This window comes from Quercus lobata, chromosome 6, assembly GCF_001633185.2.
Source record: "Quercus lobata isolate SW786 chromosome 6, ValleyOak3.0 Primary Assembly, whole genome shotgun sequence".
In the NCBI taxonomy this organism is placed as follows: Eukaryota; Viridiplantae; Streptophyta; class Magnoliopsida; order Fagales; family Fagaceae; genus Quercus; species Quercus lobata.
The window spans coordinates 37,941,470-38,013,558 of record NC_044909.1 but is presented as its reverse complement, the minus strand read 5'-3'; the positions used below and the strand labels follow the sequence as shown (position 1 = coordinate 38,013,558).

General features: G+C 34.1%; 3 protein-coding genes and 1 pseudogene across 4 annotated transcripts in view; 2 read left to right on the top strand and 2 right to left on the bottom strand.

Annotated features, from left to right (window-relative positions):
• The first annotated feature begins 12,666 nt into the window (after positions 1-12,666).
• LOC115995496 (malate dehydrogenase, glyoxysomal-like) lies at positions 12,667-18,753 on the top strand. Its single transcript, XM_031120083.1, has 9 exons — positions 12,667-13,024; positions 13,132-13,347; positions 13,938-14,252; positions 14,867-14,956; positions 15,064-15,147; positions 17,851-17,886; positions 18,014-18,103; positions 18,215-18,309; positions 18,388-18,753. The coding sequence occupies exons 1-9, from the start codon at positions 12,947-12,949 to the stop codon at positions 18,458-18,460; spliced, it is 1,077 nt and encodes a 358-aa protein (XP_030975943.1). The 5' UTR covers positions 12,667-12,946; the 3' UTR covers positions 18,461-18,753.
• Positions 18,754-32,448: 13,695 nt separating this feature from the next.
• LOC115994178 (leucine-rich repeat receptor-like serine/threonine-protein kinase BAM1) lies at positions 32,449-36,748 on the bottom strand. Its single transcript, XM_031118236.1, has 2 exons — positions 34,020-36,748; positions 32,449-33,617 (listed from the first exon to the last, which is right to left on the bottom strand). Exons 1-2 carry the CDS (start codon positions 36,610-36,612, stop codon positions 33,157-33,159), a joined length of 3,054 nt encoding a protein of 1,017 aa, XP_030974096.1. The 5' UTR covers positions 36,613-36,748; the 3' UTR covers positions 32,449-33,156.
• A 29,308-nt stretch (positions 36,749-66,056) lies between these two features.
• On the top strand, positions 66,057-66,826 carry LOC115950235 (annotated as a pseudogene). Its single transcript, XR_004083048.1, has one exon. The product of XR_004083048.1 is annotated as a UDP-glucuronate 4-epimerase 2-like (transcript).
• Positions 66,827-67,545: 719 nt separating this feature from the next.
• The window catches only part of LOC115950234 (probable hexokinase-like 2 protein), a 21,735-nt gene continuing 17,191 nt past the window's right edge, over positions 67,546-72,089 (bottom strand). The window contains 5 exon segments of the mRNA XM_031067466.1: positions 67,546-67,649; positions 67,652-67,680; positions 67,682-67,724; positions 69,848-70,534; positions 70,857-71,152. Coding sequence (XP_030923326.1) covers positions 67,546-67,649; positions 67,652-67,680; positions 67,682-67,724; positions 69,848-70,534; positions 70,857-71,152 — 1,159 coding nt within the window.

Sequence of the window (72,089 nt, the reverse complement as noted above, 5' to 3'; positions counted from 1 at the left end):
ACACAACCCAGCAATTCCAGTGTTCTCAATATATAGGAGTATCATGGTTGGTTTAAATATCGAACTTGTGAGAGGTAGGCTGAACTGATCTCAAAGGCTTTTGAAGCCATAGCTGGTGTAGAGAGTAGCACGCTGAACAAGCAGTCTACAATTACATATTCTCTCCCTAAAACTAATATTATTCTTCCTAATTGCAATAACATATTTTTCTCTATCATAAAACTAGAGTATGCTTTGCTGGGACCAAAATGTATATACTGTGTTATAAAGATTAAAGAATATGCTTCGCTGGGACCAAAACGTATATACAGTTTTATAGATCGGGATGAGAGTTTTCATGGAAAAACTGGAGGACGAGGGGTGTGGAATTTATGATTGCACTCAACATAACTTGTTTGAAAGAGTCTGTCCTCTAATTTATAGTTGAGAGGGATAACCAAACATGCAAAATCATACGGATAAACCAAATTATCAAACTCAATATGCATCAGAAACATGAAAAGAATTTAAGATACAATCCAATCTCATGAATGCAACGCACCGACAAAATAACTGTAATTAGATAATATACTTTGTCAGAAAGCCATAGCATCTATAGTTTGACAATTGACAACCCATATATAAAACATAAACCAAACTGTTCTGCCTTTTCTAGATTATTGAACTACCAAGGTAAAAAAGAAAACTCATTTCCAGTTGTTATAAATTATAATCAACAAGAAACACAGCAAAAAGAAATAAAATAAATATTCAGATTCTTCATGTCTACAAATACACACTCTTCAAGTAACATTTCAGCCATGAAGACGATAACCCAATTCAAATTTTCATCATGGTAGGTGATGATGCTTATTATTGCTCTTCCTTTTCCAGAATCTCAACAAAAAACAAGAAAAGGAAGAGTAGAGTACTAGTAGTATATGAAAAATCTAAGTACAGAAGTCTGTAACATTTACCAAATAGAAGAAATAGAACTACAAGTAGTCTAAAGCTAAAATTGCCTGGCTCCATCCTGTCTGCCTCTCACTATTTAGGAATGGTGTGTGTTCTACACAGAGAGTCACATTGAACTCCTTCACCTCGGAAATTGCACGACAATGACCTTTGATTTACAAAGGAATGTCGAAAAAGTACCTAATTCTTAGCAGGGGCAATTTGGTTATTGCATGTAAGTAGGAAACAAGTGGTTGGGAAAGATGAGAAGTGCTTGTCTACCTAGAGCCATTTGTGACTTTGTGTTAACCACAGTACCCCACTAGAAAATTCCCTTCTCTCTCTCTCTCTTTCTCTCTCTCTCTCTCCCTGACGGTAGGAGAGAGAGAGAGAAAGAAAGAAAAAGAGGACAGAAAGAAAGGTGAGAGAATGATGGGTTTATAAAGAGCGGGCCCAGGTGGGACTTGGGAAACGAAGAGGCATTGTTTTTTGCCCATGCGGCTTGATTTGGCAAAGCATTGTGTTTTCGGCATTTGAGTGGCCGGTGAAAATTTGCCCTTTTTTCAACTTATTCATTGGCCTGTTTTTCTGGTAAGACATAAACCTCTCTCTTTCTTTCCTGGTCCGGGTCCCATTTAAACCTAATTATTATTCGAGGGTTCGCACTATATTAACCCAACATTTCATGGAGTTCCCATGCAGCAGTTTCACGACAAGTTAATGAGTGGATGAATTGGTGTTAAACCTATCACTCTCTCCTTTCTTGTGTTCATTCCTGTTGGGTAATTTAGATCCTGATTGTGATTGTGTATTATATATGAAGCAGATTTCAGAGATTAAGTCCAATTTTGTCAATCTAACCAATCAAGTTATAATTAATTTAATACAACGTAAGCATATGGAGTCACCAATTGCAATTCAATCAAACATGATAAATATGAGACAATGATATAGTGATAAAGTAGAAAACTCGAGGAAAACTACTTAAGAAAAAATCCACTACAAAGGAAACTTTATCCAAAAATCAATCCACTATAATCAACATACTAAACTCCAATGTCGTTTATGATATCTCTCAATCTGAACTCATATAGTTTGTAAAATTTGGCTTGGATGATTTTTCTCTCTAGGGTTCAACAAGAACCCTTTCCAGTCTCTTGCAAGTTGCAAGTCTTGCATAATAATATCTTTTATACTTGATGTAAAAGTAAGGTACAAAATTTTGAGCACAATATACTATCTGAAATTAAAACACCTTAGCCACAATTTTTAGTCGATCAAGCCTCAATCGAGTGGCAGTTGAACTTTGATCAATCGAGCCTCCATCAAAGGGTAGATGAACATTGTCTTTTTGTTTTTCTTGAGATGTATAATGTACAAACTATCTTGAACTTGAATGACCTCTAATGAGTTGATTACTACCTTTCACAGTTAACATTGGAATTTGCTCACACTAAACCTAACAATTTTCATCTCTAATGAATTGATTACTACCTTTGATAGTCTACATTGTAATTTGCGGACACTAAATCTAACAATTTCCATCATATTACTTTTTGTTTTTATTTTATTTTATTTTATTTTATAAAATTGTTCCTTCTCTTTTGATGGATCAATTCCCACGGATGGCTTATTGACCTCATAGGTCTTATAACGCTCTGTTTGTTTCAGCAATGATGTTTTTCTAAAAAATGAGTCATTTTTCAAAAATTATGTTCTATAAAACTATCTCATTTTCCAATGTTTGATATCAATTTTAAATGAGTTGAAAAACAATTTCCTAACTTCCCTTATTTAGCTTGCAGTGAGATAAAGTTGTTTTTCCAAAAAAATTTAATGGAAAACAATGTCTAAAAATAAGTCATACTTTTTATGTTTACTAAATATAGTTTTCCTTTAACTCATTTTTTTTTATGCTACCAAACACTGTAAAACATGGAAAACTATCTTTACACAAGGTTTTCCATCAAAACAAATGAAGCTACTTATTGTGTTGTGCAGCTTGTTCCTTTGGTGATGGCAAAATTACGTGAAAGGTATTTTGAAAATTCTTATAGAAAGTAAAACTTAGGGATACTTCTTTAAATATGTTATACTTTATGTTTTCCAATTGAATTCAACCATGTTATTGCATTGATCAATAACACATAAGATTGAATTTAGTAGTCATTAGAAAAGAAAATATTATTTTTGTTGAATTGATCAATACAAATACTTGAATAATTTTATTTGCAAAATGTGAGACACAACATCGAAATAATTGTAACTAAATTTTGTTCCCTTTTTTATATGATCTCAAAAATTGTAAACTCCCCCTCGTCCACCACCCTCCCCAAAAAAAGGAAGGGGTGGGGGGAGATCTCAAAATTTAATTTTAAGAAAGTGGAAGCCATAAGAAAGTAAAGACTATCTAGGATTTTTTTTTAATAAATTATTACTATTTTTTTTTTTGAATAATGCAAGAGATACAAACTATTTTACAAAAAAATTTATAAACTGCTAATGTGGTGAGTGTTATTAGTAAATGAAAAAGTGATATTAATGGTGGGCCTAAATGAAAACTAATAAGAAGTTGGTCACGTCAACAATTTGTAAAAATATTATAAAATAGTTTGTGTAGGGACATGATTCTTTTGGGGCCCAATAATGATGTTGGGCTCGTACGTGAAAGATCCCTCACAATATGATTTGTAGAGAGTGGGCTTGAAAAGCTTGCCGTTGGTCACGGGGCGATATTCCGGTCTTGATTTTAGAGGAATTCCTGTAGAAAAAGGAGTCGGGTTTGAATATTTAAGCCATATAGCATCGCATCTTATGGGGTTAGGCTCCTCAGACTTAATCCGAGGACCATTAGGGTCTTACCCCGGTTACCCAACGGTGGTTTTTTTTATGATAGCGCATGTGTTGTTAAGGTGTTTTCACCCATGGAGTTTCTTTTTGGAGATCGGATAAGAGCCCTTTTCTAGGTTCACTTACTTTTCCTTTTATACTAGCTTACGTCCGCTGTCCTTCGTCCACGTGTAGGGTCAACCTTTACAAGACTGATATTTGTCCCATCAGTCTAATCCCGGAATTGTTGGGGATGGTTGATAAAGCTGGAGAATACGGCTCTATTAGGTGCAGAGTCTTATCTGGGAAGGGTAGTAAGGATAACTCTCCCAAGATATTTTAGATCTCCTTCCACATTTATTCCTTTATCTCTTTTTTACCCCTACCCTCAATGGAGCTTTGGGTCTGCCGAGGACGAAGCCGTCCTCGGCTGCATCTCCGGGCCATTATCTTTTTCGGCTTGGGCCTTTGGACTCCCCACGAGCAAGTGGGCCTGGCCCATAAATTATTGGACCCCACAGTTTGTATCTTTAATATTACTCTCTCTTTTTTCTTTTTTTCTTTTTTTTTTAAGTTAAACTATCTCATGAACAAAGTTACAATATGTTACGTCAAAGATAATATAAATGTTCAATTCATATTAATTGATTTGTTAATTAGTATACATCATATGACAAGTTTTCATTAACCTATTTACAACAAATAGATATGAACTAATTAAAACTTAATAATGTAGAAAGGTCTTAAAAATTAGAGAAATGATATGTCCATAATATTTTTACAACAAATTCTAAGTGGCAGGTTATTACTGATTGTTATTGTTGAGGCAAAAAAGTAATTTTAGTGTTAGATTCAAATTTAAACTAATAACAACTAACCACCTATGATTTTTTAATAAATTATTACTAATTTTTTTTTTTTAAGTTAAACTATCTCGTGAACAAAGTTGCAATATGTTACATCAAAGACAATATAAATGTTCAATTCATATTAATTGATTTGTAAATTAGTCTACATCATATGACAAGTTTTCATTAACCTATTTACAACAAATGGATATGAACTAATTAAAACTTAATAATGTAGAAAGGTCTTAAAAATTGGAGAAATGATATGTCCACAATATTTTCACAACATTTTTACAACAAATTCTAAGTAGCAGGTTATTACTGATTGTTATTATTGGGGCAAAAAAGTAATTTTAGTGTTAGGTTCAAATTTAAACTAATAACAACTAACCACCTATAATTTGTTGTGAAAATATTGTGAAAATGTTATGAATGTAGCATTTCTCTAAAAATTAAACTGAATCAAAAGCCTTTTCCATGGTTTGAGTTAATCATTTCTCACAAAATATATATGAAAATTTTAAACACTCTAAGAGTAAACACACGCACACATAACATATAGTTTCTTTTAATTGTGTTTTGGTTTTATAATTTGGCTCTTCCAAGGAAATTTTTAATTATATGCCCCTGATTATTGACTTGATTTTAGAGTGGTTTAGGAATTAGGATGAATTGAGGCAATAATCTTGTCAAGTAAAAAAGGAAATAATAATTTGGTGTTACATTAATCAACCTTTAGATTAAAAGAGGAAATAATTTAATTTAATTATAAATCACAAAACACATCTGGGCCTCAAGAAAAATGAGACAGCCACGGAGCCACCCATATTCATCCTAGGTTGTGTCAATCATGTCAAATAAAAAAGGAAATAATAATTTTGTATATCATTAATCAACCTCTAGACTAAAAGAGAAAATGAAATAATTTAATTATCCTTCTCAAAAAAAAAAAAAAAAATATATATATATATATAAATCATTAAAATCTGGGCCGCCTTAAAAAAAATAAAAATAAAAATAAAAAATAAAAATAAAAAGAAAGAAAGAGACAGCCACCAATAATTTTCATAGGTTATGTCATCATCCTGTCCAAAATGATTTTAAATCATGCATGGAGAAGCATTACTTAATTGGGCAAATACCCAAATGTACTTAACTATTAATAATTTAATAACACATGTAGATAATTTGTTGTTTGGCGGCCGGAGGGAATCCCAGGTACACTTAATTTCTCATGTTTTGTTGGAAACGACTATAAAATATTAACTATGAGTTGTGTGGGGCACAAGAATTTAAATAAGGTACCTGTGTCACTTGTCGTATCCATGGCCGAGGAGTCCATTCTCGTGCTGAAGATGCCACACGCTCGGACAGTAAGGCCACATCAGTGGCAGATTGCCAGAGGAGGTCCTACTGTTAAGAAAAAGCTTCGGAAAGGGAGTTAGCCCTAACATAATTGAAGGGATAGTGGCTGCCCCCACATTTAATACATCATACCAAACTTCCTAACTACATTTATATACAGAAGACCCCTGAACAGTGCTGCATTGGTCGCTGTATCTCACAAGGGGTTTATGAAGGTGTCTAATGGGACAAGCACTCAAGTGGTGGACTAGACAATTAACAAATGGAGAGTTAAGATCGCCTGAAGGGAGTTATATAATGTGAGAGACCCTCCAAGAAAGGAGGGCAGAAAATTTGTAGAGAACATTGTAGCATTAAGAACCACAACTGTAATTAAATTTAAGAGAAATATATTCAATAATTACTCTCCCTAGACATTGCCGAGGAAGAATTTTTGTGCACCACATTTGTCTATTCATTGTTTTTCCTTACTCTCTTACCATTTTTAGCCTATTGGGGGCGTTGTCCACTTCATTGAAACTTAACTTTTTAGTCCATTTTTTACAAATTTATTGTATTGGGTTTTTGAGTCTTAGTCCATTCATCTTTTGGACCTAACAACCAAAACCCACTCCTACAAGTTGCTAATATAATAATTAATTAATTAAAGTTTTAAACTAAGATGCTAGCTCCTCGTTAGTCATTAGCACGTGTGAACTGTAGAGGCATATAATATGGATAAAGAAATCCAAAATAATACGAGAAATGTTGTATCCACAACATTTTCACAATAAATCCTAAATGGTAGGTTATTATTGAACGTCATTGATGGGTAAAAAAGTAATTTCAACAATGAGTTTAAATTATAACTAGTAATAATTTACCACATAAGATTTATTATGAAAGTGTTGTGAAAAAGTTGTGAGCGTAGAGTTTCAAATATTATGGGTCTTGTTAACAGTGGCCTTAGAGCATTTGTTAATGAGTCCTAGGAAAGTTTTAATACCACTTTCTTTGGAGAGTTAAGCTAGCGTCCAATGCATTTAAGTGGAATGGACATGAATCTAATTTTGAACACGTGTCCAAATTCCAATGTATCCCGTGCATCACTACATAGTTTGCACTGAACACAAATCGTGTCCATTTATAATATATATATATATATATATCTCAATGAAATTGTGGTCTGGTATAGGGGGTATGTGTAAATACAGCCTCAAAATGAGACAGCCCCCCTATTTTGACAACGAAGGAAGGGTGTTGTGCCTTTCACGTCAATGATTCTCTACTACATTCAAAAAAACCCATCAAAGCCTCTGCATATTTCTTTTTTATCCCAATAGCGACTTCTCCTCTTCTAGAATCCAAAATACTCGATTGCTCATATAAGTGTAGAATGAGAGGGCCGACAAAATAATATACATGCTATACATCCGCTTCTTGTTACCCACCCAGCAACTTTAAGATTTCCATGAATTGAAATGACATAAAGAAACTTTGTTATTTTTTATATACATATTATTCTAACGTGTGTAAGTTAAATTACTTTATTTGGATATTTTTTTAAGAGAGGAGTGGGAGGAATTTAGAGGGGTTTTAACTACTTCTAACCCCTCATTTTTAATTCTTCCAAATTGAAAAGATTTGGAAAGAGAGTAGATTATAAAAATACTTGACCAAATGAATTACCAAATTTATCCTTATCTTATTAACAAAATTACAAACTATAAATAAGTTAATTATTCACCTCTTACTTAATTTTAAAAATATTCAAACAAGGTGGAGGATAACCATTTCCCTCTACTCTCATCTCCCTCTAAACTTCCAAATATAGCATAAAGTATATATATAAAGAACAAAATTTAGCTACAAAATTGGTTGTAGTGTCAAGCTACAACTTTACTTAATATCTTTTTATTGGAAATGAATTTTTACAAATCCACCATTGGATTACATCTTCTTTTTATATCCCTTATGCTTGTAAAATTTCAAGAAAATTAAAAATCAATAGCTATGTCATCAATAAATTTTTTAAATTGCAAGTTTTTGTAATTTAAAATTATGCATAAAATATAAGCTTATAAATTATATAGTAAATAATATTCAATTGACACAAAATTTGACATGTGTATTAAGAGTATAAAGAACATACAATTCAACGGTTAGATTTTCAAAATATGTAGTAATATTTATTTATTGAGTGAGTTTGTAGTAAGGCTACAACCAATTTTGTAGCTAAACTTTGTCTATATATAAATTAGAAATTCTCTATCTTGTCATTGATTGCATCCAAAAACTAACATGTACATTCCCTCCACAACAAGGTGAACCACACAGGGATGGAACCACATAGAAGCTTAGGGCTTGTTTGATAGCAACATATATATATATAAATATATATATATATATATATATATATATATATTATACAATAAAGAAATTCTACTCTAGCTTAACTAATCTAAGTGTATATATGTGTAAATCTTCCTCTTGTAAACTTGAATCGCATCCCTTGCCCCCTATACCCCACAAGAACTTGTGGAGTGACCATCGCACCTAGGGTGCATGATGGTTGATAGCAACATTTAAATCATAGCTTTCATTGTTAAATTGCTGAAAATGGTGGAGGAAAAAAACCATGTTTGGTATCAGCATGGTTTCCAAAGTTACTTGAAATTTTCAAAAGATATATGGTTGCCCACTTGCTCCCTTCAAACTTCTCAAGTATTAAAACTTAATTTATAAATTTACTCCTAAATTTACTTAAAATTTTTAAAAGATGTAAGGTTGGCTCTCCAAACTCTTCTCATTTCTTGCATGTCTAAATTGGTTCAATTTTTATATTTATTATTATTTTGGCCCCCATTCTCAAAAGAATCCCCCCCCCCCACCCCAGAACAGTAGTACCCCCACTAACACGATGAGGCCAAGCTCTTGTTCAATCTAATCGAATTTGTGTGTGAAGACATAGTTGATTCAAATAATGATGATTATGGTGGCCGCTTTAATGGAATTGATGGAGAAATCCGATACAGACGATGTTGATGATCATGTTCAAGCAATGGTTTATATTTGGCTGAAGTATTTTTTTCATCCCTAAACTTAGCATAAAGTTTGGTTTTTTTCCTAAAACATAAAAAATAAAAAATAAAAATTGTTTTTATGTCTAAAATTTTCCCACAAAATCAATATTATGAATGCCAAAATACAGCCCAATTCCTGCCTGAATTTGCTGCCCTGCTGCTGGGACACTCACTTTTCCTGCCCCATTTTCTTATCAAACTGCAAACAAATAAGTTCAAGAATATTTTTTTTCCATATTCATCAAACTTGGACATGAGTTTTCATGTATTGCCAATTTACCAAAGTGGAGATCTTTTTAGAGAAAGGGAATTGATAGTAGATTTGTAAGCTAGCTTCACTTTAGTCTTTGGCATGTTCTCTAAGATGCTAGACCCAAAAAAATAAAAACTGACAACCAGTCCCTTAAAAACTCGCACCTGTTGTACCAAAAATTGACTAAATTCCGGTTCTCTTTTACCGAAATGGTTCTACATCCTCATTCCTCATTCCCTTAAGGTTTAAATAACATCACACATGTCATATAATGATAACAAACTCTTGACCAGTTGGATTGAACGGTGAAAATGAGAGTCTTTTGGCAAAGTGAAGAGTGAAGACCTGTTGAGTGCATGTATAACTCACCAACAAATCAAAAACACTTTAAAAAAAAAAAAACACTTAATTGTTCACTCATATTTCTTTTTAAATTTATTTTGGATAAGGGATTCGTTGTTAGAGCATCCAGAGCAGTGATGCTATTTTTTTAGCTATTTGGTACAACATAAATCCACTTTATTTATTTTATCTACTCACTTTACAAAACATCTAGCATCAATGGATTTATTTTAGCTTTTAATACAATAAAATAATATAAATATCACAATAAAATAATATATCTACTATATTATTTTATTAATTTCTTTCTTTCTCTTTGTCTCTGTGCCATGTCGCTCTCCACTCTCCACTCTCACTTCTCTCCCTTCTTTTCATAGCAAGTCTCATCACCACTTTCTCCTTCCCACCCATCACCATCTCAAAACCTCCCTCACTAGCGTCGAAGACGAACTCATCGAAGCTCTTGAGGATCCTGTCGTGGCTAAGGGCCTCTTGGGCCACTGAGAACACCGACATTCTCCGATCGAGGTTGCGGGTTTGTGGGTTGTGTTGTGGGATTGTGATCTTTCTCTCTACTCTAACCGATTTGTCATGGGTTTGTGATTTGTGATGTGGGTTTGTGTTTTGTGGTGGTTGCGGATTGTTGTTGCTTATAGCGGAGGTGATGTGGTGTGGATTACTCACCAGATCATTGGGTTAATTCGTTGGTGTGGGGTAGGGGAGCTGGGTTGGTGAGGAGTGGAGGAGTGGAGTGGGTTAATGCGATGAGCGTGGTTAACGATGGAGCGTGGGTCAGTGGCGTGCAGATCAGCGTGGAGGAAGAGAGAAGCAGATGGAGAGAGAGTGTGAGGAGAGAGACACGGAGAAAAAATAGTAAAATAATCAAAAGTAATGTGAACGCACTAATAAATTTTTTTTTTAAACCTTTCAGCTACCGTGCACAGCCAAAAATAGCTGTGGAGCCAAAAAATATAGATTTGGCTCCACTATTGTAGGGCATATTTTGGTGTTTGGTGGTGCTAAAAATAGCAAATATAACTATTTAGCACCACTGTGGATGCTCTTAGGCTAGTTTTTTAATCTAGTATCTTAAAATAACTTGCCAATATGAAGCTAGCTTATAATATTTCCTCTTTTATTTTATTTTTTTGAGGAAGTAATATTATTTCCTCTTAAAATATAATTTTGAAATCAATTCAGATGTCCACTTTGGTAAGTTAGGAATATGTGAGAATCTTGTCCAGAGGGTTTGATCAATATGTAAAAAAAATTTCTTGGAACTTATGTGTCTGCAGCTTGATAAGACAACTAGCTAGCAAAAGTGAATCTCCGGGCAGCAAAGAAACCAACCAGTAGGGCAACAAATTTGATCACGTATTAGGCATTATTTTTGCATATATAGGGGTGCTACTGCACAAAAGAAAATTCATAACATCTTTCACAGTTAAAATTGGTAAATTTTTACAGATTCTTATATGGATTCACTATTAACATTATTTTTTAACCCATTGTTAACAATTTACCACATTAATATGTGTGAATTTTGTTATATCCATAGACTCTCATTTTCGCATTCATAATACCGAAATTTGTGGGCCTATTTTGGCATTCCTAATGTGTACTAAATTTGTGGGGCTTGGTATTTAGAGTGCCAAAATTTGTAGGGCCCATTCTGTCGCAAAAGTCCCCAATTTCAACTAAACAAATGCCAAAAAGTCCAACTATGAACTATGGCAACTTGTGGTTACCGACATTATTCATTCTCCTCAAATACCTAAATAACTTGGAGCCATAAAAAGAAAAAGAAAAAGAAAAAAAAGAGATAGATCCCATCAATGAAATCCTCTAATTCCCTTTAATTTTTATTTAAACAGAAGATATGTGTTATTTAAATTCAAATAAATGTCATGTGTTGCACCTTCTGAAAAAATTAGAGGTGCCTCTCCTTAAAAAATTTATAGAAAAATTTTGACTCCAAATATATTTGCTTTTGTTTTTCTTGAATCCACTATATGGCAATTTTTTTTTTTTTTTTGTTTAGAAGAGAATATGACAATTTAAGAGACCATTTGTTTAAATAAACAAGTGAATATTCTTACAAATCATTATGTAATGAATAAAAAAATATAGCTCAAAACCGATTTGGAGCTAAACTTTGTCCAAAATTTATATTTAAACAATATTTAGTCAAGGACCAAATCTATCGTTTGGGCCAAACTTTCTTAAAGTCCTGCACAGGCGCTCAATGGTATTCGGTTTGAAAAGTAGTATGGAACATTTGCACAAATTTGTTAAAAGGTGAGAGACTCTTTCCCCTTGCATTGGGCTTCTTATTCATGAATCTCCTCCTTGTATTCTCCCCGGTTGGGCCCATTTCATTCAAATTTACAAAAATGGGCCCTTACATCCCCAATCAGGATACCAAGAAGCCCATTAAAATGACCAATGGGCTTATTAAGACTCCATCGGGCTTTTCCACTTGGATCACTTCCTCTAACTTACCATCTCATCCAGGTGCAATTATCTTTTCTTTTTCTTTTTTTTCTTTTCTTTTATATATATATATATATATATATATATATATTGTTTTTTTGTTTTTGTTTTTTAGATAGAATTATTATCTTTATCTTTAAGACACACCCAAAATAAATAAAAAATAAAAAAACCTTCTAACATTGAGTGAACAGTCTTTTTTACCATATGAAATGTCAGTTACATAGTACGAGTTCTGTCAAGTTAATTATTTAATGCTCGTAATTAAGGTAATAAGCTTGCTCGTTTGTTAATAAAATTTGCTTTAAGCAATTATCACCTTTCTACTTAGATTAAAGAGAGCCATTATTTTTTTAGAACAAGCGTAGATTTTATTTCTAAATAAAGTTCTTGGTCTTTCTAAAAAAGAAACTTCTAGCCCGGACTGGACAGACCAAAAATAGAATTGTCTCCTTTTTTTAGTATATATAATTTAATATTTTTTTTTCATGGGAATTTAATTTTTTTTAAAAGAGTAAAAATTTGATAATCGACCCTTCTAGCACGCCGCTTTTATTTATTTTTTGGTTTACAAATATTTGGATCTCCCGACGAGGGCATGATCACAGGAGGAAATTGGAGTTGTTACAAGATAAGATTAGATTCCACACTTCCCAATTTCTCAGCAAAATCTTTACGTCATCTCCATTATTATTATTATTTTAAAAAATATTTATTTCAATAGTAAATTTATACATTAAAGGTCTCCGACACTCATTGACACCTTATTTCATTAGAAAAACAAGTTTGTTCGTCTATTTTGCTTCAATTAACTCAGAAAGATGGAGTCCAGTTCTTCAGATGTGAAACAACGCCTTGCAAGAATCTCAGCTCATCTCAACCCTTCTCCTAATCTCCAGGTTTCCCTTTGAATCTCTTCCCAACTAACTATTGTTCAACTTTGCAAATTCTCTATGCTCTATATATATGTTAATATAATTGATTGAATATATTATCATAATATTAGGTGGAGGAGAATTGGGTTTTGAGCGGCGAGAATTGCCGGGCGAAAGGCGGGTCACCCGGATTCAAAGTGGCAATTCTGGGTGCTTCAGGTGGCATTGGGCAACCACTAGCCATGTTGATGAAGATGAATCCACTGGTTTCAGTTCTTCATCTCTATGATGTTGCCAATACTCCTGGTGTTACTGCTGATATCAGTCACATGGACACCTCTGCCGTTGTAAGTAGTTACTTCTTCCTTCTTCTTTTCTCTCTTTTATTTATTTATTGTATTTTAACTTATGGGTGAATTTGAATTTGGACCACCTTCAACTGTTTTGTCCTATATTTTGGTACCCATTTGGTTTGTCATGTAATTGTTGTCGGGGTTACATCAAACTTTTTATTTGATAATTTGATAGTTGGGGAGGGAGATTTGAATCTGAACATCTTTGTTGAAAACAACAAGATGCGCTAGTTGAGTTATAAGGCTTTTGACAGAAGAAAATACCAAAGGGGGAAATAATTTACAATGCACAAAAGGTTTTTAGGTGATTATACAAAAAGAAAGGTCTTACCAATGCACAAAACACCCACTTTTGTGGAGTTTTGGAGAGGTGATTGGTAAGCAGCCTTACCCCCAATTATTTTTTGGAGAGGTTGATTCCCGGACACGAATTCATGACCTTTTGTGTTTAGGTGATTATCCAAATAGAGGCCGGCAATTTTGATCGGGATAGTCATTTTGCTTTTTATTTGAATCTTTGAACTTTGTTGGGTAATATTTTCAATGTGGTGAGGCGGGATTGACAAGTATCTTTAAATGTATAGGTGCGTGGGTTTTTGGGGCCGCAGCAGCTGGAGTATGCCCTTGTGGGGATGGACCTTGTAATCATTCCTGCTGGTGTTCCCCGTAAACCGGGAATGACAAGGGATGATCTGTTCAACATCAATGCCGGAATTGTTAAGACACTTTGTGAAGGAATTACCAAGTTCTGTCCAAATGCTATTGTCAACTTGATCAGTAATCCTGTTAACTCCACAGTTCCAATTGCAGCAGAAGTTTTCAAGAGAGCAGGCACCTTTGATCCAAAGCGACTTTTGGGTGTAACAATGCTTGATGTTGTTAGAGCTAATACTTTTGTGGTATGCACAGTCAATTTCAGTTTTTTTCTTGTGTTTCTTTATTTTTGGAAACTTGGAGTGTTATTGGTTATAATCCAATTTGACATTAGCAAGCATAAATATACTAGTTTATGGCTGATCACTCTGATTGTTATCCCAACTGTCCTTTTATTTTTCATTTTCATTGACCATTCATATATTATTTCTAAAGCACCTGTTAGTATAGGATTTAAGGCTTTTGTGAGTACCCCAAGGGGTGGAAGTCACTTCCTTTATTTTTGACCAGTGCTAAGAGAAAAAAGTGTGTGTGTGTGTGTGAGAGAGAGATGGTATTATGCCATTACATGGAAATGTTTTCCATGATAACTAATGTAATCTGATGGGATTATAACTGAAAAGAAGACTTCCAGTGATATTTGTGACTTGGAGGCAGGGCTTTTTTGGTCAGTTGTCTTTCATATTGTAATTTTTTTTTGTCCGTTTTCTTTTCTTCTTCTTTTTTTGTGGTTTGGGGGGGGGGGGGGGGTTGTGGGGCAAAGGTGAGGGCTGTTGCAGGGGAGGTTAATGCAATAATCTACTTTTGTTTCTGAACCTAACTTAAAATTTTCCTTTATTTTCTTTTGGGTCTGCTGCAGGCAGAAGTTTTAGGTCATGATCCCAGAGAAGTTGACGTTCCAGTGGTTGGCGGTCACGCAGGGGTTACAATTTTACCTCTTCTATCCCAGGTTGAAAAAAAGTTGTAGTCAAATGCTTGTGTTTAGATACCTGAAATAGTATGCTCTAGCGCAGCATGCAGATATTTCTTTCTTTCTTGACAATTGATTGTATACAGGTTAAACCTCCCTGCTCTTTCACTCCAAAAGAAATTGATCAACTGACAGATCGCATTCAAAATGGTGGAACAGAAGTTGTTGAGGTACAGAAATACATGTTTGGTTTGCTCTTAGGAATATATATTTTGTGCTGTATTTTTCTTTATTATGTGTACAATGGACTTCCATTAAAACATTTCACTTTTGTGAAATGGTACTACGGCATGCCTTAGGGATGATTTTTTCTTATTGGTAAGTTATACATGCACATCGTGGGTCTTTAACCCATGAGCTTACTCTTCATCAAATTATTGTAGGATTGCCATTGGAGCCAGAGTTCATTGGCATAAATTTTTTAGTCTTTAGGAGATTAAATGACAAGGACCATATGATTCTCAGAACTGACATAGACCAACTTGTGTGCTTGTTTTGCCAATTACATGGTTGGCTATTACATGTAAGCCTTCTTGGTCTTATGAACATCAATTGAATTGGATCTCAGTCTCACAGACCTAGTTTTTTACTTGGATCAATTGATTTACACAGACCTTATAGGTGTTCTACAACACATCATAAGTTTGGAGAGTGGTAGACTGTTTTACATTCATGTGTAAATAACTACCTAAATAGGAAGTAGAGGGAAAAGAAAAGGCTTAACAATTATAAGATTAGGGGAAGAAGAAATAAATGAAGAAAAACTTACCTGCAACTACAACAGATACTTTCCTGAACCAGAAAGGCTTCCTGAATTTCTTGAGGCACACTAGCTTACTTCTACTTAAATTATGAGCGAAATGGGCTGACAAAGAAATCTTTGCTCTAGAATGTTTATGAAGCAATTGACTAGAATGCAAATTACACCCTCAAAGTTTCGATTCATTTTTTTTAGCTCTTTATATTTAAATTTTTATAATTTTAGTCCCTAATGTTTGGGATCATTTATTAATGTCGTTCTTTTTTTTTTTTTTTTTCTCCTTCCTATTAATGGCATGGCACTTAAATGCCAAAATAATGTAGTTTTAGCTTATTAAAACTATGCCATTGGCCGTAGGCAATCCACTTATGGGCGAAAAGTTTAGTGTTTTGACTTTTCCCCCCATTTTTACAGTTTCCTATACACACCACCATGGCTAGTTGCCTCTTGACCTATCACCCACCCAAAAACCTCCTCCATTGAGCTCTGCCCCTACCATACTCACCCACCATAAATACCGCAATTGTTCATACCGCTCAACCAAATTAAAACGGTGACCTAGACCCACAAAATGCTTCCTTCCATTCCCTCAACCTGAAATCCAAAATGTCAAGCCGCTTCCATTCACAGCCATGGCCAAAACCCAACATCCTAAGTCACTTACAGATTCACAGTCCAAAAACCAATTGGATTGCCTCCTGCAATCAGTGGCCTAAACCACACCTAGATAAATCCTCAATCAAAGACCAATTACAACATATTATTTCACCTATGTCCTCAAAAAAGCATTATGCAGATTATCTGTCATTAAAAGAAAACCTTAACCCTAATTAAATCTTTCTAATTTCAATTTTTACACCCACTGCAGCTATAAGAAAACCAACCCTAACTCCCTCAGTCCCAACCCAAACTCATCTTTTCCCCAACACCTAAAAAAAACAAAAATGAAAGAGAGCCCAAATAGAGCCGAAGTTGAGTGAAAAAGTGGAGGGTGTCTTCTCTTGCTTCTGATAGCCGTGAATAATCGCAGGACAAGTAGCAAATTGGGTTCTAGAAGAGCCCTTTACTAGTTAAAAAGTGGGACTTATATACGGAGACATTATGGACTAGCTCTTGTTTGGCGTATTGTATCACCGTCACAGCTAGCTCTTGTTTGGAGTGTATATAGAATTTTAAATTTAGCTGATTATGAAGCCTGCAGAACTCACCTGCACAAGACTGCAAAACCTTAGACAACATGCTTGAAGAACCATACAATCATACATAAAGCCTGGAGCCATTATAATTTTCAATATTGGAAAACTGGTTTAAGCCAAGGAGAAAGTTCTGTGTGGATATATGGCTTGATGAAGGTAGATTCAGTGATCTATTATTGAGAATAAAGTTAGCAGCACTATCTAATCCAGAAGGGTATTATATTAGAGTCATATAGAATCATAGATAGAAGAATATGGCCTCATAGTATGTTTCTGTTGGCACAGCTTTCTACGAGTGCATCATCTGATCCAGTGCACTAGGGTTTTTTTTTTGGTAGGCATGGCTTTTTTAATTAGCGCATCACCTGATTCAGTGCGAGGATAAAGTAGCTTTAGGAGTCTATATTGCTAGATATGTAGCAAACTAATTTCCTGAAAATAGAGACAGTAGTTGGGACATGTCTATATATTTCTTAGCTGCTACCTTGAAATTCACTGACCAGTTAGCAGATTTTTTTTTTTATTATTCTTTTATTTATTTATTGAATGGGTGGGCGGATTTGAATCTTGAACGTTTCTATTGGAAATATCAGGAGGCACCGGTTGAGCTACAAGACTCTTGACAACTAGCTAGCTAATTCAATAGAGTGTCATCTAATAGATGAGGCTGGTATTCACTGTATTATGACCCAAATGCTATGTTCTGGTTTAAAAATACTTGGGAATAATGGAGACAGTTTTGTTTCCTATTATAAAGTATTTTTGCATTTAGAACTTACTAAAGTAGTTTGATTGCTCTTCTTGCTCGAGTTTTGATTGATTATCTTTCCAGGACTCTTATCTAGTTTTGTTCTGTTGTCATTATGTTTTTCACAGTGAATTCTTATTTGACTCAGCACTGCTGACATTATTTGCAGGCAAAAGCTGGAGCTGGTTCTGCAACACTATCAATGGTTTAGTTGTTTTCTACCTTTTCTTAATAGTTACTTTATCTATATCTATCATTTCCACATAATTTCCATGCCTTTAACGGTTGTACTCACTTTGAATATAACAAAATGTAATTAAAAAAAAATGCAGGCATATGCTGCTGTTAAATTTGCAGACGCATGTCTAAGGGGCTTGAGAGGAGATTCCGGCATTGTTGAATGTGCATTTGTTGCTTCTCAGGTATATTCTGAGTCCCTTTTACTTTAGCATCTTTGAGTATCTTCTTCTTACTTTTAATTTTTACAGTTTCAAATTGTGTTTGTTTAAGAAATAATGCATTTCCTGTTCTAGGTGACCGAACTTCCTTTCTTTGCATCCAAGGTACGGCTTGGCCGTACAGGAGCCGAGGAAATATTTTCTCTGGGCCCTCTGAATGAGTATGAGAGGTCTGTACAGACAGAGCATAATTTAATTCCCTGTTCTATTTATATGATGAGTTCTAAACTAGGCAATATTATAAACAGGGCTGGCTTGGAGAAGGCAAAGAAAGAATTGGCGGCAAGCATTGAGAAGGGAGTCTCATTTGTCAGAAAATGAGAACAGCTGCAAATAACCTGGTTGTCCTGGATAATATTCCAATCCTTGTGGATCATCATCTGTTTATTCAAGAACACAGTTCCTGAAAATAAGTGGTTGGATTTTTCTTATAAGTTATAGTTGTGCTAGATATAAGTGCCTTGGAGCTGCCACAAAGAGGTTTCAATCACGAGGGTTGCTTGTTTGGGCTTAATTGAAATTCATGTAATAAATTAATAAATGGTTATGTTTTTTGAAAGAGTCCGGTTAATATGTGTTCTTAGGGCACATATTAAACTTTTTATTTTTGAAAACATTTTCTCGAAAATTAAAAAAACTGTCATTATTTTTTCAATTCTCAAAAAAAGTTTTTCTAAAAATGAAAATTAATGTGTATCTTAAAAGCACACATTAGTAAAATTCTTTTTAAAATGTGAACTAATTTTTATTTTCAATTTAATTATACAGTAATTTATCTCTATCCAAGGTGGAGTACAACCTGCTTTTTACTTGGCAGGATGTTTATTTTCTGGACATAAGAACATTGGAATTTGGAATCTACCAAGAGGAGAAACGAATATCGGAGCCTATTCCAAGATGAGTATTTTCTTATCTTGGGAATTGGATTTTCATCAGTTCTTTCAGTATACTACTATTTCCTTAAGAAACCGCCAATGCCTAGTTTTCAGCAGTTCTTATTACTGTTAATGTGTCTATTTTAAATTTTTAATAGGGAAAAGGTAACTGATGCATCAGAGCGGGTACTCCCCATTATAATTTGATATATTTATATTTTTGAGATTTAATAAATGGTTGTTAATATGATTTATTTAAGTATTTTGAGAGTTAGTTTTGGTACAATTTGAATATTAGGCTTAATTATGTCTAATCATTTTATTGAATATTGAGTTTAAATAATATAACTTTTTTACTTATCAATAAACACCTAACACATCAGTAATTTGTAAAACATTCTATAACTTTAGCATTTTCCTCATTTTGAAGGCCATAAAAAAATTTAAAAAATCTAAAACAAAATACACAAGTTCAAAAAAATTAGCCCTACAACATAAATTACCAATAACAAAGTTAAAAAATTTAAGCTCAATTAATCAATTTTACCTAAAATAAACAATTTGGCCCTTTAAAAATTTTTAAACAAAATAATTTTGTTCTTACTAGCAATAGATGCATGCTACCCAAAAAACAAACTCATCGGCTAAACAACAACAAAGCTGGAAGTTGAAGGCACCACATGCAGCCAACAGCAGAGCTATTCCTCTAACTCCAAATCCTGGCTCACTCACTTAGGTTGAGTTGAAAAATTCATCAATTCAAACCCATGCACCCTCTGATTACTTCTTTTTATCAATTGACATTCTAAGTACTAGCTCCGTCACATAGGTTTGGGTTCAAAAATTTATCAATTCCAATCCACTTCTTTTTATCAGTTCACATCCCAATATTTATTTTTGACATTGGGGGGAATTAAGAACTTGAGTTTATTAATAAATGGATTAAATACACTTACAGTTAAGCTTATGTCTTGACTACTTTCACTCTGATGAGGCTGGGTTTGGTGATCCATAATCCTTTGATGTGGAAAAGCATGTGAGCACTACGGACCATTGCTAGATTGACTTTGGGCCTAACAGATCAAAAGTGTGGATTTCTACATTAAGGCCAATAACCTTTTCAAAGTCCTCAAAAGGCAAAGCTATTTGTTATTATTATTATTTTTTGAAAAGAGTATTTGCTATTTCTAGTCATCTTTCAATTTTAATATGTTTTCACCCACTGAATAATATGCCTACATTGCTTTCATATATATATATATATATATATATATATATACGGATTGAGTTCAAGTTATACCTAGTGTAACTTTATGTGCTTTTATATATGTATATGTGTGTGTATATATATATATATATATTAAGTTTAAGTTACACCTGGTGTAATTCTAAATAATGTTATAACACTCAATAACTTATTATAGAATTCATATTTTGAAATCTCACCATTGAAATACATGTTCTATATGTTCTTAACATTCATGCCAATTTTCATGTCAATTGGATGTTATTTACCATTTGATCCATAAACTCATCTTTTATGCATTATTTTAAATTACAAAAACTTGAATTTAAACAATTGATTGATGACATGACTATTAATTTTTTATCACTTTGAAATTTTATAGGCATAAAAAATATATGAAGATAATGTAATCTAATAGTAGATTTATTAAAATTTGCATTCAATTAAAAAATATTGAGTGATATAACATTATTTAAAATTATACAAAATATAATTTAAACCTAATTCTTTATATATATATATATATATATATATTTATATATATATATATATATATATGAGTTGTAGGGCGTAAATGATTTATGGGCCAAGCCGAGGAGGATTATGGCCCAAGTTCAACAAAATAGACTTTGGGTACCGCTGAGGGTAGTTCAGTCCTCGGCAGACCCAAAGTTCCCCCTCGTAAAGAAGGATAAAAATGGTATAAAACTGAAACTCGGAAAAAAGATCTAAAATATCCAGGGAAAGCTGCGGTTATTATCATTTAATGTTCTGAACCCGACAGGGCCGCATTCTTTCGCTTTTACAACCACCCCCAATGACTTTGGGGGATAGACTGATGGGACAAGTATCAGCCTTGGAAAGATTGACCCTATACGTGGATGAAGGATAAATGGATACAGGCGAGTATAAAAGGAAAACTAAGGAATCTTGGGAAAGGGCTGGGAAAAAGTGGCCAAGAAATGAGAGCCTCCCAGCCCACCTCCATGAGAAGTACTCTAGGGGTGACGATCATTTAACCTTGTATGAACCCCCTGAACAACCCACCACCTATCGATTAAGGCCTAGCCTTTCAAACCCACGCTCTACAAATTATATTGTTAGGGCCGTTTTACGTGCGAACCCGACACTGTTACGGTCCGCCACGAATCGTGACCCTACATGAGTACATGCACTTTAAGAATCTTATAACTTAATTGATACTTCTCGGTAATTTCAACTAACACAGCGATTTAAATTTCTCTTTCTTTTATTGTGATTGAATTTAAATCACTTTCTTTGATTGTGATTGAATGATATACACATACACGTGCTTATGCACCATACAAGAAGTGTGAGTGGAAGAAGGTGCGGTAGTATCGTTAGTGTTGGTTGGTGAATAAATAAAGAAGAAATGATGGATAAAAATGTACTTGAATTATAAACTTTATTGACTCGTTATGGATACGGCAACTCATATCGGCATGAAATGAATACGTGCAGAAGCTGAACAATGATTATGAAGAATTGGCCGTGAAACATTACATAATTAAAGCAAGAGTTCCCCTTCTCATTTCCTGCCTTCTTGGCCCCCACCCTTTCTGCTCATCAATCGATACACCCCACAAACTTCTTTATATGTCTGCATTTATAACAAAAACCATTCATCCTTTACTGTTCATCAAGCTGTCATCTCGCTCTCTCACTCTCAATTGACGTGTTTCACTTGAATGGTGAACAGTGTAAGATGTTTACTTTCCATTTTTATAATCAAGATATTAAGATGTGGTAACTCAAGGGTAATGTAGTTGTTCTGAGGTTTCATAGGATCTATAAAGTTGTTTTTTTTTTTTTTTTGAATGGATCTATAAAGTTGTTAGATTTAAATCTTCTATTAACTATTTTTAATAATCCCTACGGGATTTTTTCAGTACGTGTGGAACGGTACTACTTACTTAGGAGATTAATTAAGTAATTAAGTATCTGTTTAGATTGCACTTATAAGTTAGTTTATTGCTTATTTTTATTATTATTTGTGAGTCTCATGTGAGTCATTTACTTGTTTTAGTTTATTTTTGCTTAATTTTTTTATTATTTGCAGATTTTATGTGAGTTAGTTAGTTATTTTATTTAACTTATATCTTTATTTATAGTATTTTTAGCAAAAATATTTTAGGAGAAAATACTAAAACCATAACTTTTTCTACAACTTGCTCATGTGGTAAGTCGTGAGTGATGAGTCAACAACTCCACTACTTACAATTTACAACATAAGTAAGTTGTGACAAAAGTTATGTATTTAATATTACTCTATTTTAAAAAAAAGTTAGATAAATTATTCTAAACCAACCTTAATGCACACGTTCAAAAATATTATAATAATTAAATTTGGACAAAGATTAATTTTTGTAGTAATACTCTAAAATTTTAAGAGGGTAGGATTGAATATAAAATTAAGTAGTGGAAGAAAAAAACACTTTGCTCATTCTGTGCTAAAATTACTATACAAACTTAAAAAAAAAAAAAGACCTAGCGCCTAAAGTTTAACATGGGCAAAAGTTTTTGATTTACTTTACAGCTTTCATTTGCCCCTGTGTCTCCTTACACTTTTTTATTATGGTATTTAATATTCAAAAGTTACGAACATGTATGAAAGTTGAAAGGTAGAGTCACGTCCAACCTTTTTGCTTTTCCAACATCACCTCAAATGTCTCCCTCCCTTTGCATATTTTGCATTAAATGTGTTTTAATAAAACAAAAGTGGGGGTGATTTAATGAAGTCTTCATTTCCATTTTTGTTTTTTACTTGGGTGCATGTATATTCCGTGCAATAAAATTCAGGTTTGACGTGTGGAACAGTGTAAGTGTATATGCAGTGCTGGTGACTGGTGACTGGGAGGAAGATCATATTCATTGCTAGCTAGACAGCATGAATGGATATATATATATATATATATATATATATGTAAGGACGCGATTTGTGGCGGACCGTAACGGTGTCGGGTTCGCACGTAAAAAGGCCCCTAACAATATCATTTGTAGAGTGTGGGTTTGGAAGGTTAAGCCCTGGTTGACAGGCGGTGGGTTTTTCGCGGTGTTCGTACAAGTTTAAGTTTTCCTTCACCCCTGGAGTCTTTCTCCTGGAGGTGGGCTGGGAGGCTCTGGTTTTTGACCACTTTTCCTAACCCCTGTTGGGTGCACTAACTTTTACATTATATAGTCCTTCTTGGTTGATCCTAGCCCTCCACTTGTAGGTCAGGCAGGAGCTTATTTCTATATCCATCCCATCAACCGTCCCGTCTAACTTTCTATTAGTTGCATGGATCGAAGTTTACACCGTCCAAACGTCTTTTCTCATTAATCAGCTCTGAGTATTGGCAGATGCATTTACTGAAGAGGGGACGTATTTTCCTTGGTCCAATTTCACACCCTGCTTCCCTATGGGTCCCATTCCGTTCACATCCCCTTGAGGGGGCTTTTTGGGGATTGCCTACACCATGGTGTTGGTCTTTCCATTGAAACTTTGGAATGCCGAGGACAGGGTAGGTTCTCAGCCGTTCCCCTTGCTACCTCGGCCACTGATCATTCGTCTTCGGCAAGATACCTCCTCGGCACGGGCCCTGGGCCCAGATAGAGTTTGGGCCGGATTGCAGACCTCTCGGACCCACAATATATTTATATATAGAGGATTTTGTTAATGTGTGTCCTAAGAGCATACAATAATAAATCATTTTTGAAAAAAAATTCTTGGGAATTAAAAAAGTATCGATAACTTTTTCAATTTTCGAGAAAATGTTTCTAAAAATGAATAGTTTAATGTGTGCTCTAAAGGCACACATTAACCAAACCCATATATATATATATATATATATATTTAATTTGTAATTAAAATGAATCCTTATATTCATAATAAAGTAATAAAAGCATGTAGATACAATTTTTTTTTTTGCCACAATTATAACATGAATTATTATAAAAATTGTGACTAAAGTTGTGGGTGTAGAAAAACTAATAACTTTATCTACACCATTATATAAAAGCGTCTCGTGAATGTTTATTGGTATAAATCACATCATCCATTAATTTGACATAGACATTTTAATATTCCACTCCTTGGGTATCCATAGTTCACTTGATGTAACCACGGGTATTAGAAGCAGATTTGAAACTCATTGTTGTCTTTACATTTAAGTTTGATGCCTTATCTTCCACAGTGTAGAGTGGAAACTTTGGCCTATTCTGTCTCATTCTTTTTTATCCTTTAACACTTTATCTTTGGTAAGCCTTTAAGAATATAATATCAGGACACTTTCAGGAAAAAAAGGCATTGCATTACTCGTGGTCTCTACGTTGCCGTTGGTCCTTGGTTGTAGTTGGAAAAAAAAAAGCAAAAAAATGACAAAACGAGATTATATTCCTGCATCCACCTTCCACCTATTGGGAAAAAAAACAATATTGGGAGTTGTTGGACCATCATCCAATCACACTTTGACCAATTAGTGTCGGAAGATGTTTGAAAACATTTTTATAGTTGTAAATGTTAAGGGTGAGTTTGGTTCAATTTCTGAAATTGTATTATTTGAAAAAAGGGCTTTTTGTTATTGCTAATCACTTGATTTAATGTGGAAATGCAAAAAATCACGTTATACAGCCAAAAAGGCATGATTTGTAATTAAATTTTACCAAACGCATTTGCAAACGTAAATTCTTTTTGCCCAAAATATGATAACCAAACATGCACTTACAATTGAATAACGCTGTGAACAATTAAATAAAAAATAAAAAACAAAAATGAGAAGATGAATAAAACTCCTCACCTAAATGCTCAATTTAGGTTCCAATATTATGTTAGTTACCAATAACCTCAAAGATCGAATTATGAAAAAAGTGGACTAACAATATATGGCAAACACAAGCTTAACATGCTGAAGCAGTTGGCAATTCATAAAGGATTGAACCAACTTAAGCGAAATTCAATGAATATAGTTTTCAGTGGGGATATGGCCTTTTGGATGTGGTTTTCTAATTTCTATAGCAAAAAAGAGGAAAGAATTGTTTGGTAAGTGCTTTTTGCTCTCCACCATGTGTAGATAGTTTTTGATCAATGAGGTGGGTTAGGCCTTAGATTGTTCACTAAATTCCTATATCAAAATAAAGTGTTGTAAGAATTGTATTTTAATTAAATTTGGTTTATATTAAATCGAGTCAAGAAGATGACTCATGGCTCAGAAGATTGGACCAAGAGAAAATATTCTCACTTGAGCCAATGTCTGACAAAAAGTTTATGAAATTCTCGCTCAACCTTCACTAAAACAAATTTTAAATGAAAGTTCATGAGACCTTTGCTCAACACTTATTTAACCGAGCTTGCATGAATAATTTAACAACTTTAAGGCGTCTGTTCACCCAAAAAAAAAAAAAAAAAAAAAACCCAACAACAACAACAACTTTAAGGTGTCTAAAATATTCAAGTCCTCTTTCTAGAGTGCTTTTATTTGTGAGACTTTTTCAAACTTTTTCTTTTGAGAGTTCCTTACCTTGAGCCTTAGCCGTGGGATTTAAATGTGAGTGTAATAGTGTTGTTATTCCAAAGTGCATAAACTTAAACCTTTGTCACTGAAATTACTTATTTCAAAATCGATTGGTGCATCTTAAAGATGGATGTGTCTTAGAAAGCCCATAGAGATGTTACTCTAAATATTCTAAAGGATTTTAATCTGAATTACATCGTAGATAATTGGTTAATGGATTGGCTCCAAATTATTGACATTTCAGTGTTCTCATATGTGACCATACAGAGTTTAAATTCCCGCTACCCTATTCTAAGGGACAACAAAAAGTCTCAAAGTTAATATCTCACGTCCTGTGTACAACTGTACCATTGAGCAAAATACTTATTCGTGACATGGACATAACATACTCTTATCTTTTTTTTTTGAGAATCTAACATACTCTATCTTAAAGCTTCATAAACAAAAATAAAAAAATAAAGAGCAAAACATCTATTTTACTATTAAGTAGCTATCAACGGCCCGCTGATCTAATTGCGTCCCAGCTCAAGCTCAACTTAAAAGGGGGTGAACTTTCGACTCGTTAACTCCCTTTAGAGGTAAACTTGACTTTATTTTATAAAGGGAAAAAAATAAAAGCCAACCGATATGATATTCAAGATGGTAACATTACATTACCTTTCTTTCTTTCTTTTTTTTCCTTTTTCTTTCCTTCTTTCACTCTCTTTTTTGGCTTAAAAGATAGTAATATATCTTTAATACTACTTTTTACTTTTTCTTCTCTTTTTTCTTTTCTATGAGACAAGATATTATATATAAGTATCATGCAATATCATTATACAAGGTACTTTATTGAATCTAGAAATTTAGATGGCTTTTTTTGTCGAAAGCATTGAATGAAGTCAAAGAAAACAAGAGATGGCAACATTAAATTAGGGCTGTCATGTGGGGTGCGACATCAAGAATTATCCTACCTACACTGTGGACTTAACCCTTTCCCCTATAATTTTGTATTTATTGCTCAGACCAAATTCTCCGTCTAAATCTGTTCTTGAATTCTCTTTATATGATTTTCGTTTCATATACTATTAACATACCGAAAAAGTTAACATATACTGTTTTTTTTTTTTAAGAACTCTTTATATTTCTCATAAAAATAACATCAAAATTTTTCTAAAATGATCCATTAACAAATATTCTAAAGGTACCCATTAACTAGACCCTAACATATAGCAACTATTAGTTTAGAACAACACAATTAGATCAATTTTGAACAGCCATTGGTTAAGTGAACAACACTAATATTGTGCAATAAAATGTCAATGCAGTAGAAAGTTAACAACACAATATGGTGAACACAAGAAAACCAATAGACAATCGTTCCAAAGTAAAAACCATGGGTAGGGTTTGACCTTACCAACCCCAAGGTAAAATAAATCCATTAACTAAATCAAATTTTGTACAAGATAGAATTATCTAACTCTAAATGCTACTACCATGGTTTTAAAACCAAACCAGACCGGCCGATCTGATCAGAAACCAAGTATCAATCCGGTCCGGTCAAAAACGCCCAAAATTGATCAAAAATCAAATTAAATGGTTTTGCCTCCAGTCTGGTTTTTAAAACCATGGCTACGACCTAGTAAATACTTACTGATGTTATCTAATGTAACTTCTAATCCACGAACTCATTAGTTATGGAGTTTGTTGCAGGCAAACCTCTATTTATGACTTCAAGTACCCATATGAAGATTCTAGTCTAGCATTTAACTTCTAGAATGTGCAGCAACCTCAATACAACGGTTATTGATGTAGCTTTTGAGAGCAAGGAGCAGAAATCCTTGAGATCTACAATAAGAAAACTCTCCAATAGCTTTTTTCACATGCTCTAGGGGTTTCTTATATACCTTAGGCTGTATATGGGCTCAATTTATGTTTTAGGTATGTTGCATTTTGATCAATCCAAATAAGCTCAAAAGACAAAAATCTTAGGGCTCGTTTGGTAGAACATTTTAGTAACATGTTTTCAGTTTTTAAACAACATTACACGCATTTCCACACACTTTTTCACTCATACATATTTCAAAAAAATACAAACAACATTACTAGTTGTTCGATCGATCAAATAGCAATTAAAAAGTTGTCAAAATTATGGAACCTTGAATCTGAAATACAAAATTAGGTAGCTATCTTGACTTCAGAAATATACTTCTACAAACTAATACAATACATATGTTGTTCATAGTTTGCAAACCTAATGTAGGTTTTATTCATAAAATTTTATTTCCTTGTCTTGACTGTGGAAGTATTTTAAAAATCAAAACTAGTAGTATCTCCATATATTAAAGGAAATTATTAGTTATTATTGTATTTGTCCACTATCATAACAAGGAAAGGAAAGGAGGTGCAGGGCTATATAGTACTAGCTAGTGTACTAGAGAATTTTTCTAAATCCTTGGTTTTTTTGTGCTTTCATGCTATATAGTACTAGCTAGTGTACTTCTACAAACTAATACAATACATATGTTGGAAAATTAAAATTATTTTACTATTCAGCTTATTTTTGCTACTATTTATAGGTCTCACTGTACTCTTTGGTACAATTTATGAGACTCACTGTATTATTTCAACTAATTTTTACCTTTATCTACAATACTTTCAGCAATATATTTTTAGTTTCAGCAAAATAAACGGTATTCAAACACATTATTTGTTGCTGAAAAAGATAACATAAGACAACTAAGTACAGTGAAAGGAGTTGACTCGAATATGAAAAAACTATTTGATAGATATATTCATATATGAGGAAAATGAGACTATTTGATAGATATGATATAGTTCTAGCAAAAGGAGAGGCCGAGGTTGCTAGACAAAAAGCTAGTCCCCTATTGGAATCCCATGTTTGGTAGATTTTTTAAAAAGTTGTTTGTCATATTGGGATCATTTTGTTTCTTTTCAAAGCAGAGTAGGATTCTATTAAAACTAAAAGTTAGAGTTCTTACACATTTTAACAATTTACACATTTTAACAATGTGGATAAATCAAAATCTAACAAAATTTGTAATCAAAATCTTGCAAACATTCACATTTTACATTTGTCCATTCTAAAATATTTTGTCCTCTAAGTTTGGTGTAATAGAGCTTCCTAATTGAAATTTGTCCCAATTCATCAATCATGAAGCAATGATACGCGGAGCTATTGTACTAGTTTTTCTTTAGAACTACTAGTTTGATAATCCACTTGGAACAATTACTATTGCAGCATGCGTTATCTTATCTATTGTATGCTTTTGCATATTGTCAATCCATTTTCCTTTCAATTGAATAAAATTCAAATTTCTAGTTTGGACTTATTATTCTTAGTGAGTGAGAGTAGGTTGGATTAGGTTTAATCATTAATATTTAATATCACGCTGCTTACCCCACTAGTTCTTAAGGGCTACAGCTAATGGGCAAATCCTAATTTAGAGCCATTTTGTCCTCTTGCACAGTAACCTTTAGCCTTTCATCTATTGAGTTCTATCTCTAGCTAAGCCAGTTGTAGCAATGATACTATTTGATCAACGGTCTAACCCGATCCATAACCTACATAGAGGAAAAGGTACTGAGGTGATATGTCAAAGTCAGGTTGAATGAGAGACTCTCTGATACTTAAGTCAGCATACAAACTAATAGAAGAAATGTTAAACGCTGCCTTCTTTTCTTGTACTTGTACCGGTGATCGTCCCCCATTAATATTTATGTTGCTCAAGGATGTAATCCCTTCAATACATCAAAGAGATTATCATGTTTAATATACCCTCCTTAATTCAAGGGTTATCTCATGAATATTGAGATACATACTGATGAGTCGGAAATTTATGATTGTTATTAAACTAAGATCGTCATTTACCAAGAAAAAACGTAACGCATTTATTAGGCTCATTGATGATAAAGCGTAACGGACGAAGCAATGGTCACAAAATGAGTTATGAACTTCAGACAGAGACTTTGTAACGCACTAGTCATTAAACATAAATACAGCAATTCATTGCTCATTAATTATTCACACAACTATAAAAGAGAATGCAACAGAAGTTAAAGGTACACACAAATACTTTCGAAAATCACACTCCAATCAATTCTCTCTAAAATCTTTCTCCCTTACTAACTTAAGCATCGGAGGTAGTTTGGCTAACGCCACACTGGCATGTTACTCTTCCACCCAATTCATTTTTGTAGGTTTTCCTCCAACAGAAATGACCCTAATTACAACTTAGTCCATGACCATCCACTACGACGAGAAGCTCAACTGCTAATTTTTTGCATCATCACATACTATAGATTTTAGTGTTATTATGCAAGTATGAATGCATTTTAGGATGTAAAAGAGAATGGAATATTAGAGAAGTTCTCTAGTAATGCTCCCATGTGTAAACCCTAATGTATGCAATAAAACTTTTGTATTATAATTTTGCAATAACTCTAATGTATGCAACTGTGAATCATGAGAAAAAGAAGATGATAGATTCATGTGTAAACCCTAATTACAAATTTACAATCACTTATGTCATGAAGTTTTGGTGTAGATGTGGTATGGTATGTAATAATAAAAGAACAAGAACTGATAAATAGAATTTTTTATTTCTTTTTATTTTAAAAACTCATCCTAGCTAGCCCATTTAAACCGACGAATACAACATTGAAGATTCTCCCATACAAAGACATCATTTTTTTTTTTTGGTAAACAAGACATCATTTAATGTTGAAAGAAGAATCAAACTTCGTAACCCATCAGTCAGAGACTAAGCCAAAATATGCTAACTCCCACAAGCCAAAGCCCCAATCTAGAAGTCCTTTACAAAGATGGGACATGCCACGTTGATGAAAGGATGTCCCAACTCTCATGCAAACAGATCTTTCACTCTTCTTGCATTTGTCATTTCAGTATCAAACACTGGCGTACGCTTTCGCATAGATACCTTTCGCGCCCAATTTTATATTCGAGTGAGTGGACTGATGACTGTAAATTGGATAGTTGTTTAGCAAGTGTTCACCACTTTTTTTTTTTTTCCCATTATATTTAAAATGGTTAAATATATTATATATTAGCACGTGCTCTTGTTTGCTAGGAGCCTAGGACTCTGTTTTTTTTTCAGCCCTATTTCAAATAATTTTTACATTTTTTGAAGAGAAATTAGTTTTTAGCTTTATCTTGCATTATACAAGTAAATTACTAAAATATGTTATTCTCAAAAGCACAAAATCCTAAAAAAATTGGTTTGAAATTGGGTGTAAACTTGAATGTGTCATTATTATTTTTTTTAATTTTAATTTAAAGTTTTTATTTTTGAGAAAAATGTTGTACCTTTATTAAGAAATGTCAGTCATATCAACTAAAATTACAGTATTGAAATGTGGAAAAACATCCTTCATTCACACCAAAAATCCGCTTACATGTCCAGCAATTTTATACTGAAGAAATGAACAACAATAAAGTTTTCAACTAAACATTTTGCCTCATCAATCAAATGACTGTAAAACGCCAATGAGACATCCTCACTCCTCAAGGCATTGAAGATTATCTCTGAGTCTCCCTATAAAATAAGAGATGACAGTCCAATATCTTGAGCAAAGGTTAAGGCCTTGACAGCTGCCATAGCTTCCACAATTGCAATTGAACTTGCGAGGAGGATCTTCTCGGCCATGAATGCCATTACTTGACCCTTTTAATCCCGGATTACAACGCCTATTCCAACTACGTTTTTCTATTTAAACACGGCCCCATCAAAATTGATTTTGAGGTAAGATCTCGAAGGAGGCTAATTGATTTTGAGAAAGCTAATTGATGGTATTTTTTAAAGCTAGTTGGTAGTACCGTATTAGTAGCTCAACAGTAAACGCATAGTATATAACAAACACTACCAACCAGGCAACCGGGACGTGGGCATTGTCTGGGTCCTCTCAAAAATATGCATAGAGAGCAAGTTGGCTCCAAAATATAATTTCTTCTTATATGTCCTTTTCTACTAGTTAATATTCACCAGCCCAGTATCATATTTGCACCAGAAATATTTTTTACATGACACAAACACCCTTTGTAAATGTATAGTCACATAATATAATACATATTCTGTAGAGAGGTATTTTTGGAAATTTCAGAAGACTGGAAGAATCTTCATTCTAATAAGATTCAAAAGTTGAACAAACCAAAAAGGACACTCACCAGCTCTGTAACAAACAACGTGTTGCATTACATGTCAATCACGTGCGAGGCATATGACCAGTCACTTTTGTGGGGAGCTAAAAAGGGCCACAATACCTCCAAAAATCCGCAAGAAAATTTGAGTTCCAAGCAGAGATAATCAGATAATTGTCGGATTGGCGGGTAGAAGGTAAAATTCGAAAGTTATTTTCATGTCCCCTAAACCTAAGAATTATCAAAAACTTCAACACTATTCAAAATTTTGCAAAATTCTAGAGTGCTCTAACTAGTTTGAATAATACCACAAAAAGCTCGATTTTGTGCTCCACCTGATATGATTGTGTCGAGTCCAATGCACACAAGCGGAAGAACATTAATTATATCATAGAAATTTGTAAAACACTTGAAGAGCAAGATGCAAAAGTATAAATAGATAGCTAAAATAGTTATAAGTAGAATTTGAGTGAAGTTTGCAAAAACTGAAAATGGATGATGCAGAGGTTTACATTCGGAAATTCAAATGAAGATGGACTGCATTTTACTCTTCATATGAAGAAAAGTACAAGTCCATTAGTTCATGCTACGATCAATTTTTAATTCAGAAAAAGGGCTATACATAACCAGAAAGCCAGAGAGTTCTCACTTTTCACTCAGCTTTACTCTCTACCAGGGAAAACCCACAGTCTCGGTAATTGAAAGGCACTGTTTTCGCAAATGCCTATCCAATGTTGGGGTCCATCATCATTAACATTCACAGACCACAAACACATTTTTCCATATACCCCGTTCATGTCTCTTTCAATTTCCCTCCTCACACGTCAAATACAAATACACTGACTCGCCTTGCATTTTTCCAAATGCAAAACTCTGGCTCTTGACGTTAACAGGGCAACACAAATGGAGGACCAGGACAGTACGTAACAGCTGCACCATAAACAGACATCAGAGGAAGCACAGTAACAAAAGTAGCTACTAGTACTAGCGCATGAAAATGACAAAACGCAGCAAATATCCGATTATCACCCCCCCAATCTTACACTGTACACAAAAACTTTGAAACATGTACTAGTACCTCCTTAAAGTTAGAGCAAACCTTAGCCAACCCTCCCCCAAAATAAACAAAATTAAAAATAAACGCTGAAATTATAAAAAAGAGCTAACACAATCCGTGGAATTTTTTAGAACAAACACTTCCACTCCCAACAAAACTAAAAACACTTTCTTCAAATGCTTAGAAGATCAGGTGGTGGTGATTGAGGTTGTGCGTCTTTCGAGTCTTTGGTTGTCGTTGTTGTTGTTGGAGAGTCTACAATGGCTGATGTTGGGGATGACTCTGATGTGACTGTTGAGTCTCCTTGTTTTGAGTTTGGTGGTTTTGGAACCTCTGTTAGAATTTGAACCACTTCTCGCATTGTTGGGCGCTCCACGGCCTGTTCTTCGACACACAACATTGCAACGTAGAATACGTGCATCACTTCATGGAGGGGAACTGAGGGGAGTCTTGGATCAAGGATTTTGAGAACTCCTTCCTTTTTCGAGTCTGTGATTTTTCGGACCCATTGAACTATGTCCACACCATCCCCAAATTCCCCAACTGGTTTTCTACCAGTAATTAGCTCTAACAGAACCACACCAAAGCTGTACACATCGCTCTTTTCATCGACCTTAAGAGTGTAGGCATACTCTGCAAAAACAAACGCTTTTAATTAGAACCTATATAAGGTACTATAACATTTAAATTGCACAATTTTTTCAATTTGAGGTCAACATTTTACCGACGGACCATTTGACAAATAAACATAATTGTGATTGTGTTCATAAATAAAAGTCTTATACAAGGAAGAGAGTTATGGTTTACAGGGTTATAGTCAAAATTCAAACATGAAAGAGACAAAACCACAATCTAAATAATGCAAGAATTCATTTAAAACCACAGTACGAGACAAAAAATCAATGTTGGGTTTCAAGATCTTTGACATAATTAAGACTTTGAAAACAAAAGTTAGTACTTGCATGTCTATAGGAACACAAACCACAACAACAAAAATTCACAATTAATATATCACAGCTGTGAATCATATCATACCTGGTGCTATGTATCCGTAGGAGCCAGCAATCGCAGACATACACTCTGAAGTGCCCGAATCTTGCAAAAACTTGGCAAGGCCAAAATCAGCAACATGAGCTTCAAAATTGGAATCAAGCAGAATGTTGTTTGATTTCACATCGCGATGGACGATCAATGGGGAACAATCGTGATGCAAATAGCAAAGGCCCTTAGCAGACTCTATCGCAATCTTGTACCTGGTATCCCAGTGCAAATGACCTCCCTTCTTGCCATGAAGTACCTCACCTAAGCTCCCATTAGGCATGTACTCATAAACCAAAAGATTAGTCTCATGGTTTGAACAGAACCCCAATAATCTCACAATGTGTCGGTGCCTAATCCTCCCCAAAGTCTGTATCTCCGCGTTGAATCCATGGTCATGGGAAGATCCCCTGCTCATTGCCGGAAGCCTTTTCACGGCAACCTGTTCAGCATTTGGCATGGAACCCTTATACACAATACCAGCACCACCTTTGCCTATAATGTTATCCTCCTTCAACGAATCCAATACATCATCAACCGTGAAATCCAACCGTTGGAACGCCGTTAATTTCCAGGCACGAGACTCACTGGCCTTCTTCAAAGACCTGGCTTTGATGATTGCTGCCACAGCAAACGCAATGGAGCAAATGAGCAATCCAATGACAAGCAAAAGTTTCAGAGAAGCAGAGAGTGGGCCTTTCTCATGAGCTTGGTGAGTTCCATTGGCAACCCCATCTTTGCAAGCCCCTAAGTAAGGACCGCACAGATCTGGGTTCCCCAAAAACGACGTGTAGTTAAAATAGCTGAATTGGCCAGTGCCAGGAACCAAACCAGAGAGATTGTTATATGAAAAATCAACAGAGGTCAAGCTTTGCATAGTTGCTATTGAAGCGGGAATGCTACCAATAAGATGATTTTTCGAAAGGTTGAGGTAATTCAGGATCCTCATACCAGTAATCTCGTTGGGAATCTGACCCGAAAGATCATTTCGGCTGAGATCAACAAAGGTTAGAAGTTTGCATTGGCTGATTTCAGGTGCAATGGGACCTGAGAACTTGTTGTGGCTGAAGTCTATCTTGGAAAGTTGCTGTAACCTTCCAATCTGAGGTGGGATTGGACCCGAAAACTTGTTTCCATCAAGGAGTAGCTTCTGTACACTAGAGAAGTTACCAACACTCGAAGGCAACGACCCCGAAAGCATATTGTTGGAGAGACTAATCTGTCCGAGATTAACAGACATCGAATTGGTCTCAGGAAACTCCCCCACTAGGTAGTTGTCTTGCAGTTCTACTTGTGTCAGCGCTGGCAAGTCAAGAAGGCCTTTTGGTATTGAGCCATTGAAAAAGTTCTCACCCATACGGATCCGACTCAGTGACTGGCATTTCCCTAGTGATTCTGGAATCGGACCAAACAAGAAGTTTCCCAGAGCAATCAGGGTCTCAAGCTTATTTCCTGAACACAAATTAGGAGGCAGAGACCCAGTAAGTTTGTTGGAAGAAAGATCTAGAGTTTTAAGCCTTCCATTCTTTCCCAAACCCTGAGGAATGCTACCGGTAAAGTTGTTCTCCCACAACTGTAAAACCTCGAGCGCCGGCAAGTCTCCGACAAAGTCGGGAATAGCGCCGTGAAGCTTGTTGCGAAACAAGTTCAACAGCGTCATGTTCTTCAGCTGAGCAAACGAGGATGGAATTTCACCGGTGAGCATGTTGTTCGACAAGTCCATGGATTTCAAGCTCGCCAAATTCCCAAGCTCCACCGTCAAAGACCCAGAAAGCGCATTCACTTGCAAAAACAGAGTGTCGAGCTTCTGTAGCTTCCCAATCTCCGGTGGTATCTCTCCGGTTAACCCACAGTTTGCGGCGTCGATACGAACAAGCTCCGACAAGTTTCCGATCTCGGCGGGAATGCCACCCTCGTAGGCATTGAAGTATCCAAGGTAAAGCTCACGCAGGGTCGACAAGTTTCCGATCTCGGCAGGTATAGTGCCGTTCAGTTCGTTGCCGGAAACAGCCAAATACTCAATAAACTGCCATTGTCCGTACTGGGTCGGGATCTGACCGGTGAAATAGTTACCGCCGAGATGCAAATGGCGAAGGTTAGGCATTTCAGCGACAGTCAGAGGCAACTCACCGGTCATGTTGTTGTTGTAGAGATCGAGGACCTGGAGGTTCTTGAGAGAAGCGAGTTGGGTGGGGAAAGTGCCGTTGAAAATGTTGTTGGAGAGGTTGAGGTAGCGGAGAGTCGAGAGAGAAGAGAGCTGCGGAGGAATGGGGCCGGAGAGTTGGTTAGAGGCGACGGTGAGGTTGGAAAGGAAGCGGAGGTGGGCGAGGTCAGGGGAGAGAGTGCCGGAGAGATTGAGACCCGAGAGGTCAAGAGATGTCACGTGACGGTGAGTGGTGTCGCTGCACGTGACGCCCGTCCACGTGCAGTGGTTCGTGGTGGCGTTCCATGATGAAAGGGCCAATTGTGGGTCTTCTATGAGGGACTTTGCGGAGAGAAGTGCTTTGTATTCTGGGATGTGGGCTGAGTGAGTTGTGTGGATTTGAAGGTGGAGGTGGAGGAGGAGGAGGAGCAAGAGGAAGAGCTGCATTTTTTTTATTTTTTTTGGATTGGTATTGGGATGGGGGGGGGGGGGGTAGATGGAGAGTGGCTGTGGTGGGAGTGAAGAGAGGTTCAGTGAGACTGATGAGAAGGGGTTGAAACTTTGTACTTTGAAGCTAGTGTGATTTTATTCTTCAATCTTTATTTAAAATACTGAAAAAGTAACTCATATTATTAGTATTATTGATTATATATTATTCTTTATTTACTACTCCTATATGGCAGTAGCAAGTAGGAATAGATAGGTCATATTCAGCCAAAAAACAAAAAGTAGATATGTCATAGCCATAGGGCAGGTTTTTCAATTTTTTTTATTTTTTTGGGGAATACTTAACAATATGATTTTTTTTTTTTTTTAATTAAAGTAGATAGGTCCTAGCTTTAAATTTTAATCATGAAGAGATGCATTGGGGGTGGGGAGGTACTTACAAATTACGACTTACGAGTAGAGAGAGAGAGAGAGAGTTATACTTGAAATCTTGAAGGTTTTTCATTTAATCATTTATTATTTTTATTTTGGATGTATGTTTATTGTTCATTAACTAGGGCAGGAAGGATTCAGCAAAAAAAAAAAAAAAAAAAGGGCAGGAAGGTTCCAATAAAAAAAATTTAAAAATAAATAGATAAATAAATAAAGGGCATGCATGTAGATGCAGGAAGGGAATAAATAAAAAGGTATGAAAGGAAAAAAAGGAAATTTCCGAATATGCATCTCTTGTTAGCCCAAGGTCCCAACCCTGCCTCTTTCACTCCCCAAAGATACACATTCTAAGCACAAAAAGTACGGCTTCTTTTGTCTTTGCCACAAAGAAAGCATGGCTTTCTTTGTTTGAGTTTGATAGCTATTATCTCGTACACCGAAAGATAAAAGATAGCTCTAAAAAGTGTGTTGAAATGGGACAATCAAATATTCAGCTACAAAAAAAGGGTGGGACAACCAAATTTTAGTTAAACAAAATCAGGACAAAACATTGATTGTATTTTTCACTGTATTTTTCAACAAATACTTGCTTTTGGACCAAAAGTTTTGGTACAATGTACCTGGTTTACAATTTAAATTATTAGGGTAAAATTTTTCCTTGCCTTAACAATTTGTCATGCTCTAGGCCACTAGCAAGATCAGGACTAAAAGGGCCTTATTGGGATCGAGAAGTCGGCTCATCAGGCTACCCTCCAATGTAATCAAGGTTCTGATTTTGCTGATTGACTTAGTTCTCCAATTATATATATATTTTTTACTATTATTGGTGTTCAAATTTGATTCGGTTTTTTGGCTATTTATTAAAATTTTTAACTAGTAATAAGAATATACGAATTTCTCTCTTCTTCTTTTTTTGTGTGAGGATTTGATCTGTGTGAAAATGTATATGTGTGATTTTTAACTTAATTTTAACTATTACTATTTTTAATTATTATTATTCATGTTTGTTTGATTGATAGCTTTTGTTATAATTGAAGTTTTGAAATATGATTTTGCTATATATAACATTTCTAGGCTAGAGAGGTTAAATATGTATTTGTAAGCTTTTTTTATTTTTGTTTTTGATATATAGGTGTTATTTGATAGTACATAAATTAGAGAAGGTTTGTGTACACAATTTCTGTTCCGCAAACCTAACATGTGCAACGGTGAGACCGTGAGAGATGGAGAAAAGTAGTGGGTTTATGTGAGTATGAGTGATTATGGAAATGATAATTTACCAATCATGGTTGCATATGTTATCAAGTTATGGCAAATTCAGTGGTCCTAGGCGAAATACTGTGAAATAACAGTAATTGATTTTATTATTATTATTATTATTTTGATTGGTTCAGTGGTGGTTGGTAACATGAAAAATGCATGGACAGTGTGAGGGGTATAGTACTGGAAGAGAAGAGAGATGGAGGAATTTGAAGATTAAATATGTCAAAAAAAAAGCAAAATATGCTAATTTAGATAATAACCTAACAATTTTAGTTTAGTATAAAATGTAGGAAGCCAAATATGGTACTTGGAAGTTTGTGAACAAAATTGTGACTTGTGATAGAGGGTTAACCATTATTAATTATAGTAATTGAATGTGTTTTTCCAAATTTTTATTAAATTAGCAATTGTTGAGTAAGTTAAAATGGCAAAGAGATTTTAGTTACCTCATTTACTAAAATCTCTTATCTTCATATAAAAAACGTAGGATGAAAATTTTCAAATCCTGTCTATATTAAAATGAAAATAAATTAGTTTGGTGTCTTGACTTCTTCTTCTTCTTCTTTTCTTTTCTTTTTGGTTGAGAAGTGTTGTCTTAACTTGATTGTAAAGAGTAGTTATTTTGAAATAGATATTATAGACTCAAATCACGTATCTATTTAAAAATACAATAAGAATAACAAGTTATTGCTAACAAATACTTATTATGGCAATTTTGTTGTAATCAATCTACTAATATTATTATTATTTTTTTGAGAGAATTTCAACCTATGGCGTCCGCAGATCAAGACACAAATTGATTTTTTGTGTAGGCGGAAATTGAACTTCGGATATCTTATTTAATCATTACAGACTTTACCAGATGAGCTAGGTTGAAATTTTCTCAAAAAAAAAAAAATCTACTAATATTAGAGGTTTTTATTTTTAATATTATTTTTCTAAAAGAAGTCTATTGAGCTTTCAAAAATTGGCTGAGAATATGTTTCATCTGCTCATATGAACGTCTTAGATTATATTCTTCCGGATGGTTTGCCCCATTATTTAGTGCGATTATTGTTCTAGGACTTTGATGCTTAAAATATAAAAGAAATTGAAAAGTAATATTGCTATCTTCTTTCCCTACGGGTTCTTTCATATTATCATAAATAGAGCCAATTTTTTTTTTTAAACAAGATTTTCATCTTGAGGGAAATGAACTTACTTTAAGGTTTTTTTTTTTTTTTTGGCTCGCAGAATTAAACTTAAAGTTAAATAAATTTATCATGTAGAATTAGGGTTAAAGTATAAAAGCCTTGGGTTTGTGTTTGACTCTCATTGTTACGTTGGATTGTTCGAATATAGAAATGTAGAATTTACATGATCGCAAGATTGGGATATGTGCAACCGAGATAACTAAAATACACCGCAAAATTAGGATATTTGAGTTTGATACGCAAAAATTGGTGGAGATTACGATAGGAATTATCACCATAATTGGCCTAATTTTCAAAAGTTTACAAAGAAATGTTCACCACCTTGGTGGGTCATGGCCCCTAAAAGAACAATATCGCTTTCATTGTATATATAGAGAAGAATTTTATTTATGAAATTGTTTATAATCAGGCGTATAATGCATTTTGAAGTTTGATTCATCAAACATTTTCTTGAAAAGACATCAGTAAATATTAATCGTCTCAAATTAGTTGAGAGCTTTATGGAATTGTTAAATACAAACAAATTTTTTGGCAAATCCTTGGACCCCCTTTAGTCTATTCTTAATTTCCTTCGAAAATAAACTTACTTTCACATCTTCTGTTGTTTCTTCTGTGTTTTGCTTTTGGTCAAACAAAGGTGTCATGGGCTCAATTGCATGGTCAAACGGGCAAACAGACTACTTTTTTGTCTATTTTACCGTTTGCGGGTCACGATAGAGATATGTTGCGGCTGCTTTGAGAATTTAGAAGCATTTCTATGCTGTGTGTTCATGATTTTGAAACTGTTGTTTTCATTACTAATATTAATTACTTATTCATAAAGAAATATAAAAGATAAAGATATATGCCAATCAAATATGGACAAACCTTTGAAAAATGATTATTACTCCTCCGTCATTCTCTAGAAATTTCCATGGAGATTAATAAGTAACAAACAAACCTTTAACATTTGAAGTTTCTAATGTCATATTTTGTTTTTTACATCAAAAAGTGAAAAATAATCATACCATGAACTTAAAATTGAAATAAACTTTAAAAAGGTATGATTTAAAAGGGTTAAATTCAACAACTCCTTCAGATATGTCTAATCCATACCGACATTTTTTTTCCAAAGTGGTATCTATTATCAATTGGTAAAATTTAAATCGAATAAATTTTTTAAATGTCAAAAAAGCATCTTGTTAAATGGTTAAAAGATAAATTGAAATAAACTGTAAAAAGAGGGTGAGATTTAAATGTGTTAAACTAAAAAAATTCTTTAAATATATGGAAAAATTTGGATTCAGTGTTTCAATGCATTGGACTTAACATGATGCAAACTTGTATTAAATTTTGGAAATATGTCCATATTGTGATGGGTATGGTGTATAGAACACTGGACCTAAGCCAAGTACTTTAATATATTTAATCCCATAACAACATTTCATCCATAGTTGTAACTATTGTTATAAAATTATAGTTATTGAAATTTTCAAAACTAGTCCAAGTCTCGACAATCATTAATTTTGAAGGGAAAGAATATTATATAAATGGATTTCTTTTTTAGTTCACTGGACCCAAGTTGAGTCCTTAATTATGTTTAATTTCATACCAATATTTTTATCAATAGTTGTAACTATTAATAATTTTAATCTTAATTTTATAAAACTAGAAGAAATTTTCAAAACTAGTCGAAGTCTCAACAATTATTAATTTTGAAGAAAAATAATATTATATATGTAAAGACCAGAATTGGATCCCTAGCCCAAATGATGGATGAACTAAGGCCCAAAGGCCCAAAACAATGAATTTGTAGAGAGTGAGTTGGAAAATTGGACTAAAATGAGTTGAATGACAAATAAAGTGAATTCAAATGACAAGAACAAAATGATAGATTGATTTCAACTAAAGAAAATTGTCCTCGGTATGGTCTGAGGAGATCGGTTCTTTTATATTTCTCTTAAATTTGATTACAAGTTTGTTTCCTGATTGTTACAATGTTTCTCTCTAGCTTTTTTCCCCCTTTTGTCTCACTACTTCCTTCTCCTTTTATACTTTATTCTCCTTTCATCTTTACCCTTCACGTGTAGACCAGATAGTTAGTGTTTGATACTTGTTCCATTAGCACCTTCTTAAAGTCTTTATATAGTAGCTGTAAGGCTGAAAACCACTGTTTAGATATCACCTTCACATTAATGTGGCTAGCGAGTTAGCTGCAGAGCATTTAATGCGGTGGTAGTAGCTTTCTCCTTAGATATTTTAGGACTCCCCTTTGTCCTTTGCTTCTGCAACACTTACCGATATCAGCAGAATTTCCTAGAACTTTCCCTTGGACGGCAGACCATCTTTACGAACCTCGGCTTTGGTCAACCGAGCAAGCATTCATCCCTGGGCCAACCTCTTAGGCCATTATGATCAAAACTAACTTCTTCAATTACTAACACGGGCTCCCTTGACAATGTTTACTCCTCCTCGGACAACCCCCGTCCTCGGCTTAGGCCTTAGGCCCAATATATACATAGAAAATGAGCTCCTAGGCCCAATACCCCTACAATATAAATAAATGGTTTTTTAGTAATTGGACCCAAATCAAGTCCTTAAATATATTTAACTCCATACCAATGTTTGATCCACAGTTGTAACAATTAAAAACTTTAAATTTTTTTAATAATATAAAATATAACTATTGAAATTTTCAAAACTACTCCAAGTCCCAATGATTATTAATTTTGAAGAGAAAATAATATTATATAAATTAATTTTTGGAGCATTGGATCCAAACCGAGTCCTTAAATGTATCTAAATCTATACCAATATTCTATCCATGGTTGTAACTATTTACATTTTAATTTAATTTTTCTTTTTTATAAAACTATAACTATTGAAAATTTCAAAACTCCTTCAAGTCCCGACAATTATTAATTTTGAAGAGAAGAAATATTATATAAATGTTTTTTTTTTTCATGCTTTATATCCAAACCAAATCCTTAAACATCTCTAATTCCATAATAATATTTTATCGATTTTTGTAACTATTAGCAATTTCTTTTATTTATTTTTAATAAAACTATAACTATTGAAAATTTTGAAATTAGTCGAAGTCCTGTCATTATTAGTTTTGAAGAAAAATAATATCATATAAATGGATCTATTTTTAGTGTATTGGACCCAAGCTAAGTCCTTAAATATATTTAACTTCATACTAATATTTTGTCAATAATCGTAACTATTAACATTTTTACTATTATATAAAATTATAAATACTGAAAATTTCAAAACTAGTCCAAGCCCTGCCAATTATTAATTTTGAAGAGAAAGAATATTATATAAATGGATTTCTTTTTAACACACTAGACCTAAACCAAGTTCTTAATTATATTTAACAGCATGCTAATATTTTAGCCATAGTTGTAACTATTAACAATTTATTTATTTTTGTAAGATTCTTACAATTGAAGATTTTAAAACTAGTCCAATTTATTTATAGAGAGAGATTCTTTAAAAAAAAAAAGAGCCTCTAAGCAGTACACTTGGCTAATAATAAATATATTTGATGTTATTAAAATAAATTTAGAAAAGAATTCTTACAATTTTTTCATGAGAATTAATAAATTGTAAGAGGGGATAAATATATATATATATATATATATATATATGAATATATTATAGGCAAACTAATAATAATTTTTTTTTCTTATAATTTAATAATTTTAGAAATGAAGATTTGAACCATGGATGATTATGTTATAAATACCCATAAGTAAACTAAAATGCTCTTGATATCCCAATAGTAATACCTTATAATTAGATAATTTTGAGAATGAAGATTAAAACTATTAATATTTCCATTATAAATATCAAGAGAAAGCTACAAAGCTCTTGGCGGAGGAAAATTCTTAGGTACTAGTACATAAAATTTTGCTCATTTTTCTTATATTCACAGTAGGGTTTACCATGAATGTAAAATGAGAAAGTACCATTAACATTTAACTTCATACTAATATTTTGTCAATAATCGTAACTATTAACATTTTTACTATTATATAAAACTATAAATACTGAAAATTTCAAAACTAGTCCAAGCCCTGCCAATTATTAATTTTGAAGAGAAAGAATATTATATAAATGGATTTCTTTTTAACACACTAGACCTAAGCCAAGTTCTTAATTATATTTAACAGCATGCTAATATTTTAGCCATAGTTGTAACTATTAACAATTTATTTATTTTTGTAAGATTCTTACAATTGAAGATTTTAAAACTAGTCCAATTTATTTATAGAGAGAGATTCTTTAAAAAAAAAAAGAGCCTCTAAGCAGTACACTTGGCTAATAATAAATATATTTGATGTTATTAAAATAAATTTAGAAAAGAATTCTTACAATTTTTTCATGAGAATTAATAAATTGTAAGAGGGGATAAATATATATATATATATATATATATGTATATATTATAGGCAAACTAATAATAATTTTTTTTTCTTATAATTTAATAATTTTAGAAATGAAGATTTGAACCATGGATGATTATGTTATAAATACCCATAAGTAAACTACAATGCTCTTGATATCCCAATAGTAATACCTTATAATTAGATAATTTTGAGAATGAAGATTAAAACTATTAATATTTCCATTATAAATATCAAGAGAAAGCTACAAAGCTCTTGGCGGAGGAAAATTCTTAGGTACTAGTACATAAAATTTTGCTCATTTTTCTTATATTCACAGTAGGGTTTACCATGAATGTAAAATGAGAAAGTACCATTTTTCCGTACTCTGAAAGTACCTAAGAATTACTCATTGACGGCAATACCTACCATCCTTTAATTACTGTTTAAACTTTATTGTTTAATCTAATCCCTTAATTACTGTTAAAACTTTATTGATTAATGAAATGATGCTGAATCGGTGACATATATCTCTCCGTAAAAAAAGGGGACCCGCTGTCAACTGTGACAGTGAGATGCACGAAATGGATGATACAAAAAGAGAGGTCCCATTGCACCACACCAATATATTCAGTCAGTGTGACCAAAAAGAAAAAAAGAAGAAGAACACAAAACAACAAAACAAGCATCATCACCCAAAATTCTTTACCAACTCTGCATTTTTTGCTTTGACACTTCGGGACAACTCAGTTTTTTCACCCCCTTTATTCGGTGCAATATAGAATCTTAGATAAACTAAGAAAAAGACTAAAAAGAAAAAAAAAATGATAATGCCTAATTATTAAACAGTAATAATTTTGTTGGGATGGATAAAGTTGGTCAAACAATTTTGACTGACATAGATAGACACAAGACATTGTGTTTTTTTTTTTTTTTTTTTTTTTTTTGGGTAGAACCCCATCTATCTGTCTTTCTTTTTTTTTTCTTTTTTTTTTATTTTTTATTTTATTTTTTACAACACACATTATTATTACAGAGAGGCCCCCATTTTGAAAAATTACGTTTTTACGCTCATCGTATGTCTGTATTACGTTGTACTACGACCTCACAGACTCACCAGTGACCCATGAAGGGAAGCTCATGATAAAATGGTCCCAAAAAAAGACAGTAACATTTGCTTTTCCGGAACAGGAAATTACGAATCTGTCCTTCCACGCCTAAAGAAAAAAAAACGACACGATTTCGTAGGGGTGTTGTCTTTGAAATCCGGCAAAGGACTAGAATGCCCCTCTTGCCTCATGGGCTTGTGTTGGCTTTTAATGCAAGTGTCTTTATCGAGGTTTCGAAAAACATCTCATGTTGTTCCAATTCCAAAGGATGTTATAGTAATTTTGAAGCAAGAATCCAGCTAGCAAGTCTTTATCTATCTTATTAGTTCACTCACTTTTTTAATTTGGCCCTATTTCATTCCATGTTGATAGGGTACTCAAAGCCAATGATTTAGCCATCCCTATTTCTTATCAACCCTCAAACCTGATCTTATAATCAAAGATACTGAAGACTTATGATTTACGAAGCTTATTAATTGCTTCATTTATCCGTAATAAATTACAAAAAATAGTGGTTACATCTCTTCTTCTTCTTCTTCTTTTATTTTATTTTATTTTATTTTATTTTTTTATTTTTTTATTTTTTTTTTGTGTGTGGTGCTGATTCAAGAATCAAAATACTGGGCTCATGATGGTAAATATGGTCAAATTCAACATATGGGATGGTTTTGGTCATTATTCATTAAGATGAGGATCTATATAAGGCCGTGATTTGGACATGTAAACAAATTTATAGTACAAGATGACAAAGATTTATAATGTGAGGCCTAAGTTGATCGTCGGTTTGCATGCTGCAATCCTATCATTTGAGTATCCTACCAAACGGATCAAATCGATAATGTTTGGGTCAAGGTTCACCCTAAACAGGTTGCAAAACTGGTTGGATTAATCCGGCTACAAGTCGAGTCAATGGGATTCAGATTGACTCATATTTTTTCACATACAAAATAACAGTAATTATTATTAAATATTATGATATTGTTCTTGTCTTCTTTTTAATATAAATAAGAGAATAAATAAAAAAATAAAAGTTATATAATTCATTAATGGATTTTACTATTAAGTTTGCACAATCCAAAGTTCTCAAATTTTATCATCACCACACAATAACCGAAAAATACTAAGGGAGTATTTGGTAGAGGAGTTTGAATAATGTTGTTTAGGTGTTTTTGATAAACGTATGGGTGAAAAAGTGTGTAAGTATGTTTAAAATGCTTAAAAGGTTACTTGAAATGGCCTGCCAAATGGGCTCTAAATGTTGTAAACCATATCAAGTTATCAACCTTTTTAAGTATATATACTTGTTGCATATAAAATAATAATAAATTAAAATTATCTAAGCAGATAACTAAACAAATAAAGCATAACATATTAAGTAAAAAAAAGTAAATATTTAATAAGAATTACACCTCAATTTACTCAATGTTAAGTAGATCCATTTATGGAAATATTCACACTCGAGAATTTCATCTTAAGATGACAAGTAATTTCTTCCGTATTTTCATCTACACTACAAAATATTAATATTACTTTATTGTAGGGATAAAGGCCCAAGATCATGTATTGGGCATTGGGCTTTGTCCAAGGATGTTGATAGGTTCGAGGAGGAATAAATAGCTATTAGGAGTTCCTAGTTAAAGTCTCATAAGTAGGGGATGAGTGAAGGGTGATCCAAGGAAGAACTCCTCCTTGGATATGATGAATGCAGCTCAAATATGTATTTCGGCAATTAGAGTGACCCTCCAAGAAGCTCCCATGATAGGAACGTGTCTTACGAACATACTAGAAAGAATGAAACCCAAAAATATCTAAGGGAAAGCTGCTACCACCGTATTAAATGCATTGCAGCTACTTTTCTGGCCGCATTTATGTGGAGAAGACCTCCGAATAATGCTGCTTTGGCCACCACAACTCATAGAAAGCCAGAGATGGTGTCTGATGGGACGGGTACTCAAGTAGGGGCTTATATGATCAACAAGTGTAAGACCAAGATGACTCAAAGGGAGCTATATAATGTGAGAGACCCTCCATGAGAGGGGGATCTGAAAAATAGAGATAAAGTACTGTAGCAATCTAAATTATCTTTGTATCCATCTATGATTATCTTATACAAGGGTGACCTCCTCGGATTGAAAGTCTATTAAAATCAAAATCTCTTATTTGTGTTTGATTGTCATTCAATTCAGTATTATCCATTGTTCAATTCATTAGGGCCTAGTTCTTCAACACACGCTCTACAAATTTATTGTATTGGGCCAATATCCCATACGTTTTGGGTTTGGATTGTAAATCAAGACCCTAAAACGAGTAAATAATGAATCAAAAAAAATTTATATCTATAATTATTCTATAAATGTATTACATATTACATTCGAATTTATATAAGCAATTGCGAGTGCAAATAAAAAATTCTACATTTTCGGATAAAATACAAGATTGATACTTGGTAAAAACTTTACCTTTTGTGCCAAGAGTTGATTCAAACGCAACAACATTTATAAGCTTAAAAGATCGCACGCCATCATAGAGAGCTTAGAAAACCAATTGTTATTTTCATTCCACCAAGATAGATAAATCAAACCTTTTCGTATTACCTTCAAATAAAATAAAAAATGAGCAAAAACTTTTTTTTTTATTATTTTTTTAAAGTTCCATTCTTTAGAAAAATGAGTCGGATCATGTTACAGGGTGACCTGATCGAACATTTCAATAGGTTGAATACAAGTTGATCTGTTATTCCTATGGATTAAAAAAAAAAAAAACTCTTGGATTCGGGTCCAATTTTACCGGGCCTACCTATCTTTGCCATAATAAGTGTGAATGGATTGCATAATCAAAATAGAGGATACATCAAGATTATGCAATATATCAGCTAGGGTTGCCAAATGCAAATCGAAGGATAAATTTGACTTTTCATTATGTATCTTTTGCTAGAAATGATAGACACGGCAAAACGGATTAGAATTTCTTAACCCGACCCTAAAAATATCTGATCCAAACTCGAATTTTTTGACCTGTGATGAAACCCATTTTATTTTTTATTTATTTATTTTTTTTTGCGGGTCAACCCAACTTGACTCGCGACTTGAACCATTAAAAAAAAAATTTGGGTAAAAAAAGAAAGTTAAGACAAAATTGGTTTAATTTTTTTTTTTTTGTAAGTTTTAAGGAAACAATTGAGACCTTTACATAACTGCATGCAAATGAATTGAAAAATGAATAGTTGAGGTATTTTGTAATAAGTAAAGATTTTTAGATATCAAATAATAAAGTACATGCCAAGATAATTTGGTTATAGTATAATTAAAAATATATATTTAAAATTATAAATATGTATGAGAAACATTCATACGTGTGAAAAAACTTAAGCTAAAGTATCATTGAAATTAGCATAAATTATGAATGCCTATTTTTTAACAATTCATGTTTAAGATAAACGACTTTTAAAAATAAATTATAATATTTCCTAGAATGTGTGTTGCTTAACAATGACATGATATTTATAAAAGAGACTATATATAAATAAGTAAATAATCAAATTTTAATGTATATTTTCAAATTGAAAGAGAGTGTAAACCACAATTGATTAAAGATTATAAAGTTAGTTTTCAAGATTTCAAATTTCTTATATGCTTTTATTCTTCATCAAATTAGTTATCCAATAAGGCATTTGTATTTATTTATTTATTTTTTAATGTTTTGGGATGTTGATATTGTGTAGAAATGAAACATGTGTATTTGTTTAACTTATTCTTTGTGCTATTTTATTTTGGTTAGTAATTGTGGGATTTGTATAATTTTAAAATTATTGAACAAGTATTAATTTGTTTAGTTAAGCTCATTATTGATATGAGTGGGAAATTCAAAGTAATGTATTTTACATAAAGTAATTTGCTGCGTGACTTTCTAAATAGCAAATACATATTGTTTTCTTAAATAATAATAAAAAAAAAATCATGTGAAAAATATAGATCAATTTGACCCAACCTGCAACCCGATTGACCCAACCCAACTTGACCTGCTTGTTTGCTATGCCTAAGAAATGAGAAAGTTCATAAACACAATTTTTATACTACTTTTGTCACAACTTTGATATGTACAATTTTGAATGGTAGAGAAAAATTTGTAGATAGATATGAAAATAATGGTTCACCAATTACAATCACACATATTATCAAAGTTGTGACAAAGTCACGTAAGAATTGGCTCAAAATTTATTTATATGTCCAAATCACTAACTTACATAGATCCTCGTCTAACGACCAAGACCATCCCATAAGTTGAATTTGACCATATTTTACCATCACGGGCCCCCATTTTTTTTTTGTTTGTGGTAGTTAGTTGCTTGTTAGGCCAATATCATTACCAATTGTTTTGTATTGAAAGTATACAATAGAGCATGAAATGAAAAAAAAAAAAAACATGGAAGGTTTGCTTTGGGGAGGGTTGAGGGTTACTTTCTTTTGCTGTGTTTTTATTGGGAGTGCGGTTGGGAGGGAGTGAAGGAGTGGGTAGAGGGTGGAGACAGATTCGCTGGTTGTATCTACTTTAGTTTTTCAAACCATTTTCACTTAGAACTAGAAAAAAAACTTTGGGCTAAGTCATGAAATTCCAGAGCCCAAAGCTCCTACACCCCAGAAAACACGTCGTATGAATTACTATTTTAAGTCTTGGGTGTTGTTCCCTTTTGTCTCCTCTCCCTTGGACTCTCTTTTAAAATTCAGTGTTTCTAGTTTCTACTCTATACTCTCTATAGTTCACTGCAAAGCTTTCTTTCTTATGATTTTTAAGTGATCCGGAGTGAGAGAGAACTCTCAATGAGACCATGGCCAGGGGCGGCGTTAGCTTTGGTCCAAGGGGTTCATTCTAATAACTATATATATATATATATATATATATATATAAAATTTTAAATTTTATTTTATTTTATTTTTTAGGTTTTTGACCCCTAAAATAAAAAAAAATTGAATACTCTGACATTAAATTTATTTATTATTTTTTTTATTTTTTATTATTATTATTTTTTTAAGTCTAATTGAAATAAGCCCGAATATGATTATCTTAATAATCTATTATTGCAAATAAAATTACAATTAATTTATACATTTGATCAAATCTATGAGTATAGTGGTTGAATTTAAATATGTTTTTAATTTGTTATTTGTTAAGTGGGGATTGGGAGCATGGGTCTATTAGAAGTTAACAAATTTTAACACTAAAGCTTCATTTGGATTGCACTGAAAACAGGGGACATCTGCGTTTTGCGTTTTTTCTCTGGGTCCCATGCACTGTTCACAGGACCCGCAAGTACAGAATTCAGTAAATTTTTCTTTAAAATTGGGTCCCACAGCATTATTTACACATTTAAAAATTATTTTACTATAGTGTTCAGCAATAAGTTTTCAATTTTTAGCAATAAGTGGTATCCAAACAGACTTTAAAAGACAATTAAACAAGGGGTGATTTAAAAAAAAAAATTAGACAAGGAACGTGGGAGAGGGGAGTGATTGAGTGAAGACTAAAACAAATGTTAAAACAACAAAAAAATGTCTTAATACAATTACAAAAACCAATAGTTATCAAAGTTGAGTTGAATTATTAAATAAAAAAATTGTACATAGTAAAGACATACACTAATTGATAAAAATAATCTAAGTAATAATAATTAAAGTTCACTAAAAAAAAATAATTAATATCTTTATTATATTTTTATTTTTATTTTTTAATTTGAGATTGAAATCCTACTTTAGCTTAATCAAAGTATATGTGTGTAAAGCTCTATTTTAAAGACTTGAACCCTGACCCTTACCTTTCCACCCCGCAAGAACTTGTACTTGTAAAGTGACTATCATGCTAAGGGTGCATAGTGGTATTGTATTTAGAAATAATAAATTATTTCCAAGATTTAATCTTAACAACTATAATTAGTATGTTCATTATATTAAGACACAATATACCAAATGAATTTATAGTTTATCTTTTATTTTCTCCCTAGTACTATGAACAAATTTGTAATAAGAAATCACGTAGACTACAAGATTCATCTACTACTCAAGATTCATCTTTTTATTGGCTATTTTAAAAAAAATTCTTAGAGCCGCCACTAACCATAGCAATAATCTCAACAATAGTAAAACTCAATATTGCATTATAACTTTTTTTACTCAATTATTTGTCGACTACTAAAGGTTAAAATTGAATGAAAAGATTCCATAATTTAATTCATCTAAAGGAATCTAATATGAGAAGGGCGTTACATATACCCATTACCCCATGTAGCTCCTCTATACTAATAGCCAACCAAGGGCTAAATTCCGTCCTTTATATAATACTTGCGCCTCGAATGAGAGAATCTAGTAATTGGGATAGAAAATATGATGATTTTATTTCACTTCAAACCATAAGGAGGTTTAGCCACAATTTTACAAAACATAGAGACAATTTGTAGTTCCTCATAACCACATTGGGAGTCATTTTCAATTTACCTAAAAAGAATTATAATTGAAAAGAGGGAAAATTAAAATATGGTATATAACAAGTTGCACAAATGCACATTTGCTGTTGGTCTATGTCTCTTGTATCATTCATAAATCGTAAGGGGATATGCAATAACTCAAAAGAAAACTTAGTCACGATGTAGTCATCTTCTTCTAGAAGTGATATGGATTGGAGGGGGTTACTGGGACCTGCATAAGTGTCTAGAATAATAATGTGGTTGTAGTGAAAGGATAATTACATGAAAGGATGATTACAAGCACTAAGGCATCACAGCCTGCAAAAGCCCATTTCCTTTGTCTGATCTTTACATTGTCTCATAGAACCAAAAATTGAACATTATTCCAATTCTATATGAGCACAAGGCATTCCTAAATTATAGAAATGTCTATACCCATCCCCACAGGCACATATCCATCAATGGCCACTTATTCATTGTCATGGCATGGAAAGAAAGGAACAGTTATCATTTCAATAACGTGCAAGAGTAAGCATTTTTTTTTCTCATGATAATGTGATTGAAAGTGATGGGAACTAACGATAATTCATTTATTTTTTCCTTTCTTAGTACAGTTTATTTGGTAATTTTTTACTAGAGTTTTGTTTGAACTGGGCTCTTCGAGAATTGGTGTGTGATGGGCCAGGAGTTGGGTATGGCCATCAAATTGCGTCTAATCACATCACGTTTAATACGTTTTTTCTTTGCGAAATTTTAATGGAGTTCTATTTTTGGATTTATAATGAAATCCAAAATTTAATTAATCAAAAAACTTTTTCATTCCAGAATCCAAAATTTGATAAGAGTCAAAAGTAAAATAGCTAAAATAATTTGTAGACTTTCTTTCCTTTTTTATGATTGTTCTATAGTCAATTCTTTATAGACTAAAATTAAAATTTTTTTGGTGTTAAAATTTTGATAATTATACCATTGACCTTTGGGGTAAGTGGTATTTTTTGATATTTTCATTGGAGATGTTCAATATTCAAATCCCTCTTTCTCTCCTTGAATTAAAAAAAAAAAATATATATATATATATATATATATTCATAGTACAAAAAGAAGAAAAAAGAGTGTAATCCATTACATTGCGTCACTGGTTAATCAGCAAAACATGTTCACAATAAATGTAACATGTTTGAAATCAAGTTGTCATTGACCAAAAAAAAAAAAAAGAAATCAAGTTGTCACTTCTTCATCGGAAAAAGTTGAATATGACAAGTACCAACAACAATGTATTCCGGTTCAGCAGTGCGGACAATGAATTGGAGTTTTGCTTCTTGCTTATCTATGCCACACGATTGATGCCTACATAAAAGCATTTTCATGAGGTGCTTTTTCTTTCATCAGATTCCCCAAAGATTTTTGTTGCCTACAATTCTAAGATCACATGGAGAATTGTTTTGTAAGACATCACCACATTCATCTCATGAGTACAATTATATGTAACTTTATCCATGACAAACTAAGGTCAAGGATCACACAAGAAATAAATTCAAATAAAGTAAACCTGTGATACAAATTGAAAAACATTGTTTAGACCCCTAGGCAGGCTTACTACCAATTTTATGCTATTAAAATTTACGTGGTAGTTAATCAACCAATTTTAAATGTAATGTGGATAAACCAAATGCATAACAATCGCGTAACAACTCACACACACTAAGACAAGGAATTGTTCAGGAAGTGAAAATTCGATTTAGAGAAACACATGGGGCTAAGCCCAACTCATCAAATCCACAAATGAAGAATGTTGCGATACACACTCACTCACAAAATTTCCTGTACATGTAAAGAGACACTATACCCAAGCTTATCGCTCTTGCTTGCAACTGCTAAATTTAACCTTGTGTCTTCACAGTTCTTTGATGCTGTAATTGACATATATGCTAACCACCAAACCAATCTCTTTGTTATTTTAAGGCTTCTTGAAGATTTGACTTGTTTCTATGGTTTCAAATTATTACTCCAACACACATTTGATGATCTTTGTGTTTGGGTGGTAAAATTCCTCTTTAAGTATATGTAAATTGGAGAGGTTGAAAAACTTTGTGGCTTTGGTAAGGTTTTTTCAAGAAATTTTTTGGCCATCCTTCCCCTCTCAATATTAGGATTAATTTGCTCTGATTGAAAATAAAGAGACTAAATTGATACTCATAAATTAATCCTAAAACAATGACCTAGAAGTCTAGAACTAATTCACAGGCACATGAAAACTACCATATTTTTCGTGCAAGCAAACGTAGGAGCAATAAGAAAAATGAAGGTGGTCCATGACCATGAGCACATAGGAAGGCTTGGGAGGAACGGTAGGTAATGTTCTTTATGGGACCATCGCCTTATCCTTCATATTTTTAGCTTAATGAGCGTGGGGAAGCAAATGGATTTGTCTTATCTTTTAGTGAAGGATAGCAGACAAGGAATTAAAACTTTAATGAGTTGGACTCATTTCAAGGATCAAAGGAACTATTATTAATATTAGTGTCTAGCTATGTCGCAGTCATCATTTCAGGTTTTTTGAGAGGCATTGTCTTTATGCTTGTCTTGATATATGGGAGCTTCCATGACCAAACTAACTGGACCCTTTCTGCTATTTCTATGCGTTAGGCCAGTGATTAATTGTTGGGCCGGGATAATCGACAAAAGAACAAGAGGGTCTGTTCATCATTTTTGTTGTTACCTAATAGCTTAAGTCCTTTTCAAATTTGTCTGGCCTTAATGTTTTTATGAAGTGGGCACTGAGTCATATTATTGTTGTACATTTCCAATTTGTGAGACTGTATATTACGATTTGCTGCGTAGTGATATGCATCTAGTCTTCTAAATTTCAGTCGCTTTGGCTCATTGGCTCTTTGTCGATGCCTTGGTGGTAGCAATCACTAGACTTGGCATAGCTGGATCCCAATCCATTAACCCGACCCAATTTGTAGAAATAAAAAGACGATTAAGAAAAACAAGTCAACCTGTACCCAACTTTTTTTATTTTTATAAACTGCAATTTCATTAAACTAAAGAAGAACAACCAGGGATATCTCCCTTACAGACAGCCTCAAGGCAAGTCTAGCAGTCACATGGGCTGCAGAATTACAAGTCCTCCGGACCCAACTAAACTTAAAATACGGGAAATTAGCAGCTAAACTACGGATATTACTAATGGCAGTGTTCATCCCGTACCAACCTGTTTTATAAAAAGGAGATCTTTTTTTTTTTTTTTTTTTTTTTTTTTTTTTTTTTTTTTTTCTTCTTTGTAAAAAATTGCTTGTTCTTTTATTTGAAAGTAATATACAAAGTTGGACATTCTCTCTTAATAAAAAAAGAATTAAAAATCGGTTTTTTGAGCCCTCTTTAATGGCTATCTTTTTAGCATTCTTATAATTACAATTGCTTTTGAATCAACTTTTAGAAATGGAAGTAAAATTCCTATTTAGTATTAATCTTGTCTTTTACCTTAGAATGTGGAAGGTTTGTTGTGCACTCAAAAGTTGGTTATATGAATTTAAAGGTAATTTAATTCACTAACATAATAGTCATAATTATAAAATTTTAATTATCTATTGACTATATATATTTTATTGAAGATTGAAAATGCTGATGAAATTGGCAAACTTGAGGTGCAATTCCTCAAATATGAATATTTTCATTGCAAAATTTATTACTAACATTGAGTAGATTGGGATATAATTTATATTAAATATTTACTTATTTTTCTTTACCTAATATGTTAAGTTTAATTCTTAAAATTTTTATTTTTATTTTTAGTTATCTTTCTAGGTGTACATAACACCACTAAGGCATGGGAGAATATGTAAGTGGTTGAATCCGGACTCTACACGTGGAGCAGCTATGAGGCAAGGGAGAGTAGGTGATGGCTAGAGATTTTGTCTTGGTCAGTGCTGAAGGAGTGATTGCCTTAGGAAGGAAGTAAGATTTACATTTGACATGGTATTTAAGCACTCATAAAAAGGGAGATAGTGACCTTTTAAGGTCAGAAATTATGAGGACACCCCTTATTAGCTGAGTACACCATGAGTCACCATGGGAACACGTGTACCAATCACAGTACTTCTAATGTCCCTCTCAATGTCCAAGACTTGTCCCCCAAGCAGTGGCAAAGCTACCCACTCACAGGTCTTAGTACCACGTTGGCACAATTCTTATCCCTTAGTCAGCAGATAACATCACAACTGTAAAAAGATCTCAAGAGAGAGAATATGATGACTTGACACCTCTCCTTGTATCCAGTCGTGTTCCTTAGAGTATAAAAGGAACATGCAGTTGAACTTCTGGGGCAAGAACCCAAGATACCAACTAGATATTTTGAGATGAAAGTAGAGAGTTGGTAGGAGAAAGAGGCAATCTCATTGTAAACTAATCTCTTTCCCCATACATAATACAAGCTAAGCCGAGCGACAATGTTTTGTTCTTGCTCAAATTGTGGTTTTTTTATCCCTTCTCTAAGTTTTTCCACGTACATCCTGTGTTGTTTTCTTGATCAGCTTTTTCTTATTGTTTAAATGTGTGTCTTTTTCATGTCTTATCATGGCTTTCTTTATTTCTTGTTTGCGTGTCATGTCAAAGCTTGCATCTTTTCGAGCTTTCTCATGTAAATGTACTTTTAGATAACTTATTTCACTCACATAAATAAGATCAAATCTAACTTGCACGTACATTTTTGGCGACTCCACTAGGGTTCTCTGGTTATTTTCCTCTTTAAGGGTGTTTTGTTAAGTTGTATACCTTCGATTGTAGTCACTTCCTCCATGCCTCCAAGGAAGAAGATGGTTACTGGGATGTTGACTGGTATGGATGAGAACCATCGATCAAAACCAAGTGCAAACCATATATCCATGCATTCCGAAGGCGTAGAATCCTTTGGAAATACTGGTCATTGTGAGACTAGGGGGATCATGGCTGCCATCGAAGATCTTCAACGTTCTCATGTTGCCATGTGGGTAGAGTTTTAGTCCTTACGTCAGGAGACAGCTGTACCTTAGGGGACTCCTTACCTAACTAGGGAAGATATACATGTTATCCTGTTTGAAACTAAGAAGATGGAAAGTACGGTTTATGTTGATACCAGGCCTCCTTATCCTAAGGAGATAGCTGGGAAACCTTATCCTGCTAACTACACACCTCTTATATTCCCTAAGTATGATGGTATAACAGGGAACGCTAGAGAGCATATTAGGCGGTATGCAAATGCGTTGACAGCTCACTCTCATGACCATAAGCTAAGGCTCAGAGAGTTCTCCAAGTCTTTAGAAGGCCGAGCTTTTACTTGGTACACCAGTCTCACACCAGGGTCAGTTCTAAATTGGAACGATTTGGCAACGCAATTCATGAAAAAGTTCTTTGTTTTGGAGGAAAAGCTCACGTTGTCAAATTTGCAACACGAGAAGCAAAGGGTGTCTGAGGGACTGCTGGAGTATATTCGCAGGTTTAGAGATCTCTCTTTGCTGTGTTATGATCCTGTAGAGGAAGAAAGGTTGGTGGATGTTTATATTACGAGTATGTTGTATGAATATCGGCCTTACTTAGAGAATCTTCAGATCTCTAGCTTTGCAAAACTTGTAGAAGCTGCAAGAAGAACAAGTATGTCCGTAGGGAAGCCTTCAAAAGGTTCAACTTCAGTGCTCCTAGACAACCGTGGAGGAGAAAAAACAAGAAGGTGGAGGTTACCGTGACAGAAGAGCCTAAGAAGGTTGCCAAAGGAAAGAAAAGGGACAGAGGTGGTATTCCCCCTCCTTTTACTGTGTCCACTGAAGAGTTGTATAGCATCCTAGAAGCTTGGGTGAAAGATGGTGTAATGATGTTGCCTGAATGTAAGCATGAACCTACAAAAAAGGAGAAGCGAAATCCACTTTATTGTAGGTATCACAGGAGATGTGACCACCATACTATGGATTGCTATGTTTCGAGAAATATCTTCCATGATAGGGTAGCCAAGGGAGATTTGGTTATCAAAACTGGGAAAAGAGCTGATCCAAGGATGCGTAGACCAGAGGTGGCAATGACTTTCTTCATAGGCCGTGAGGACTCTATGGAAGAAGAAGCAGAGAACATGGCTAGCAGTAGCTCAGCACCACCATCATTAGTAGATGAAGAGATGATAGTGAGAATCCAGCAAGAAGATAAAATACATTCCTTTCTTGAAGGAATATGTCTTAGACCAATGGCTAGGAGAGAAGCAGCCCAAACCTTGACCAGGGTGATGGAAAGGAATCATGAAGTGGCCGCTGTTGAAGGAAGCTTAATGCAAGTGGCATATCAAGAAGCAAAGGATTCAGTCACCTTTTCTAATAAAGATCTAGTTAATAGAGCTGTTGGCGGCGATAGACCTTTATATGTCAATGCCAAAGGGCATTTAAGAAGATTCAAATGATATTGGCGGATCCTCACACCATGGTAGCCCCTATACCTGGGAAACCCTTGCTGTTGTACATAGCCAATACGGAACAATGCTTGGGAGCATTGTTAGCTTAGGAGTAGGAAGGGGTAGAGAAACTAGTATATTATATTAGCAGGCTTATGAAGGGACCAGAGTTAAGATACTCAACTGTAAAGAAAGCATGTTTGTCTTTAGCTTTTGCTATAACGAAGTTCAATCACTACTTTCTAAGGCATCGTGTGCAGCTGGTGACTAAGAATAATCCCATGAAAAATCTTCTAACACGTCCTCAACTATCAAAAAGAATGGCGCAATGGGCCATCCTAACATCATGCCTTGATATTGAATGCATACGGCTAACTGCCATCAAGGGCTAGACAGTAGATGATCTGCTGGCTAACTTTGCTGTGACAAGTGATTTTTCACCTCTCTTACAGGAAGTTATGGTGGCAGAAGAGCAGGAATGGTCAATGTATTTCGATGGGCCATCTACGTTTCAAAGGGGAGGGATAGGAGTAGTCTTAAAGTCACCAGGGGAAGAGCACACGTTTGCCTATAAATTGCATTTTCCTTACTCTAACAATGAAGTAAAATATGAAGCTTTACTGGTAGGGCTAAAGGCTGCTAGAAGGTTAGGCATAAAAATGTTGAAGGTATTTGGTGACTCTAAGTTAGTAATAAAGCAGGTTGAAGGAACTTATGAAGTAAGGAATCCTAGTTTGGCTGCTTATAGAGCTGTTGTGCAGAAGGTTATGGAACACTTTACTTTTATAGAGTACAAGGTGATCAATAGAGGTGAGAACAAACTTGCTAATTCGCTAGCTACTTTGGCCACCAAGTCTTTATTGAAGAAAGAAAAGATAACACTTCGAATTGAGAAGCAGCCTGGCTTAGTTTAGGATGAACTATGTTTTACTCAAGATTGGCGCGAACCCCTGTTAAAAGCAATGGCCCAAGGGAAGTGTATTGGGTCAAAGTTACCAGCAAACATGAAAGACTTCCTTAGGATCAATGGAGATTTGTTTCTTAGGGGAGTAGAAGGTTTGCTAATGAAGTGTGTCTCAAGACAAGAGGGACTGACCATGTTTGTGGTGTAAATCTCGATGTCGGCCTTTATAGAAGATTGTAAAGATTGGGAATCTTCTGGCCAAAAATGGCCAATGATGCTAAGGAAAACAATGGAATTGCAAGACTTGTTCTATTATACCTCCAGATCAAGCATAGGTGCTTAATGGAGGGTTACAAGAAGAAGATTGGCAGGAACCATATTTGAGATGCCTCTTGCAAGGTATGTTGCCTGCTGATGGCATACAAAGAGAAAAGTTAAGAAGATATGTGACCAGATTTAAAGTGGTAGATGGGAAATTATTCAAGAGAAGTTTCCAAGGGAGATGTATGTTGTGCATTCCAGCTAAGGAAGTTAATGGCGTTCTTTTAGACTTGCATGAGGGGGAGCCAGCAGGACACCCTGGTAGGAGGAAGTTATGGCAAATGGCTTTGCACCAAGGATATTATTGGTCCACAATGCAAAAGAATGCTCAAGGCTTTGCGAAGAAATGTCAAGAATGCCAAAGGCAGGGAGATGAAATACACACCAGCCATCAAAGTCTTCATCCAACTGTGGCTTCATATCCATTCCACAGCTAGGGGCTGGATTTTACAGGACCTATAAACCCCCCCTGAAGGATGTACATGGATACTGGTAGCCACTGAACTATGTACCAAGTGGGTAGAAGCTGTGGTTATGAAGAATATAATGGGTAGCTCAGTGGCTAATTTATTGAGGGAGAATATAATATGTCGTTTTGGGGTACCCAACAAAATTATTTCTGACAATGGCACACCATTCCTAAATAAGGATGTGCGCCGTGTAACAGAATGATACTCCATTTCTCACACGACATCGACATCTTATTATCCCAGGAGGAATGGCCAAGTTGAGGCCTCTAACAAAAGATTACTGAAGATATCAGGAAAAATGACTAAGGAGAATGGAAAGGGGTGGAAGAAGGAGCTCCCTACAGCTCTGTGGGCTCATAGAACAACCAAATCACAAGCTACAGGAGCTTCACCATTTTCTCTAGTCTATGGCACAGAGGTTGTTATTAAGGCCAGTGGTGAAGCTGGCAGAGATTACAGGAATACCTAGGGAAGACACTTTGGAAATTATGGAGGAAATGCGTGATAATGCTACCTCTCATAACTACCTTTATCAGGCTAACATGAAGGCTAGGCATGAAGGCCAAGTTAAAGAAATAAAGTTTCAAGTGGGAGAACTTGTTTGGAAAATTGCCCCGCATGTACGAGGAGTTGCTGGCATAAATTTTCTCCAAAGTGGGAATGACCATACATAGTAGAGGAAGCACATGCAATAGAACATTATTGACTAAAGGATCAAGCAGGTATGAAGGCATATAGCCCTATTAGCAGAACTCACCTTAAGAAATATCATGCTTGACCTTGTAAAAAACATTTTTTGTTTTTGTTTTTTTGTGGCCATTATGTCAAAAATGCTTTTGTATTTTGCAAAACACATACTATTATAAACAAAGACTTATATGCAGCTATTTCATATGATGTTGTTTACAATACGTATGCAAAGTCTAAATAGTCTGATGAAGTAAGGCATGGTAAGTTATAAGTACAACACCATTGCCTTTCAAGACCACAAAAAATATTACAAATTGAAAATTGGAGAATGTTTGTGAGAAAACTAAAATTTTCAAGAGAGAAGTTTGGATCGCTCAGAGCTCCTAGCTCACTTTCTAACTTCTCAATCTCTTTCCTTAAAGAGTTATGTTCTGCAGTGACACCTTCTAGTTGAGTTTGAAGGGCAAAAATTGCTTCTTGCTGGAATGTTAATTCCACCTGAAATCTGTTGATTGATTCCTAGAGCTGAGTGATTGAAGTGGCATACACCTATAGGGTTGATTCTGCTTCTTTTGCTTCGTCGATACACGAGTTCTCCTTGGCTCTTAATTCACAAAGTGAGGACAAGGAAGTATGAACAGAGGATCCTGCCTTCTTTAAGTCCCTCAATGTGATGACATGGCTATTTAGCCAGTCGGCATTGACACTTGGGCTCTCAGCCTTACTCAGGGTGGAAATGATATTGTCAAGGGGGAGAGCTAGACAAGCCTCTTTATCCTTTGATTGTAATTGAGATATGATAGACCCAATTTACTATAAGAGAAAGCGCCTAAGTGACAAGGTTCATTTGCTGGTATCCCTCATGGTTTCAGGATATTTTGAGAGCAATAGAGAACAAATTGCCCTCAAATTAGGAGAAACCAATGAGAGCAATGGATCGAGCTCTGTCAAGGTGCTTTTCACCCTCTTGTTCCTTGGAAGTAGCTTCTGTTAAATCTTCTTTCCCCTGGGGATTTTCGGCATACACCCAATTTGAGTCCCCCTTTTCAGTGTTAGACTCTGTTTCTTCATTCAAAGTCATTTCTTGTATGGAAACCTCTGGGGTTGAAGAAGTGACTCTTGCTTTAGGTTGAGCATGAGGAACAGAGCTTGTAACTTGTCAAAGCTCAGAAATAGAGTAAAGAAGAAAAGTTACTTGAGTCTAGGGATAAAAGAAGAGGTTACAAGAAACAGTTATTATAGAGAAAAGAATGTACCTTTGGCTTCTTGATAGAAGGGGTTTTTGCATTCTTCTTTCTCTTAGTGCTTGAAGATTTGGCTTTTGAAAGGGGCTTCAAAGTCAAATCTCCCTGAAAGATAGGTGGGACATCCATTCGTTGGGCACCACTTTCCTCAAAATTTCTAACACGCTCTTTAATGTCAGACCACATGACTTAAACCTGGGTGAGGGTAGTCTATTTCTGGTGGGGGAAGTAAAGGGGATCTCAAGGCTTGACACCAAAATCTTGATGCGATTTTCCTTCTTAAAGGCTAGAGAGGCCACTACAGCAAGCACAGCTAGAGTAGAAAATTGTCCTAGTATGCCTTGGTCAAAACTGAATTGGCGGGCAAACCTATGGGGATTGTAAGTTTGACTTTCATACTTATCTTGAAAGCGTGCCTGAAGATGAGAAGGAAAAGCACAAGCAATAAAAGAAAGTTCTTCCTCAGACCAAGGAGTGTCTCTGTACCGAGAAATAAAGATGCTTTCTAGGGAAGTGAATAATGGAGGAAGTCCACCTTCCAACACAGAGTAAGGTCTAGCTGTCTAATCAGTAGGGTCATCTAATACTTTGCAGAGGAAATTGTTTGAAGATACTGCCACTTTGTTCCAATGCCAAGAGCATGATAGACCTTGGGGTGATGGCAAATTGGTTTTATGGGAGCTTAACAATCTAGGGATAGGAGCATAATTCTTAAAATGTTCCTACAACCATATTTGTAAAAAAGCAATGGGTACAAAGGTTTAAACCTGAAATCTACCTCAGGAACGTTGCAGGTCAAGAGTAAATGATCTAGCGGGAATATAAAGTTCTTAGAAAATATGAAGTAAGGGGGAAAGATTGTCCTCTAGCTAGTTTAACGGCTAAAGAGAAATGTCTACTTATAATCTTTTCATATGGATATCCCTCAAATAGATGGAAAGAAAGTAAAAAGGCAATAAAAGCTTCAAGTTCATAGGGGCTAAAGTTACCTTCCCCAACAACAAAGTCGGTGCCTTCCTTTAGGGAGTCTCTATTGGCTTCCTCATTCACGCCATCAGCATATTCTCTCCAAAAATATCTGATCCACCCCCAAAAGTTGGCCCCAAAACCTTTGTCTCCGCCAACAATGGTATCTTCATCATTGGGGGCTTTCCCTCTCCTTGCTGCATTCAGAATTGGCTTTTTCAAAGTTTTCTTCACTGCATCCTCAAGGAATTTCACAACTTTAGACTTATCAGGGGACAAAGAGATGTTGACTACCTCACCATCTCCGAACAGGGGAAGTCTCAATAGAGTTCCAACAGTACAGAATGGAAAGTAAACTCTCACTGTCCTTGCTAATCTCTAAATTGGAGAATACAAGAATGGTCTCCACAAACTTTACTCTTTGTAGAATTTCCAAGAAAGGAGGAGGAGTCAACATTTTTCGACACCAGCTTCTCCAACCTCTGGAAACCGAAGTGTGGGATTTGAAAACTACATCTATGGTAGGGGAAAAATCTCCCCTGCAAGTGTCGAGCCTTGGAATGTGCTTCAATTCCAAATCCATAGTTAAGAGATCATTAGGTTCCCCACATGCTGTGTACGGAGGGTTTTCAGAGCAAATAGTTGAGTCCCAATCGAGACTTTTATCAAATAGGTAATCTTCGGAAAAGGGAGGGATGATCCACTGTTCTTTTATGGAAGGATTTTCCTCTCCCCCTAGAAGAAGTTGATTACTTTTTGAGGCAGAAGGTTCTACAAATTTAGCGGAGCTGGATCGTAGACCGCGTTTTACACCTATGGTTTAATCTATGAGAAGAGTTCTGGGTTTCGGGTTGAAGAAGAAGAAGAAGAAGAAGATAAGGGAAAAAGGAGAATAATAAGGAAGGAAATATTTGTTTTTCCTTTTATACTTTGAAGGTTTAATGTTTTTCCCTCCGAAAGAGATTGATTCAAAAAGGGAGACATCTTTTCAAAATCGACATGTGTCAGCATAGGGAAGAAACTGAATTTCTGATAAAGAATGACAGTTAATGATGTTAAAATCAAGAAAACCGCCTTTATAATCCAAGGGCAAAGGCGCAACCCTTCACCAATAGGAGTTTGATATATAATAAAATAAACATATAATACAACATTAAAGAAAGAAAAAATAAACATGTAATGAATAACTTTCTTTCTTTTATATATTTTTGTGTCTAAAAGTTTTTTTTACAAAACAGAAAAGAGGGATTTACATGATTTGGCCCTTATGGCCTATCACCTCTTTTCTAATTAACAAAAGAACACAAAAATTCGTATCCAAAATAAGAAAGATAAAGTTTTCTTTACAACCTAAGCCAAAAGATGGCTAAACAAAACAAGCATAAACATAATTAAAAAAAAAAAAAGGGAAACAACAGTAGGTTCAACAGCGACAACTCAAGGAGACCTTGGCGCATAAGCATCCATGTCATCCCAGAGTCTTCTTGGGGATAATCTGGAGCCAAGTACTCCATCTCCTCTTTATCATCATCATCATCATCATCACGCTCTTCTTTCTCCTCCTCGCCTTCATCATCCCCCGAGTCGGAGCCATCAGAAGAGCCCTTAGAAGAGCTGTCAGAAGAGTCTGCCTCTTGAGAGTCAGAGAGCCTTGAAGCACTGGACTCTGAGCTTGAGCAGCCAAGCCTTTGCCTTCTCTTACGGCGAATGGGCACTCAGGAATGTAGTAGTTGCTGCATCTTCAGCTTCCTCTTCGGCTAAGACAAAATCTCTTGATGGTTCAGAGATTTTGTCTTGGTCAGTGTTGAAGGTGTGACTGCCTTAGGAAGGAAGTAAGATTTACACCTGACACGGTACTCAAACACTCACAAAAAAGGAGATATTGACCTTTTAAGGTCAAAGACTATAAGGACACCCCTTATTGGCTAAGTACACCATAAGTCACCATGGGAACACATGTATCAATCACAGTACTTCTAATATCTCTCTCAATGTCCAAAACTTGTCTCCCAAGCAATGGCAAAGCTACCTACTCACGGGTCCCAACGCCACATTGGCGCATTTCTTATCCCTTAGTTAGTAGATAGCATCACAGCTGTAAAAAGATCTCAGAGAGAGAATATGATGACTTGACACTTGTCCTTGTATCTAGCCGTGTTCCTTAAAGTATAAAAAGAATATGCAGCTGAACTTCTAGGGCAAGAACCCAAGATACCAACTAGATATTTTGAGATGAAAGTAGAGAGTTGGTAGGAGAAAAAGGCAATCTCATTGTAAACTGATCTCTTTCCCCATACATGATACAAGTTAAGCCGAGCAAGAATGTTTTGTTCTTGCTCAAATCGTGGTTTTTTATCCCTTCTCTAGGGTTTTCCACGTACATCCTGTGTTGTTTTCTTGATCAGCTTCTTCTTCTTGTTTAAATGTGCATCTATTTCATGTCCTACCATTGCTTTCTTTATTTCTTGTTTGCGTGTCATGTCAAAGCTTGCATCTTTTCGAGCTTTTTAATGTAAATATACTATTAGATAACTTATTTCACTCACATAAATAAGATTAAATCTAACTTGCACGTACACTAGGTGATCTAACTTTGTATTAATTTATGTACAACATAAATAGGTGTACCTAAGGAGGTTAATAACTTAATAGGGTCCACAACATTTAGTATTTTTATTTTATTTTATGGTAGTGATATCATTAGTGAACTTTGAATTGCGTAAATATAAGAATTTTCGTATTATTTAACTTTTACTTGTGTATTATTTTGTTATTTATTCTCTTATTTGTATTAAAAGAAGATGAAGATGATATGATCATTTTTTTTCTACATGTGTAAAATATATTGGTCAACCTGTAACCTATGGCTCGACCTGGCTCATAACCCGTTTAGGTTGACCCATTTCTGGCCTGAACTAAATTTTACCTAAACCCAAATGGCATCCAACCCGAACTTCATGCTCACGACTTGATTGTGTCGATGTATTATGGCTTAAGCTTGACCACCAATTAAGTATGATGGTGAGTTGAGAGATGGAGCTTCTCTCTTATTGTTTTCAATCATCTCTTAAGATCCCTTATAAACTTTTGCAAGTAGAGCTTGAAATTCAAGATATGAGCCAACTTAATAGGCATGATTTAAATTCAGGACTGATGAAACTCAATTGATCAAGTCTCTATTGATCTGTTGAGGGACAACTTGATCGATTGAGGGTGTATCAAGCTATTTGTCGAGAAAACAATATCTTCCCTTTTCTTGAACTAATTTTGGGACTTAGTCTTGAACTTGAAAGTACAAATATTCGACACAAAAGACTTACAATTTAGGCGAAACTACATTATTGGTCCTTGAAGTTTGCCCTGTGTGCGCAATTGGTCCCTCGAGTTTGAAGCGAGCACAATTAGTCCCTTAAGTTTTAAAACTGAGTTGTATTGGTCCTTTTACTAACTGCTATTAACAGTGTTACTTACGTGACTAACGGAACAATGGCTTGACATTTTTTTAATGATGTGGCATGTTTTTAATTAAAAAATTAAAAAAAAAATAGTTTCCACGTTGAAATCATATTGACCCGATTAAAAACAAATCTGAGATTTTTTTAACAAAGGCACGATGGAGCAAAAGAAGGAGAAGAGAGAGATTTGCCAAGTTAAAAATTGTGCCTTAGTTTTCTTCGGCTTAATCTTCCTCTGTCTTTTTCCGATCTTCGTCTTTGGTCCAAATCCGATGACCCAACTCGCCGAGCTCTCAAAACTAACAATTGGGGAGGACCTACTTGGGAAAAACAGGTTCGAACCTCTGCTCGGGTCCGCTCCAGCAAAGGTGGCATGTCTGTGGTCATTACCGGAGCTGCCGGGTTCGTCGAAACCCATGTCTCCGCCGCACTCAAGCAGCGCGGAGACGGTGTGGTGGGCATCAACAATTTCAATGACTACTATGACCCAACGTTGAAGTGATCAAGGCAAGCGCTTTTGGAGCGTTCGGGAGTTTTCATTGTAGAAGGAGATATCAATGACATGACGCTTTTGAAGAAGCTTTTTGAGCTTATGACTTTTACCCTTGTGTTGCATTTGGCAGCTCAAGCTGGAGTGAGGTATGCTATGGAAAATCCTCTATCTTATATGCATAGTAATCTTGTTGGTTCTATTAGCTTGTTAGAAGTTTGTAAATCTGTGAATCTACAACCTGCAATTGTGTGGGCTTCGTCTAGTTCAGTTTATGGACTTAATACTAAGGTACCCTTTTCGGAAAAAGATCAAACAGACCGGCCTGCTAGTTTGTATACTACTACTAAGAAAGCCGGTGAAGAAATTGGCAAATCTCTCTCTTCCCCTTCTCTCTCTGTCGTGCCTTTGTTAAAAAAATCTCAGATTTGTTTTTAATCGGGTCAATATGATTTCAATTTCATCTAACGCGGAAACTATTTTTTTTTAAATTTTTTAATTAAAATCATGCCATGTCATTAAAAAAATGCCAAGTCATTGTTTCGTTAGCCATGTAAGTAACACCGTTAACAGCAGTTAGTAAAAGGACCAATACAACTTAGTTTTAAAACTTAAGGGACTAATTGTGCTCTCTTCAAACTTGAGGGACCAATTGCGCACACATGGCAAACTTCAGGGACTAATAGTGTAGTTTCACCTACAATTTATTTATGGTTTGCCAACAGTAAATACTATAGCCTAACAAATGGAAAACCTCAACCTACAAAAAAAGTCAAAAGCCAATAGTTAGACTTACCATTCCTACTCGAACTATTCAATAATTTAGGAGTTGCTCTCTTAACTCACCTGAATTAGGGGTCTTAACATGAATTTAATTAACATGACCCATTATTAGCTTAAAGGAAAGGAGAAATGAATAATTAATTACCCATTAAATTTGAAGATACCAAGAAATTGAACGAACTCAGGAAGCAAGTCTTTAATTTTTCTCCTTAATTGAAATTTGTAACAAAAATTGCAATCTTTTTACTAATAATTATATGACAAATGTTAGTTCTATTTGTTATAGAAATGTAGGAGTAAAACAATTTGAAGAAAAGTGTGACAAAACTGCGACTGCATATTCATGCTCAAAAACTCTGTATCTAGTTCAACAATCAGGAATGAATTTGGGAAGATTCAAGAAACAGAGCACCAGTTCCAGATCCACCATGAGAATGTTCAATATTCACATTGTTTGACAGATCATTTCCAAGCATTTCCAAACACTGCTGTTAAGATAGTTTCTAAACTCGATAGTGCTCATAAAGCTCACCTTCTACAGTTACTGTTGTTCCTAAGAATAATAATTGATAAATAAATTGAATTTCATTACATTCAACATATCATATAAATGATTAAAATTCACATAAATTAAATTTACCATAAAACTAGAGAATAGTGGAGAGATGTTACCTTGATAATACTTTAAAATGATCTCATGATAAGAAGTAAATTACCATCAATTCATGTACATTTTTAGATGGTGGGGTTGAGGCATGGATCATATCACTATCTTGAAACGATACATGTATCTACAGGGTTTTTGGTGTAATAGAGTTTTTGGTGTAATAGACTAAATATTATACTGCCACCCCCAGTATACAATAATCCAGTCACCTTCGTTGATTATTCTTCAAGCCTACACCGCTTGTAGGATAGAAAGCTCTCAATAGTACTTGTCTTTAACCCAGAAATATAGCATATATAAGGACATATTATTTTCATAAAAGTTGAGAAAACTACCAAAGTAAATATATAGATAGTTTTCTATTACATGAAAATATATATAGATAAAAGTTTCTCTTCTATATCTCTATCTTTTATATATTTTTTTTCATGGCCAGACATATAGGGCTGAATATATAGAAAAGATATGTGCCAACTGGTCATTAAATCATGTTTAAATCAAATTAAACTTTTGGACGTTTTTGTATTTAAAAGGTTTGACAATTACTAAAGGATTGATAGCCATAAAAGTGATAAACCGTTTGAGCATTTTATGCTCATTAAATTGAGCAACTAATGGGACACAAAAGATAAAAGTTTGACAGATTTTGCTGATAAAAAGAATTTAAAAGGTATAAATTTTAAATCACTTAAGGCAGCAATTAATTAATATTTAAATTATTGTATTTTCTATAAAAATATTCCAACAATCCCCCACTAATTTTTATAAAAATATAAGTACATAATGTTTGGGTTAAGATAGAATATTATGCATAATAAGGGTGTGCCAATGGCTTGAACCCTCATTTAGTGTTTCAACAATGTTGTTCCAAAGTCAATAGTGAGCTAAGTCTTGAACTATTACTTTTTATATAGAATCAAGATATTACACCATACACATAATATTCCAGTACTCTGTCATGAGCTTCTAAGCCAGCACATTAATTTACGGCCTTGAACTTGATCCTAGCTTTCATGAACAATTTAGAGAATTAGCCCTATTCTCAAAGGAAACGGCCCCACTTCCATGCTCAATTAGGTGTATCTATCAAGGATGCTCTACTCTAACATCCCACTCATAAGAGCTATAGATCACATTAAGAGTTTTTAAGGCCATAGTGGACCGAATAGAACCAATATCGACCTTGGTTTGGCTTGGCTTTTAAGGCCACTATAGTTTATGGAATCAGTGGGTTATCAGATGTAGGTCCTTGTTCATAATCAATCCAATTTAATCAGATTTGATTTCGTATTAGGTTTGTTATTTTTTAAAACTAACATAATTCTATTCAACACTATTTGTAACTCTAAGAGTCAAATTAAAATGTTAACATGGAAGAATATGGGCTTTCAAAAGTTTATGTAGCAAAATTAGAAAAAGTCATAAAAAATCAAAGGCTTTGTATAATAATAATAATAATAAAGATTAATTTCTCATTAAAGTTCTATTAAATATTTCTAGATTATCCATGCAAGATTTTAATTAGTTTTTTCAATGAACTAGTTATCATTTTTATTATTGGACTTATTTGTTATTAATAAAGTACATAAAAAGTACTTCTATCATTGTATCATTCAATAATTTATAAATTTTAATTCACATTAAGTGCTACTTAAATAAAAATTAATTAATTCGTAACTATTCACATAGAGCTACATCACTTTTTTAATTCATATTATCATTTAAGTTTTCTATAAATATTTATTAGAATGAAAATCAATTAAATTCAACCAAATTTTTGCCAACTTGAGAGAGAGAGAGTAATACCTATGCATAGCATGAGTTATAAGCTAGTATAAAAGAAAAGAAAAGAAAAATAATGAAATTAAACCAAAAAAATTAAATAAATAAAAACATAAGATATTCACAGGGAACAATTATCATAAATTATTCAATACATTGTAAATTATTTTATTGGACAATTGTTGATTTTTATTTTAATATATACAATAGTCACTATCCTATTAGACCAGGAACAAAAGGAATTCCCGAACTTGGTAGCCAAATGGTTCCATTGATAAAGTTTTCAACAGTATAGGGTTTCACTTCTTCGGAGTTTTTGGCAATATGATACCCAGGCCATTGAACCCTTCCTTTAGTATTAGCCCCTGGGCCTCGGTTGGCATATTCTATGTAATTTAGTGTGGACAATGCTTTCTTATCACCACTCTCAAGCCACCCTTTAGGGTCTATCAACTTATCAAGAAAACTTTCCATTACAATGGTTTGAGAACAGTTATACCATGGCCTCCCTAAGAATGCTTTGGTTTGGTTTAGGTAGGGTTCAAGATCTTTGTCAGCCTTAACAGTGCAATTGTGTAGCACTATTCCATTTGTGTCATTGACCTTTCCACGACCTTGGGCTGTAATCACAAGTAAGTTGCCTGAGTTTGAGCGTTTTCTCAGATAAATGTTACAGTTTTGGAAGACAACATGTGCGAATCCAAATATGAAATCTACTGTGCCATAGATATCACATTCGCGGAAGAAGTGAATGCCATATGCAGTCAACAATGTATCTTGGTATCCTTGTATAGAACATTGATAAAGTGCAATTCTGTCACCGGCTAATCTAAGTGCAACAGCTTGGCCACCATCGGGTCCAACATAATTCACAAATCTGATGCCTTTGACCAACACATCGTTGGCACTAATATCTGAATGAAGAAACATAAGTAAAAATAATCAATAATTGGGGAGGGTAAAAATCCCTTTTACTAAATAAAAAGAAAAATTCTAGGAATTAAACATTTGTATTATAACTTTTATGTAATCGATTGTGAATTGTGGGTTCATCAAGTGAAAGTAATTGTCCACCACTTACAATCAACCACTTTAACAAATTAGAGCAAAAATTGTGATCAATGGTGTGATCATAGAAGAATTGTTGTAGAAATTAATAAGGTTGTATATAAATATGAAGATGCATGTAAAAAAAACAATAGCTGAAAATTAATAAGTGAATAAGACATGCATTACCCACTGTAGCCGAATCTGAAGTTGAGCCAGCTGTTTTAGCGCTTTTGTTGAATTGAATAATTGTTTTGTCCATTCCTTCTCCAATGAGGACTAAATTTGACTTATTTTGTCCTATAGAAATGGCTTCATTGTATGTTCCTGCTTTTATTAAAACCACGTATGGAGCATTTCTATTAACTGGTATCTGTGAGATGGCTTCACTGATTGTACCAAAGTTACCACTGCCATCAGTGGCAACTGTGACATTGGGAGTGCCATAAGTGGCAACCATGACATTAGGAGGGAAAGAGACAAGGCTACCAAACAGTGAAAATATTGTGAATGCAAATACTAACATATTAGTATTTAGTGCCATGGGGAAAACAAGTAATCAGAGAGACTGAATTTGAACTTCTAAATTCTAATGTTGAGTGTGCAAAATTATGAACAGTATTACAGTCTATTTATAATGTCGAGGGCAATGAGAAAACACTATCTCCTTGTGCACCTGTAAATCCATAAACTCCTTTGTTGACGTTTTCATTAGTGTGAAAAATTATCTTTGTTTCTCATCATTATTACTTTCTAGTAATAATTAATATTATGAGAGTGAGGGAGTCCCTTTTACTCGTTTAAGATAACGAACCTCCCTAACCATTACTGATGAAAGCATTTGATTGCATGATTTCCTATCAATACAGTTTTTTTTTTTTTTTTTTTTTGGGGGGGGGGGGGGGTTGGGGGAATAGATAGGATTGCTGCATGGAAATTGTCTATCAAGATATGTTATTTTTTATAGATAGGATAGGATTGTTTGCGTTGAAATTGGGCTATCATATCATAGCTTTTTTTTTTTTTTTTTAGATAGGATTATTACGCATAACAAGTACAAATTTCTTTTGAAAACTGGGAAGTTTTCATAGTCATGAAATATTAATTTCTAGTAGTAATTAATATCGTGCATCCCTTTTATTCGTTGATGATAATGAACTTTCCTAATAATGACTATGAGATGCATAATACGTACTGATGAAAGCATTTGCTTGCATGGAAATTGCTTACCAAGGCTTTTTTTTTTTTTTTTTGGTTTTGTTATAGATAGGATTTGTTTGAATGGAGATTAAGCTAGCAAAGGGTTTTTATTTTTTTTGCATAGATAGGATTGTTTCTTTTGCATGGAAATTAGGCTATAGATAGAATTGTTTTGTTTTGGATAGATAGGATTATTCACAACAAGTACAAAAAAATTGGAAG

Excerpts from the sequence above, each read along its gene's own strand:
- LOC115995496 (XM_031120083.1), top strand. The coding sequence starts at position 12,947 with ATGGAGTCCAGTTCTTCAGATGTGAAACAACGCCTTGCAAGAATCTCA. Across the intron at positions 13,025-13,131 it reads ACCCTTCTCCTAATCTCCAG|GTGGAGGAGAATTGGGTTTT; the intron begins GTTTCCCTTTGA and ends TCATAATATTAG. Across the intron at positions 18,104-18,214 it reads GTGCATTTGTTGCTTCTCAG|GTGACCGAACTTCCTTTCTT; the intron begins GTATATTCTGAG and ends TTCCTGTTCTAG.
- LOC115994178 (XM_031118236.1), bottom strand. The coding sequence starts at position 36,612 with ATGCAGCTCTTCCTCTTGCTCCTCCTCCTCCTCCACCTCCACCTTCAA. Across the intron at positions 33,618-34,019 it reads CTACGGATACATAGCACCAG|AGTATGCCTACACTCTTAAG; the intron begins GTATGATATGAT and ends TTGTTTTTGCAG.